The sequence below is a fragment of the Nelumbo nucifera genome, chromosome 1 (genome assembly GCF_055504915.1).
Source record: "Nelumbo nucifera cultivar China Antique chromosome 1, China Antique-T2T, whole genome shotgun sequence".
Taxonomy (NCBI): Eukaryota; Viridiplantae; Streptophyta; class Magnoliopsida; order Proteales; family Nelumbonaceae; genus Nelumbo; species Nelumbo nucifera.
The window spans coordinates 114,729,358-114,801,446 of record NC_142649.1 but is presented as its reverse complement, the minus strand read 5'-3'; the positions used below and the strand labels follow the sequence as shown (position 1 = coordinate 114,801,446).

At 40.1% G+C, this 72,089-nt stretch overlaps 2 protein-coding genes and 1 long non-coding RNA gene across 3 annotated transcripts in view; 2 read left to right on the top strand and 1 right to left on the bottom strand.

Moving 5' to 3' along the window:
* Positions 1-8,791: 8,791 nt before the first annotated feature.
* LOC104601880 (uncharacterized) lies at positions 8,792-14,545 on the bottom strand. The gene is made up of 2 exons (XR_735988.3): positions 14,252-14,545; positions 8,792-9,436 (listed from the first exon to the last, which is right to left on the bottom strand). It is a non-coding gene; the product is annotated as an uncharacterized LOC104601880 (long non-coding RNA).
* Positions 14,546-42,463: 27,918 nt separating this feature from the next.
* LOC104601881 (cyclase-associated protein 1-like) lies at positions 42,464-56,862 on the top strand. Its single transcript, XM_010265384.3, has 10 exons — positions 42,464-43,234; positions 44,798-44,963; positions 45,050-45,114; positions 45,500-45,806; positions 45,896-46,043; positions 46,182-46,291; positions 46,403-46,458; positions 46,564-46,620; positions 46,807-46,950; positions 56,516-56,862. The coding sequence occupies exons 1-10, from the start codon at positions 42,962-42,964 to the stop codon at positions 56,600-56,602; spliced, it is 1,413 nt and encodes a 470-aa protein (XP_010263686.1). The 5' UTR covers positions 42,464-42,961; the 3' UTR covers positions 56,603-56,862.
* Positions 56,863-70,348: 13,486 nt separating this feature from the next.
* The window catches only part of LOC104601882 (glucan endo-1,3-beta-glucosidase 7-like), a 4,399-nt gene continuing 2,658 nt past the window's right edge, over positions 70,349-72,089 (top strand). Inside the window, exons 1-3 of the mRNA XM_010265385.3 lie at positions 70,349-70,823; positions 71,228-71,892; positions 72,021-72,089. The exon at positions 72,021-72,089 is cut by the window's right edge and continues 255 nt beyond it. Of these exons, the coding sequence (XP_010263687.1) occupies positions 70,754-70,823; positions 71,228-71,892; positions 72,021-72,089 (804 nt within the window). The 5' untranslated portion in view covers positions 70,349-70,753. The remainder of the gene's footprint in view (positions 70,824-71,227; positions 71,893-72,020) is intronic.

Below are 72,089 nucleotides of genomic sequence, written 5' to 3'. Positions count from 1 at the left end.
TTTTCATCTAGGTGGTGGGTAAGTAGTTCAACCATTTGGGTCAAATGGATAATTTCATGATGTCAGAAATAAATAATACAAATTTAGAAATATAAAAAATACTTTTGTTTATTTTCATTAAATTCCACTAATCCATACACAATAATTATTAATAGAATGAAGTTTTATATTTTTAAAATAAACCTAGAAATGAAATCATATTTTTCATTTAGGTCATGGCCTCGTAGATAAGTACTTCAATCATTTGGGTCAAATGGATAATTTCATGATGTCATAAATAAATAATGCAAATTTATAAATATAAGAAATACAAAAAATATAGAAAAAAAATGAAATTTTGAAAAAAATTGGACACATTTCTGTTATTATATATTTGTCATATTAAAAATCAACTATGATAAAATAGACATTATTTTATTAATGATGAACATCAAACATACAACTTAAAACCGACGGAAAATTAAACCATCATCCTATCCAGGGGGTGGGTTAGTGGTTCAACCTTTCAAGTCAAATAGGTTAATCCATGATGTATAATTAAAAATAAATTTTTTAAAATAGAATAATACAAAAAATATGAAACAATTTTGGGCACATCTATACTATTATATACTAATAATATAAACAAAAATAAGTATAATAAATAATAATTATTTTATCAATGATATAAATAAGATACAAAATTTAAAACCATTTTGAAAATGAAACCATTTCCATATCTAGATGGTAGGTAGGTCAATGATCTAACATTCCGGGTCAAATACATACATATAAACTCAAAGAAAAATATAAGCTTTGTATAAAGCATTTTGATACAATTCTATCGCTATACACTCACCATATTAAAAAATAAATAAATGTGAAAATAAGAATTACTTTTATTGATGATGAAAATGGAATACATGATATAAAATTAACCGAAAAACAAAATGATTTTTCCATCCAAGTGATGGGTTAATGGTTAAACTATCCATGTCAAATGGATGTTATTATTAAATAATAAAATACATAAAATTCTAGAAAATATAGAAATTTGTCAATAATTTTGGGTACATTCTATAATATTATATATTTATCATATAAAAAAGTGTGATTAATAAGAATTATTTTCATCAATGATAGAAATTGGATAAAAATAAAGAGCATTAATGTCTAACACATGACCCAACTAACCATGTCAAATGGCTCAATAATTTAATTAGCTAGGTCACCGTAGGCAAGTGAATTGGTAGGGATGCAAACAAATCCAAATTTGATCTGATCCAAAGATTCGGCCGGATCTTATAACAGTTGAAATAAAAAACAAAAAATATAAGTATTTTTTCAACTGTTTCCATCATATAAAAAGTTTACAAAAGTGCAATATAAATAACATATTTATAAATAAATAATAAATAATATATATTATATAAATAATATGTAATATAATATAAATAATTGATTTGACCACAATATTAAAAACCAATGTTCGAACAATACATTGGAATTACATTTCCTCTTGGTAAATAAGTAATTTTATCTCATAAATTAAATAATAAAAAAATAAAAATATAGAATTTTATAAAAAAAATTGAACATGCATTAATATTGTATATTCTTCATATTAAACAAAAATATGTTTGAAAAAATGAGAATTACTGTTATTAAAGATAGAAATGGCTAAAGTACAAAAAAAATGAATTAATGTCTTAATCATAGTCCATTTTCCTAGTTAAATAGGTTAATGTTTCAACTAGTAAGGTTCTTTGCTTATTGATTATTATCATCATCATCATTTGGTATTGTCACGTATAAAAAAATGCAAAAATAAGAATTACTTTTATTGATGATGAAAATGTAAAACATGATTTAAAATCAACCAAAAAAGAAAAAATTGTTTCTCCATCCAAGTGGTGGTTTAGTGGTTCAACTATCCATGTCAAATGGATCAACACATGATGTTATTATTAAATAATAAGATACATAAAATTCTAGAAAATGTAAATAATTTTGGGTACATTCTACAATATTATATACTCATCATATAAAAAAAAAGTGTGATTAATGAGAATTATTTTTCTTAATGATAGAACTGGGATAAAAATTAGGATAAAAAATAAGGAGCACTAATGTCTAACACATGACCCCACTAACCATTTCAAATAATTCAATGATTTAATTAACTAGGTCATTGTAGGCAAGTGGTTTGATAGGGATGCAAATAGATCGGATCGAATTTGAATTAGGGTATATTTGAATTTGATTCGATCCGAAGATCTGATCAAATCTCATAAATATTGATTCAAATCTGAATCCGATTAATATGTTGGATATCCAAATCTGATACGACCCTATTTAATTAAAAAATAATAATAAATTATTAAAAGGGAAAAAATTATATAGTTGAAATAAAGAAAAAACAAAAAATATAAGTATTTTTTCAACTGCCTTAAGTTAGTAAAGATAGAAATGGCTAAAATGCAAAGAAAAAAGAATTAATGCCTTAATCAAAGTCCATTTTCCTGGTTAAATAGGTTAAATGGTTCAACCAATAAGGTCATTTGGTTGCTGACTATTATCATCATAATCATTTGATATTGCCATGTGCAATGCATATACACTTTTACTAGTGCAAGTAAAACAAGCAAATATAGAGAAGACGACATTTACATAGTTTGGTAACATGGACCAACATCCAGGGGTGAGGTGAGCCCCCTATGAAATTCATCATTTATCTTAAGGGGATTCTTTTTTTGGATTGTGAGAGGGGGAGAGTTGGTCAACGGGATTTTGGTTCCCATTTACAAAGAAACCCTTGTTATTTTTTTAGATTTATGTGAGGACTAGGGAAACTTTATTTTCCTAGGTATCGCTTACCCACCCGAGAGAAAAGTTGTCAACACTTGAATGGGACAAAAATGTTTCTTTTAATAATGGATTTTTATGGCTAAAATGACCATTACCTTATTTACCTAGGAAATAAAAGAACATGGGTAAGTAATTTACAAAAAAGAAGAGTCTTAAGTTCTTAACCGGTAAAACAACCCTAATTTCCTCCCAATTTCTTAAGAATTTACTCATTTGTCTCCCCAAATGCACATAGTATACCCTTGGAGTACAAGATAGGGCAAGTTTCTTAAACTATCCTTATGGTTTAGTTAATTGACTACCTTTACTATTTAACTATTGTCTTGACTGGTAAAACAACCTTAATTTCCTTCCAGTTTTGGAAGAATTTACCCACTTGTCTCCCCAAATGCACATAGTATACCATTGGAATACAAGATAGGGCAAATTTCTTAAACTATCCTTATGATTTAGCTAATTGACTAATTGTATCCTTATTGTTTAACTATTGTCTTGTACCATCCTTTTTTCTAACAAATTGTTATTGTCCATAAATTCTAATAGAAAGGATGAAATGTCAGTTTTACCGTTGTTGCCATCACCAAGTCCCAAACCCACCTCACTATTCCGCAAATCATGGCTGCCAGCATATCCACTACTTCCGTTCTCTTCCTCCTCGACGCCACAAGCCTTGTAGTGTGTTCAATTGAATGAGAGGGAGAAGGCATGCATATTTATTTTCTAAAATAAGGATAACAGAGAGAGGAACGGAGAAGGAGAAGTTTCTAGGTGTTTTCTATTGTGAATAATAATACAGCCTAGGCACCAAGATCCCAGAAAGCACACCGCAAATAGAAATAGAAAAAACTGAGCTCAGCCACGCCAGTCTGGCCACCACCATAGAAACCCAAAAGGCCAACAACCGCTTCTATTAAACAAGCACAAACGGTGAGGACACTGTCTTGGTTGGCCTCTGAACATGCCCCAACCAAAACCAGAAACTTCAAAAACAAAAAAAATGGCTCTGCCTCTTATTCCATAAATGTAAAGGGCTTTGTCCCCAAACACAAAGAAAGTGTCACGATACACAACGAGTTAAGGAATAAGGAAGCTGACAATCTGCTAAACCTTCTAGTTCTAGTCGGAGTTAGACACACGAAAAGGGGATCAGTTGTCCTAGTCCTAGGAGATTTGTTTTGATTGAGTTCAGCCAAGCCAACTAACTACACACCACCCACTCACCGAGTTGCTAAGTGTGGCTTGTTGCTAACTTGCTTTTGTTTCAAAAAAGAAACTGATGAGGGCAGATTTGGCCCTCCACTGACATCATGACACTTGAAATATTAGAACAACTGGACTACATCCCAGCATCACCTATGCAACAACTTTCCTTAGCCAAAATGGGGTCCCAGCTGGCGACCTGCCTCTGCCACCGACTTGGTGATCTACTTCTACTGCCAACCTGGCGACCTGCCTCTACTGCCGACTTGGCGACCTACTTTTGCCACCGACCTGGCGACCTGCCTCTGTCACCAACCTGGCGACCTACCTTTCTACAAGCTTGCCAATTGTCTCCGAACATTTTGGGATCACGCCACGTAACCGTAGGCCTTATCCTCATCCCACTTGAATCAGAGGGAAACGGTAAGCCTTATTAACTGGCACGCTATCCTCCTTCCAAAGCGAAACAGATCTCTACGTCGTGGGTCAAGGATTCCGGGAGCGTTTCGAGACCCACGGCAGCCCAACTATATAAGGGCATTAGACCTTGAGACGTAGGTAGATGCGCAAATGTTAGTTATCACAGCTCTCCAGCTCTCTCACATTTTGCTATCTTAAAATCTCCGATTCGCTAACTTAAGCATCGGAGTGCCCACCCTCGGGTAAAGCAACCCGGGTACTCTGACACTTTTTCCTTGTAAGTCGCATCAGAGCCACCTCTCCAACTCGTCACTATTCAGCTAGGCATCAGAGCCACCTCTCCAGCTCGTCACCATTCAACTAGGCATCAGAGACACCTCTCCAACTAGTCACCATTCAGCTAGGCATCAGAGCCACCTCTCCAGCTCGTCACCATTCAACTAAGCATCAGAACCACCTCTCTAGCTCGTCACTACTCAGTTAGGCATCAAAATCACTTCTCCAACTCGTCACCATTCAGCTAGGCATCAAAGTCACCTCTCCAGCTCGTCACCACTCAGTTAGGCATCAGAGCCACCTCTCCAGCTCGTCACCATTCAGTTAGACATCAAAGCCACTTCTCCAACTCATCACCATTCAGCTAGGCATCAGAGCCACCTCTCTAGCTCATCACCACTTAGTTAGGCATCAAAGCCACCTCTCCAGCTCGTCACCATTCAGCTAGGCATCAGAGCCACCTTTCCAGCTTGTCACCATTTAACTAGGCATCCTAGCCACCTTTCTAGCTCGTTACCACTCAATTAAGCTTCAAAGCCACCTCTCCAGCTCGTCATTACTTAGTTAGGTATCAAAACCACTTTTCCAACTCGTCACCATTCAGCTAGGCATCAGAGCCACCTCTCCAGCTCGTCACCATTCGGTTAGGCGTCCAAGCCACCTTCTAGGTAGGAACCATTCAGCTAGGCATCCAAGCCACCTTCCAGGTAGGGATTATTCAGCCAAGCATCTAAGTCACTAGCCAGTTAGGAGCTGCCAAAATGCGCATTCATCAATTGGCGCCGTTTGTGGGAAGCACTACAAAAGGCTATGTTCTCACCCAATTCTTTGAGCCTCAAGTAATAACATCTCCAAGCAACAACAACAGCGCTTGATCGAAAGAACCCCCTAAGGGGGCAAAAACAAAATGATTAGCCCAAATGAGTTCTCGCAGTCTTGCCCAGACAAAATCTCCCTAACTGTGAGGCCACCCCCATATGTCGAGTTCTACGTGCTCTCTGCGAGAGTTGGCGGCCAACAGAATGTGAGGCCACCCCATAGGTCGCGAGCCCTCTGTTTAATGAGGGCAATTGATGAGGGCAGATTTGGCCCTCCACTAACATCATGACGCATGGCATATCAGAACAGTTGGACTACATCCCAGCATCACCTAGGCGACAACTTGCCTTAGCCAAAATGGGGTCCAAGTTGGCGACCTGCCTCTGCCGCCGACCTGGTGACCTACTTCTGCTGCCAACCTGGCAACCTACCTCTACTATCGACCTGGTGACCTACTTCTGCCGCCGACCTAGAGACATGCCTTTGCCGTCGACCTGGCGATCTACTTCTATCGTCGACCTAGCGACCTACCTTTGCCGCCGACCTGGCGACCTAGCAATCTGCCTGTCGCCAACTTGGCGACCTACCTTTCTAGAAGCTTTCCAGTTGTCTCCAAACCTTTCGGGATCACGCCGCGTAACCGTAGGCCTTATCCTCATCCCGCTCGAATCGAAGGGAAGCAATAAGCCTTATTAACTGGCACACTATCCTCCTTCCAAAGCGGAACGGACCTCTACGTCGTGGGTCGATTCCAGGAGCGTTTTGCAAGACCCACGGCAACCCCACTATATAAGGGCATCAGCCCCTGAGACCCAGGTAGATGCGTAATTTTTAGTTCTCGCAGCTCTCTAACTCTCTCACATTTTGCTATCTTAAAATCTCTGATTCGCTAACTTAAGCATCGGAGTGCCCACCTCGGGTAAAGCAACCCGGGCACTCTGACATTGTTTCCTTGTAGGTCGCATCAGAGCCACTTTTCAGCTCGTCACCATTCAGCTAGGCATCAGAGCCACCTCTCCAGCTCGTCACCATTCAGTTAGGCATCAGAGCCACCTCTCCAGCTCGTCACCATTCAACTAGGCATCAGAGCCACCTCTCCAGCTCGTCACCATTCAACTAGGCATCAGAGCCACCTCTCCAGCTCATCACCACTCAATTAGGCATCAAAGCCACTTCTCCAGCTCGTCACCATTCAGCTAGGCATCAGAGCCACCTCTCCAGCTCGTCACCTATCAGTTAGGAATCAAAGCCACTTCTCCAGCTTGTCACCATTTAGCTAGGCATCAGAGCCACCTCTCCAGCTTGTCATCACTCAGTTAGGCATCAAAGCCACCTCTCCATCTCGTCACCATTCAGATAGGCATCAGAGTCACGTCTCCAATTTGTCACCATTTAGCTAGGCATCCTAGCTACCTTTCCAGCTCGTTACCTCTCAATTAGGCATCAAAGCCACCTCTCCAGCTCGTCACCACTCAGTTACGCATCAAATACACATCTCTAGCTCGTCACCATTCAGCTAGGCATCAGAGCCACCTCTCCAGCTCGTCACCATTCAGTTAGACGTCTAAACTACCTTCCAGATAGGAACCATTCAGCTAGGTGTCCAAGCCACCTTCCAGGTAGGGATTATTCAACCAAGCATCTGAATCACTAGCCAACTGGGAGCTGCCAAAATGCACATCATCAGAAACTATCATGCCTATTTTCTCTTAGTTTAGGCTTTTAACCACCCTTGCCCAACTTACTTCTATAACATAAATTTCAAAGATCGGGGAAGGAAAGGGATCCAAAAAGCAACAACTGCCATTTTTCTGCAACAATGGGTATTTCTCATGATTCCATGCACAAGAGATGAGACAAAGGAGGCAAAAAGAAGGCTTGAGGAAGAAGCTAAAGCATGAGCTCGGGCAACAACTGGCGAAGATGAAGCAACCGAGTAACAAGACAGTTCGAAGGGTTAGGGTTCAAGGAGGCAACATGAAGTGGCACATGCTTAGAGACCTCCAATTTTGGAGAAATTCTCGAAATCTCTCAGCTTGTCAATGTTGGGAGTCCCATCTATCGAAGTGGATCAAAGCACCTTTGTTCTATGTTGGTCATCCATGGAGTACATCCGGATTCAATGATGATCGAAGCACCTCTGTTCGTTCTATCCCTCTCCAACCACCGGCAATAAGAAGCCTCTCCCTTCTCCCATACTCTCTCTAGTTCCCATTCTCTCCCCCTTTTCTTCTTCCCTCTTCCCCAGGTTGTCCCTCCTCTCTGTCTCCTTCTTTCCATCGTTCAGGCCACATGCCAACAAACTTAGCATGATAGTGAGCAGCGGCAGCAATGGCATGCATGAGCCCACCAACCCGTCATTCGGTTTGCCCCTACTGAAAGGAAAGATGGTGAAGAAGGGAGGATAAGGATAGAATTAGTCAATTGCCAAAAACAAAAAGAATAGTTTAAGATAATGGTTAAACAATAAAGGTATAATTTGTCAATTAGCTAAACAGTAAGGACAGTTTAAGAAATTTGCCCTACAAGATATCTATACAAACTCAATGGTACATGCTAGTCGTATACGCCTACTGCCACGCCCCAAGGGGTTGATAGCAGAAGGAACCTGATAAAGGGATTTACATTTCTTAATCTTCAACTTCGGGAGGTTTATAAAAATCAACATTCAAATCATGCTATCGTATAGCAATAACACGACTTTTGAGTAGTTCAAATTCCTTGGCCTACTCTTAACCATTTCTTTTTGTTGCCTGGCAGTGGCAAATAAAAAGTTGCCATTTATATTATATGTGGATTCAGGAATGCCCACAAACACCATCACGAATATAAAACACGAGCATTTGCATTTACCCTGCCTAAACCAGCCTTGTGGGGATATTTGACAGAAACAAACAGGAACATGCCTTAAATGCACAAGTACCAGCTTTGCAGATCATGCTTGGAAACAGTATTCCAGTACTCCACATGACAGAAAACCCTATTAGTGTAGGCTATATACACCTGACATTAAAGAGCAAAACTTAAAATTTTTATGCAAGTATCATGGCCTAGCCCCAATCCCTCAGCAGCAAGTGAATTTATGAGGCTGACATAGCGTGGGGGAACATTTTGAAACCATAAAGATTCAAATCCACGTGTTCATAGTTTGCACTGATTTTAAAAGGAAGGTTTCATGTTGTGGGCCGAACTCGTGGAATAATGCCATAACTCATCTTTTTGCTCCATCTTCTGTTCAAACTGTGCAGTTGATTTCATCTAATTAGGGGGGGAAGTGCACCTAGTAACTCATTTTATAAGAGACATTTGAGTGTAGTATCCATTTACCAAGCCTGGGTGAAATTTACAATCCAACAGAAAAAAACATTTAAGTTGGTAGACATTTTAGCTAAGCCCCAGTGTGTGGTGTTTCAATGAGGAGTCCCCTGGCAGATTCTCGCAGCTTTCGTGTCTACACAGTGAAGACTGAACAATAAGATCAGACCACCACTCCAAAAGGAAGGCCCATTACTGTCATGGCTGACTAAGACCATTCCTCCAACCTCCTGGGTGCTAAGGTACAATCAACAAGTAAAAAAAAAGGAAACAGTAATCTTATGTTCACAGAAGTTGTTAGGCTGGAAAACATGGGGATCTCCATAATGGGGTTACTAGCGGAAATCATCACATAGAAAGAGGTAGCAACATTCTTCTCTCCTTTTTCCTTCTAAGCGAACTTCTATGTCTAGAAATTCTCAGGGATATGGGAAGAAGGATACCAAGGAATATAACAATAACTGCAAGATGGAAGTGTCTGAAGTAAAGTGTCACATAGGACGACACTACAAGAAGACTGAACAGTACAGCAAAGAAGTAAGCCACAATTTCATCGGTCCTGCATGAAATCAACACAAATTCTTACATCAATGGAGAAAAGTTATAGCTTTTCTTGAACTTCAGGAAAAATAAGACTGATAATATATGCACAAACAATCAAAAAGGATTGAAAACATGGAGTGCAAAAAAAAGTGCCATGTCCAGTTGCATAAAGTGAGAAGAAGATATTGACAGGGCAACTAAGGGAGTATAAGAATGGGGAACTTCATGAGTTGAAGGATGATCCAAATAAGTTTCAAATGTGTAGGTGGCATTTTAGAATTAATTACATCTGCCACTGAATATGTTTATAAGATAAATTGATCCTGAGAGAAGCAAGAACCGTAAACAGACACAAGAACAAAGAATAAAGACATTCTAAGATGAGATCGAACAAATGGGGAAAATATGCTGCTGTACAATCTGAAATTGTGAGGTAGCCCAAAAGCTGCAAACTTCTTCACCAATCATCGCATGATGAGATCTACCCAATTTGCATCTAGGTTTTTAGCTTACCTATAGTTCAATTACCATTTGAGACTCTTTTCCTTCCACCACAAAAGAAACACATCTGGCATCCACTCCCCAAACCCAGTCTTAGAGGGCATGATTAATTGGTTTCAGCTTCTTCAAATTCAAGGGTTTCACTATTAAATTTCCAGGATGCTTACACTCAAGCTGCTTCAATTGATGTTAATATGCCCTTGATGCAACAAGCATGGTCATCATTATAGTCACGGTGCAGGTGTTGCACTGTTTTTTGGTAGGGGAGGAAAGAGAATGGAGTCAGAGCAGTTGCATAGTTTTCAAGGCACCAAGGTGAGGTTGGGTGTCAAGGGGGTGCCTTGTCGCCTAGGCAATGGATTTTTTTTATATAGAAAACATAGATCCTAGGGTAGTTCCCTAGGTACCATATCCATATTTCCTTAATAATTATTCATAATTTTCATAAGAAAAGTATAGAGTTCATGTTAAAGTATAGAAAGTCAACATACTCATGAGAAGAGAAGCGTGAACACAATCTTTTCTTCAATCTCTAAGGGTCATCAAGTGGCTCATGATGGGCCATCTATTGGACTTTTACAGATCCATATGACATCAGCTGATCAGCCCAAATATCACAGGTGTGCAAATTGCACCAGCAAGCCCAAACCCCCAATAAGTTGTTGAGTTTAGCCCAAAACCCTCAAAATCAGGCCCATTCCAGCAGGCTCATGAAATTGATTTCTTACTCAAAATGGACCACAGGTGATAGGAAGAAGGTTCTCTACAATCAAATATTTGATTAGATTCTCAAAACAATATAGATAATGAAAAATTTTTCAAGATTTACTAAGGTAGCATTTGGAAATCTGAAGTCTGATATCTTTGAAGTCTAAATAGATTTTTTTTTTTTGTATTTTGGTTTATTGGAGTAATTTTTTTGGTTTATCCTCAATGACCATGTGTAGGAGCAGTATTCATGTCATTGCAAAAGTTTTAAAAGGTTAATAGAGTAAAGAAAGCAGTTCCATGAACAACAAATAATAAGTGGTGCTTGCTTCAATCACTTATTACACTTAGATAATTTTCACTGTACCCTGTATTTCTCCAGACTAGGGTGGAATTGGAATTGAGAGATGAATATAGGAGTCAAAATTTAGCAAGTTTACAGATTCTACTCTTTGGGCTCTTTTGCGGAGATGGATATGGAAACAAGTAGATTTCAAGCCTTCAACCCTGCATTATTGGCAGATTCGGAATTTTCTGGAAGGGACTAATCACTTGAATTCCACAGAATTAATTCAGAATCAACAACAACCTAAGTAAAGGCCACACCTCAGAAAGCCTAGGTCCATGGATGACTCAGAGGTCAGAGTTACTGCCAACTTATAAAGCTTATACAAAAATCTTTTAGAAGAACATCATAACTCAAAGAAATATCCAAATTTGATGTGAGAATAAACAAAACAGGGGGAATATCTCTTCAAAAACTAGCTGAAATGTAATAGAATTTAATGGAAGCTAAAAGTACAACCAGTGATGGCTTATTCAGATATTGAAATTAATCAACAATGTTCTGGAACTCAAAGGATCTAGATCTCTCAAGCTGTAGAGGTTTAATAGGACTGAAAAATTAAAATGAGCAGAAGTGTCCATAAATATCTTCCCACAATGGGTTGATGAAGCCCCTAGTTCTACTTCTAAAACATGGGAAAGCAATGATTCAGTTGGATAGGATTGCACAAATGAACCACAATCAGGGAGGATTTTGTAAAAGTCAAATTTGCCTACTATTGCCACCAGTAAAATGCTGTTTAACCACAAAAAAGAGGCCTTACCAAGAAAGCCTATAATCAATGTTTGGTGAAAAATCAGGAGAGCCCAAACTTGCCATTCTTCAACCATAAAAATGGCTTACTGTTGAAGCTTCTTTTAGTAGCTTCTTCAAAGCTCAGCAGAAGCAACTCAAACAAAGCTTGAGCCCTCCCAAACAGGCCCTATGTTCCATTTTAAAGATAATAACTTTACCTTCATTTAAAACAAGCTAGAAGGTTTTCCTTTTTTCCTTTGTGTGTGTGCATGCATGGAGAGTAAACTAACCACAAGGTGAAGATCCTACATGAAATTCTATTATAAAACTACTGCTCTCTTTTATATTTTGCATGTCTAAGTCCCACTTCCTCCCCAGCTTGACATTATGCAACAAAGTGATCTTTCTTAATCAGCAACAAACTGGTCTTCCTCAACCAAACTTTGTATATGTTTAGTGGATAGTGGAAATGGACCTTACAGTATACTTCTAGGTATTTGTATGTGATGTAGACATTGAAGAAGAAGAAAACCATGGAGAATATTTGCAATGCTAGTTTCATAATTTTTTGGAATCTTATGAATGTTAATGATTTTTTGGTGTAGTTGTCTAAACTAAAATTGCCCTAGGAGTGTCTTTGATTAGTCTAGACAGTAAAAATAGGTTAAAAAGTACCATTAGCGAATTTTTAGATTTTAAATAAAGTGAAGTTGAGATATCAATACTATTTAAGTATTTACGCCCATTAAGATAGATAAAAAAATTGCATGTTTCAGTTTATTCTGGCATCTCTGAAAAGATTTTTCAAGTGCCTATCTAAAGAGCAATATCTTGGCAATTCAATGTAAGTTGGGAAAGTAATGAAACATTATATTGGTAAGACATCAGTTAGTGATCATCATAGTCAAAATTTGGTAAGAAGTACTTAGTTATTTAAAAACATAAGTATCTAAAGAGACCAATATCTTATGAGAATTCAATGTAATCCGGGAAAGTAATGACGATTATACCGGCAAAAAATTAGTTGGTGACTATTATAGTCAAATTAGATAATTAAGTACTTGGTTGTTTAAGAATATAAGCAAATTTCTTGTCAGTGCCTGCCCAACCTTATTGTCTACATCTATAAAAGGCCCATAGTAGAATTTAGAATTGAAAATTGGAGTGAAATTACTTCTTATAGAAACCAAATTGATACATGTCTGTCTCTTTCCTCTCTATTTTTTCTGTTACTTCTATGCATATTATTGTTTTATGATCTCTTAATTATTAGTAGTTGTCCTTCATAATACAACTTGCAAATCTCTAGTTCTTCACATATCTTCTCTCTCTCTTTTTTTATCAATACATATCTTCTCTCTTCCTTGTTTCTTCTTTTTTCTATTGTCACAATGTGAAAGGTAGCACTCTAGGTTTCTTGAAATTATACATTTTGTTTGTATATTCCATTTGAGGTTCTACAGTGTGCTATTATAAAAGAATGTCCCCCTTTCTCCCATTCTAATCCTTTTATTCTCTTCATAAACCTTACCATAACCACCTATAAATTATTCTTTAGAAACTCTTTAGCCTTTATCCCTTCAGAAAACCCATACTCTGCTCCTATTCATGAATTACATGCTGAAATTTTTGGATCCATTATCCACTCTATATTTGTGGGCTTGAGACTAAGATGTAATTCAACTCCATAGAGATAAAGGAAAACCTTCATTATTTGGACGACACACTTTTCTTTTAGAAGATAGATCCCACCTAAGTCAGAAAACTCTCGGTATTCTTTACATGATTAATGCATACTTGTTCATGGGTTAGTTTATTGTGCATTATGATATGATTCATGGAGTAAGCATCAAACAGTTACAATCTTTTCTAAAAGACTGCAGATTTAAATGTTTTACGGCTACAGAAACACTGAAGACGATAACTAGAAGGAAAAAAACACTGAAGAAGATGAAGAGACTTCAGCAATGTTAAATTATTCTCCTGGAGTACATAAGGAAAATCCATTAATTAGTATTTTTAAGTTAATTTTATAGGTTATTAAGTGGGATTCTTATTTGTCCTTATTGTCAAAAGCATTAGAAGAAAAGGTTAACCACCACGAGCTTTTCGTGTTTCCCTTCATGGATAAGTCGGGATCCAAGTCACAATTTTGCGATAGAGGTGCATTTTATCAGCCGATCTACTGGCGCAAGCCATTCAAATTCTTATGATTACCGCCAGATTCCTCAAAGGCAGAAACTGGATTATTGAATTTGAATCCAGTAGCTATCATTAATTCATTCTAAACTACAACTTACCATCGCCTGTGCTATAATTAATTAAATATCTATATATGTCACAATAGAAACTTAACTTCATACCCTCCACATTTTACCGGTGCCCGTTAATCTATAATGATCCATAAAGCATCTAGACAAACTTCTGATCAGGAGAACAAATTGGTAAAATCAAATTTCGAGCACGAAATCTAGCATGATGGTCTTAATAAAAAAAAATCGATAAAGTGCACATTTATTCGAGAAAATAGGAGAAAAGTACCTGGTTGTGATTTGATGTTTTGGAGAGAATATTACAAGGGCCGCACGCTTTTGCTGTGACCGAAGGTTATAATCTCTGAGTTGCTCGACGAGCTTAGCACGAGTAATCATTTCTCAGATCGGAGCTTTTCTCCGACCTTCGAGCAGAAGAAATAATCCACAATTTCAGAATAACTTACTCCGAACAAATCTCCGAAGAAAGTCAGAAGTCCGTGATCCTTGAAAGAGATGATATCCCGATAAGATTTCTCAAGTCGATCTTATTGGAAAACATGTTCCCGAATCGAACGAGAACGATAGTTATCGACGAATCACGCCCAACGCGGAATTAATTTTTTTTGACGAATCGAATACTTAGATTTGGAGATCGAACGAGTTGAAGTTTCCGCAGTAAACAGAAACACCGTGTTGTCGAGAACGGGTGAGTTGGAAACGTTGGCTTCTCCTTTTAGGCTTTAGCAGAACTCTTCTACTAATTTGCGCCTTTAGTGTGGAGGCACCCGAACCGAACCAGCGAATAATGCAAAGCTACCAAGAGAACCGGGTTCACGACCACTAGATTCGTTCGTTATATACGAGGGATATGGTTGTAATATTAATACTCTAGTGAGGATTATCTTGTCCATTGAAATTTGTAATCTGCATATTCCAGACTCCAGATTGCGGAAAGCGACTGTTCTTTTCATAAGCCCTATTGTTTAGAAATGATGTTGCGCAATCTGACTCTTCCCTATTGGAGGTGATCTGGCTTTCAATAGATGGCGAACTAGGTCGATCTGCAAAAGGTGAATCAGAGAACCCGGGGTTATTTATTCGATGAGGTTGCTTCGATGTTTAAGTCAGTACTTGGTTGCGAGATAAACGCTTTTGAATGCAGAGAGCTAGAGAGCAGAAAAATTACGCGTACCTTGCACCCCCAGGGGGTGGAGCCTTTATATAATAAAATCCTTGTGGGTTTCGCGGAGTGGTTCCGGGATCCTCATCACGATGAGATCCGTTTCCGTGTTAATTGGGGGATAACGCTGCCAACTGATAAGGTTCATCACTTTCGCTCGAATCGGACGGAGAGATAATGCTAGTTATTATGCGGCGTGATCCCGTGGAGTTCGGGAACCGTCATAGGGATTTTTGATATCACCACGTAGTGGCAGATCGGTATCCCCGAGCTAACGTATTTAAGTCTCGAACTGGATTGAGTACCGAGGTGACTTGGCATCGAGGTGTGCTTGTTGCGATTTGGTGCCGAAGCGATCTCATTTTGAGGTAACCTTGTCTCGAGGTAACTTTAGCTCGGGGTAGTTGGGTACCCGAGGTCGTTCTGTTACGGACTGGTCATGCTGAGCTGTCATCTATTAGTCAGGTCGCGTCCACGTGTCCCCCTGTTATGAGGTCGGGCCAAATCACCCTTCATCAATTGCCCCCCACTCCCCGAGCCAAGGGTCCTGACTTGGTGCGGGGAGTTCATGACGTGACAAGTGGATTTGGTTCAAGGTCTAGGCCGTTTTGTCGAGTGAATCGTTGGTCGGACTAGTTCGGCTGCTCGGCTCAACTAAGAATAACCCAGGTCGTGTCCGGTTTACGTGCGGACGTCACGCGATCTACAAACTCCGCGGACGTAAAAAAATGCGCTAAACCGATTTCAACCTCGGGGGTCGCGCAACCGGTTTTCTTAGGAGTCGTCTGATCGCTTTGATCTCGACCATTGATTCTCAGGTATAGCGGCTATAAATAGGGGGACCCGAGACTCATTTTCTTTGCCATAAGTTCATTATCCTTCGATCTGAGGTCGTGTTCAAGCTCCTTATTTTGGGTCTTCCAGTTTGGTGTTTCTTTTTGGTTCGGTCTTTTCTCCTTGGTGAGTCTTCCCTAGCTCTTCTTTTCTTATTGTCTTTTCTTCGCTATGTCTAGTTTCGATAGTCTCCTAGATGAGAGGGAGAGTGGTCACTTCGCTGGGGCCGAGGTGGGTACCTCAGCTTGAGTCATAGATCGCTCTACTGAAGAAGCCACTTCGGGACAAGAGGCAGTTCGCGGTCCTTCTGAGGTAGAATCACCTCGGGAGATGTGAGGGGTCGCTGGTCTGGCGTCCACCTCGTATGGAGGTCGGCAGCTAGATAACTTCGGCCCATCGACGATGATAGCGGCCAGGCTCCAGACCCTGGTAACTCAGTATAGGCTTCCGAGCGATCTTATTTATAGCCTTCCAGTAGGTAACTTTCCCTAGGAGCATGGTCATGACGAGATAGCAATCTTCGAAGAGTAGTTCGCCGCTGGTCTTCGTCTTCCACTTCACCCCCTAATCGTCGAGGTCATTAAACTTTTCAATATTACCATAGATCAGTTACACCCGAACTCCACCCGCAACATGGTAGGCACCATCTCACTCTTCCACAACTACAACCTGCCCCTTGATCTCGATGTTTTTGCTTCTATACTTTCAATAAAAAGGAACTCCTCTTGTGTTTTACCCGAGCACAGGTGGACTTACTATTTGTCTCCACGTCCGGGCTACAAACTCTTACACAAACTCCCAAACAAGGTCCCGACCTGGAAAAGGAGTTACTTTTTAGTTCGTAACACCGAGGGTTGGCCTTTCCCGACCCATTGGAGGGCGGTCATTCAAGATCCCGACATCAGGCAGGATTTGAAGAAAAGGGAAGCGCTTCAGCCCTGGGTGGAGCTCGGTCTCAAGTTTGAAGACTATGTGGCCGAGGACAAGCTCGTGCAGGCTAGTCTGAGTCCTAGTAGGTCGTCACTTTGTGTTGCTTTTGTTTTATCTTGATGTTGTTTCTGACATTTTTCTTTTGCTGCAGCAACCATGAAACTTCCTGCGCACGAACTTCTTGGAAGGATGAAGGGGAAGAAGCGAGCTATCAAAAGACCTTGCGTAGAGTCTCCGCAAGCTGCCGTCCCTGAGCCTGAGCAGCCTTCCATTGCAGAACCTCCAGTAATCGACCTAGTCGAAGAGGAGCCAGGAAGGGTCTCCCTACCCTGTGCGCCCGAGGAGGCAGTATCTTCGGAGCCCGCCCTTGCGGCTGCCACTTCTTCGGGCAGTGAGGGGGCAGTTCGAAGAATCCTGATTCCAAAATATATCCTTCTCAAGAGCAAGAGCGTGGTATACGCTGAGGAGGTCACCAACTGGGCCGAGCTGTCGGTTGCTCAGCTCGGAGCTCGAGCGGCCACACACAATATGGTGGTAAGTTGTTTTTACTTCTTCAATTCTGTACTTGAGAGCTTTTCATGTACTAACTGCTATTCTTCTCTTGGCAGGTGAACTCCGTTGTGCACGCTCTGGCGTACCAGTCCGAGTTGCACCTGAAGCGAGCTCTTGCAGCTGAGTCATCTTCCTGCGATGCTCACACCGAACTAAATCTGGGCCGGAGCGAGATCAACCAGCTAAGGAAAGATGCGTGGGCTCATAAAGAGTTGATTACAATGCTGATGTCGAAGAAAAAAGAGCTCGAAGAGCGTGAAGCGGCCTTGAAGAGGGAGCTCGCGGAACAAGAGACCGCGCTCAAGAGGGAGGTTGAAAATCTCGAGGCCCTTGTAAAGGAGCGGACTGACATACACCTCCAGGCAGTGGAGGAGGCAAAGACGAAGGTCGTCGAGGAGTATAAGACTTTGGGGGAGTTCCATGACGAGCTGATCGAGGCGGGGACGGAAGGCTACCGTAAGGGCTTCAAGCTTAGCAGGTGGCTGACCCGACGTGAGTTTCCGCAGCTCGATCTAAGCTCCATCACCACTTCAAGAGTCAATGACTACATGAGTCAATGACTACATGGCTGTTGAAGATGTCGAGGACCCGGACTCCGACGTGGCGAGTGACAGCGAGCTGTGATGAGAGTAGAATTTATCACATTTTTATCCCCAAATATCCTGTCTTTCATAATTAATTAGCACTTAATTGGACTCATATTCCTTGCATTTCGGTTCAGGGCATGAAAGAAGGCATTAGGAGCAAAGAAAGGCAAATCGGATGATTTTTTACAATTTCGGCACCGTTCAGTAATCTGGGCCTAACTCGCGTATCCGAACTCCGATTGGGCTGATTCAAGACCCACAGGAAAGATAAGAGAAAAAGTCACAACTTTCGTGTTTTGGGCTTTCGCTGATTCGGCCTGAATCGAAGTCAAATCCGGGCCCGAAGTCGCAGAAAATTCGTAGGAAGGCCCAATCCGCAGCTGAAACCCAACTTGCAGAAAAGCCTGGTAGCAGCCCAATTCGCAGAGGAGGTCTAATATGAATCCAAGAACAAGAAACTGAGAAGAGTCCTTCCAAATCTAAATTATTGATGTAATCTTAGAAGGATAAAGGGATTGAGTTCACTAGATAAAGAGATAAGAGTAGGATTAGACTAGGACTTTCTATTTTTGCAAGATAAACTTCAAGAGGAAGTAGGAGACCACCCCCTCCCCTTTAAGGTATATAAAGGGGGGGTGGACTAGCTTGAGGCATCACTCAATCTCTGGAGGGGATCACGAATTGCATTAAACTATCAGTCAAGAGAGGAGAAAAGAAGTCAAGAAAGAGAGGAAAGGAGATCAAGAATTCAAGAAATCTCAAGAAGAAGGTGGCAGCAAGAAGAGGAGATCTCAGCACCATGAGCGAATTCAAGAGTTCTTTCTTTCCCTTTGTTTGCTTTAATTCTCTTATCATGAACTGATTTGTTTCTTTCTAGGGTTCTGGAAAGCCTAACCATGTTAATGAATCTATTTTTATCTTTATGATTTATCCAAGATTGTGATTTCCATATAGTCTATGAATTATTGTGCTTAATGCAATTAAGAGCTTGGCCACCTCTTAATTGATTTGAGTTATGTGAATGAATTGAGAAAGGAATTCACAAAATCGACTGAATAATTCATAGTGTGAATTGAATGGTATATAGAGATATATATATACACAATTCATCTGAATTTAATGGTTTTTCTTGGACTTAATGCATTTCCATCTTGAGAGCTCTACTCGAGAGATCGAAGGGTTACCTGATGGACGTAGTTTTAATATATCTCGAGAGAGAATATTAAATAAAATTGGAAAGACCTCAGCTTATGGGAATGACAAATAATCTTGGTTAATCGAATCCAATAGCATTGGTTAGGTGGACCAAAAGCTCTAGCAATTCCATCCATTGCATATTCGATTAGTGATCACCTTTGTTTCTATTATCTCTCTCTAGTTTTTATTTTCAGTAGATCTTGCTCAAATCTGAATTTCGATTGTCTAGATAATTAGGGAAGACGGTGGTTCTAATACTTATTTTGTTAAATCCCCATGGGAACGATATTATTATACTACTTGATAACTAGTGCACTTATTGAAGCTGTCGAGGATCCGGACTCCGACGTGGCGAGTGACAGCGAGCTGCTAGGCGACACCAAAGAGGTCGGTGCTAACGAAAGGGTTGACCCCCCTGTTGAAGCTTCAGGCAAGGGCGAAGAGCACCCAGACGAGTAGATCTTCCAAGTTATGTACCCCGAGCCTGCGAGCTCAATTTATAATAGAAAATATCTTTTTCTTCTTTTTCTCTCCCCTTTTTTTTTGTAACGAGCTTCTCACATCAATGAAATATACTTTTTGCCAAATGTTTTGTGCAACTTACTCCCTAACTGATGAACTAACTGAGTAAGAGTAGATGTATGGGTTACCCCAAACTGTCAAGCTACCGAGCTGGACTACTAGTAAGGGTAACATCGCTTGATGTATGCCAAGGTGTGCGACATTGTAGGGCACATACCCGATCTGTTTGCACACGGTCTACTTAGTAATGTTAGTTGACCTGTAGCTGGGGTTCAACTTTTTTATTGTATGCTGAAGTGGACTAGACATTGTATGGCTTATACCCCGAGCTGTCTATGCCTTAGGCATAAGGAGATGAGTTGCCTATGCCGAAGAGGCAATTCGGTCTTGTCTGCCCATGCCAAGGAGGTGACTGGGACTAGTTCGCCCATGCCGAAGAGGCGACTGGGACTAATTCGCCCATGCCGAAGAGGTGACTAGGACTTGCCTGTCCATGCCGAAGAGGCGACTAGGACTTGCCTGCCCATGCCGAAGAGGCGACTAGGACTAGTTCGCTCATGCCAAAGAGGCGACTGGGACTTGTCTGCCCATGCCGAAGAGGCGATTGGGACTTGTCGTAGTGTCGAGGTCTTTTATCAGCTCGGCATCATGGCCCTTGGGTTTCTGGGAGTGACTTGTTGTCTTCTCTCCAGTTCGGCGATCACATGTAGTATCGCCTTATGTTACCAATGTTCTACGCTCGAGGTACCTGTTTTCCTTCTAGGGTTTCGAGTTCGTACGTTCATTCCCCGAGTACTCGCTTTACTTGGTACGAACCTTCCCAGTTCGGTCCGAGCTTACCGAGACCGGGCTCAGGCACTATAACTTTCCGAAGGACTAGGTCTCTGACACAGAAGTATCACTTCTTGACCCGGGCGTTATAGTACCGAGCCACTCTCTGCTAGTAGGCTGCAGTCCAGATATATGCAAGGTCTCGTACTTCTTCTACCAGGTCGAGGTTGGTACAGAGCTCATCATCGTTGGTTTCTTCGTTGTAGGCTTCCAAACGTAGCGTAGGTACCTCTATCTCAACTGGAATCACCGCCTTCGTGTCATAGGTGAGGTTAAAGGGAGTCTCACCCGTGGCGGTCTTAATGGTGGTTCTGTAGGCCCATAAGACACTGGGCAGCTCGTCTACCCACAATCCTTTAGCTCGGGCTAAGCGAGCCTTTAGTTCACAGAATATGGCTCTATTGGTGACTTCTGCTTACCCGTTTGCTTAGGCGTGTGCCATCAAGGTGAAGTTCTGTTGTATTCCCATCTTGGCACACCAGTTCAGAAACTTGATGTCCTCGAACTGCTTTTCGTTGTCAGAGATAAGCACCCAAGGTAGCCCGAAGCGGCATACTATATTCCTCCAAAAGAAATTTTGTATACTTCAGGCTGTGATTGTTGCTAGGGGTTTCGCCTCCACCCACTTCGTGAAGTAATCCACCGCTACCACCAGGAATCTCCTCTGCCTTGTCGCTAGCGGGAATGGGCCAAGGATGTCGATCCCCACTGCGCGAATGGCCACAGACTAGTGAGATACTTCAGGTCGACAGCAGGTCGGTGGTGGATGTTGGCGTGCCTTGGACACTTGTCGCACTTCTTGACGAGTTCGAGTGTGTCTGCCTTCTTCGTGGGCCAATAATACCCTTGTCGCAGTGCTTTATGGGCAAGAGCCCTGCCCCCCAAGTGACCGCCACACAAGCCTTCATGAGTGTCGCGGAGAACGAGCTCGACCTCTGAGGGTCGCAAGCAGTGCAAGTAGGGGAGCGTGAAAGATCTCCGGTACAACTGTCTGTCTATGATAACGTACTTCGCTGACTGGCGCTCTACCTTTTGGGCCGCATTACGATCTGTAGGGAGGGTCTCGTGAAGCAAATAGCTCGCGAGTGGGTCAACCTAGCTCGGCTCTGCTTGTACTACAAGGACAACCTCTTCTGCCCCCCGAGAATGCTAGGCCGAGGCAGGTCCTCTATGTACACGGTCCTCATTATGTTACTACTTGTGCTGGCTAATTAGGACAAGGCGTCGGCCTCAACATTCTCAGACCTTGGAATTTGCCTGATGAAATAGGATTGGAAGCTGCGTAGAACTTCCCTGACCTTGGCTAGATAAGCATCCATGGTGGAGTCGCGAGCTTCATAATCGCCGGTGACCTAGTTGACCACGAGCTAGGAATCACTGTAGATGACAAGGTGTTTGGCTTTTACTTCTTTGGCTAAGGTGAGCCCGGCTATCAATGCCTCATATCTGCTTCGTTGTTTGTTGTTGCGAATCTGAATCGGAACGCGTATTCCAATTTCACCCCGCTTGGTCCATATAGAATTATGCCCGCTCCGCTTCCTTGTTGATTAGACGAGTCGTCGACATGGAGGATCCAAGGCTCCTTGTCCCAGGTCGGCCTTGCTCTGACCGGGACTGGTGCCGCGCTTGTTGAAGCTTTCTCTGCATGCCCGAGCTCAGCTAGTTCAGGGATTGCGGTTCTGAACGTGCATTCTGCCACGAAGTCAGCTAAGGCTTGGGCCTTAATCGCCATTTGAGGTTCGTACCGGATGTCATACTCGCTGAGTTCGATGGCCTACTTCGCCAGCCTGCCAGATACCTCGGGCTTGAGTAGGATTTGCCTCAGAGGTTTGATGATGAGGACGATGACGGTGTGGGCTTGGAAGTAAGGGCGAAGCTTCCGAGCTGCTATAACCAGTGCGTATGCCAATTTCTCGATCTCCAGGTATCTTGTTTCGGCATCCTTCAAAACCTTGCTGACATAGTAGATAGGTCGTTGGATCCGATCTACTTCCTTTATCTGTACCGAGTTGACTACCTCATCACTCACGGAGAGGTACAACTTTAAGATATCGCCTTCCTCGGGTTGGGTCAAAATCGGGATACTAACTAGGTATTTTTTCAGCTCGTCAAAGGCGATCTGGCACTCTGTGGTCCACTCGAAGTCTTTACTTTTCTTAATAACCTTGAAGAATGGCAAGCAGCGATCTACCGACTTAGACATGAAGCGACTCAGAGCGGCTATATGACCGTTTAGCCTCTGAACCTCCTTCAATTTGCGAGGTGGCCTCATATCTAGGATGGCCTTTATTTTCTCGGGGTTAGCTTCGATGCCACGTCGGTTCACTATGTAGGCCAGGAATTTACCGGAGGCGACATCGAAGACACACTTGTTAGGATTTAGTTTCATGTTATACTTGTGCAAAATTTCAAAAACACATCGTAAATCATTTATTAAAAATTTTGAAAACTGGGTCTTAACGACCATATCATTTACATAGCACTCGACCTTGTTGCCGATCAATGGCTCAAAAATCATATTTACAAGTCTTTGAAAGGTGGCCCTGGCATTTTTCAGTCCGAATGGCATGACCTTATAGCAATACAGGTCGAGCTCAGTAATAAATGTCATTTTTTCTTCATCGGTAGGGTCCATCTTAATCTGGTTGTATCCTGAGTATCTGTCCAGAAAGCTCAGCAACTCGTACCCTGAGGTCATGTCCAATAGACAGTCGATCTTAGGCAGTGGGAAACAATCCTTCGGGCAAGCTCGATCCAAGTCAGTATAATTGACGCACATGCGCCATTTACCGTTGGCCTTTTTTACCAGAACCAGGTTAGCTACCCAGCTCGGGTAATGGACCTCCCTGATAAAATCGGATGCAAGGAGCTTCCCGACCTCCTCGTTGACTATCCTCCAGCGCTCTGGGGCGAGGTTGCGCTTTTCCTCCAGCGCTATGAGTTATAATTTTTGAATCTATGTTGGGCATCTCTGCCACGGACCATGCAAATATATCTAGATTTTTAATTAAAAAACTTACTATCTGAGAACGGAGTGGTTCCTCGATCGATGCGCCGATCTGGAGAGTTTTGATTGGATCTTCTGCTAAGACCGGAATGTGGACCGTCTCTTCCGTTGGTGTAGCTCGTTCCTCAATGTACTCCGTAGGTTGCTCTAGCTCGATGTCATCCGCTAGCTTGGCTTTCCCCTTGAGAGCGGCAACATAGCATTTGCGAGACTCGAGCTGGTCACCTCACGCTACCCCTACTCCATAGTCCGTAGGGAACTTCTTGGCCAGGTAGTAGGTGGATATCACTACGCGAAGTGTGTGGGTAATGGGCTAACCTACTATGGCGTTGTACGGGGAGGGAGTCGCGACCACCAAGAAAGTGTGGTCAAATCTCACAATGTTAGGCCATGTGCCGACCTCTACAGGTATTGTGACTCGTCCTGGAGGATTGACTTCTTCTTCGCTGAAGCCTACCAAAGGAGTATTTGTAGGCTTGAGATCACCTTCCTAGAGCTGGAGCTTGTTCTTCATGTTCTAGTTCGCGAATTGAGGCTTTCCCTGCTGCTGAGGTGCAGCCCGTGATGATGGACCCGCCAGTAACCATATTAATTACTCCACTGATCGGTCTTTCCTCTGGTAGTGGTCTTTGTGGCTACTCACCCTGCCTGTTGCTGGACTTGGGAACGTTTCTTCTTTGCTCCCCCTGCCGATCTACTGAGTTCCTATTTTCCTTTTGTACAAAGATTTTTAAATATCCGCGACGGATGAGCTCTTCGATCTCGTCGCGGAGATTTCTACAGTTTTCGATAATATGACCGTGGTCTTTATGGAAATGACAATATACATTTTTATTTGTAGTGGCGGGATCTCCCCTCAACCGGGGTGGCCACTTCACATAAGAGGCGTCCTTGATCGCCATAAGAATCTCTCCCCGCTTCGCGTTGAGGGGCGTATAGCTAATCCTTTCGACCGGAGGAGTTCGGGAACGCTGATCTGATTTGTTTCCTCCTCTAATTGGAGACTTGCTTTTTCTTTGTTTGCTGCCACCGTTGTTCGAACTGTCGCCTTCTCTTTTTCTCTTCTCTATTAGGTTTTCACTCTTTTGGTTCATCTCCTCTTCGGTCCCGATGAATTGATTGGCGAGCTTGAGGAATTCAATGATGTCCTTGGGCTTGTTTGCCACTATGTGCCACCTAAATTCCCTATGGGTAATACCATTCTTTGTTGCTGTGAGTCTTACAGCGGGATCCAGGTCAGGAATCTGTAAACAAGTGTCGTTGAAGCATTTTATGTAGCTTCGGATCGACTCCCCTTCTCTTTGGACTATGCTGAGGAGGCTTTCTTGAGACCTCGGGCACTTCTTGCTGGTAATGAAGTGCAAAGTGAACATCTGCATGAACTGCGCCCAGCTTTTGATCATCCCTGGCACGAGGTTCTTGTACCATGTGCGAGGTACCCCTTTGAATGTTGTAGAGAAAGAAACACACATGCAAGACTCATTAGCCCCAACTAGATGCATCTAGGTCTGGAATGAGTCCACATGATCATTTGGGTTGAACGACCCATTGTACTTGTCCAGCGGAGGCACTTTGAAGTCTTTCGACATTGGGGTCACCAGGAGCTCGGAGGACAAAAATGATGACCTGGAGAGGAGGGGAACGATGTTTATGGCCTCCGAGCTTGCCTTCTCTTTACCTTTTGGCTGCTCAGGTTGACTAGGACCGGTGAGCTAGCTTGGCACTACAGTTCGGCGTGCCTTACGACGCCACCTTTGTTGCTTCTTGACTGTCTCTGCATTGGTGCTGTTGACCTCAGTGTGGTCGGGTAATGTCCTGGCACGGAGAGGTTCAGACTGTTGATGCTGGTTGTCGTGAACCGAGGGGCCTCGCCTAGAGTCCGCGACCAGAACCCCGAACCGGTTCCCTGCAAGCAAACCTTCATGATGCGAGGACCGAGGTGAAGTAACTCTGGCAGGCTGAGTGTTTCCCGACCTGTTCACGTTCTACGAAGCGGGAGGAGTAATATGTATGTCCCTCCTATCGTGGGACGAGACCTGGCTCCCAAGGGGCTGTGGAACTTAGGAAGTCTCTCCCTGGCGAGGAGGGCGAGTGTTCTGACAACGAGTCTTACTCTGTTGAGCTGCCGGATGTCGAGGTGGAACCGGCTGTTGGTAATGTTGCTGGAAAAAATGGTGCAAGACCTGTTGCTAGTAGTGCTGAAATTGCTGGACCTGTTGCATTTGGCCTTGAATAGCCCGCACGCAGTGTACTAGGTCGTCAAGTTGATGTTGTCCAACTCTAGAGGGAACCACAGATGGTTCAACAAAAGTTGCACCCACTATAGGAGGGAGTGGGGCGTTCACTAGCACAATTGCTTGAGGTACGGTCAGCATCGGGACCCCAGTCACAGAGAGCGGTATGTTGAACAGACCGATGCAAGCGGACGGGATCTGAGGTTACCCCCCGGAGACATTCATCTCATTATTCTGTCTGGAGTTGTTGGAGGATGCCATTGATCTGAGTTAAAGATTCTTGGTAGAAAGAGGCTTCTCATAGCGCTTCCCACAAACGGTGCCAATTGATGTTGCGCAATCTGAGTGCTCCTTGCTGGAGGTGATCTGGCTTCCCACAGACAACGCCAATTGATGTTGCGCAATCTGACTGCTCCCTGCTGGAGGTGATCTAGCTTCTAGTAGATGGTGGACTAGGTCGATCTACAAAAGGTGAATCAGAGAACCCAGGGTTGCTTATCCGACGAGGTCGCTCCAATGCTTAAGTCAGTATTTGGTTGCGAGCTAAAAGCTTTTGAATGCAGAGAGCTAGAGAGCAAAAAAATTACGCGTACCTTGCACCCTCGGGGGGTGGAGCCTTTATATAATGGAGTCCTCGCGGGTTTCGTGGAGTGGTTCCGGGATCTTCGTCACGATGAGATCCGTTTCCGCATTAATTGGGGAATAACGCTGCCAACTGATAAGGTTTATCACTTCCGCCCGAATCGGACGGGGAGATAATGCTAGCTGTTATTCGGCGTGATCCCGTGGAGTTTGGGAACTGTCGGAGGGATTTTCAGTATCACCACATAGTGGTAGATCGGTATCCCTGAGCTAACGTCTTTAAGTCTCGAACTGGATTGAGTACTGGGGTGACTTAGCATCAAGGTGTGCTTGTTGCGATCTCGTGCCGAGGCGATCTCATTTCGATGTAACCTTGTCTCGACGTAACTTTAGCTTGGGGTAGCTGGGTACCTGAGGTCGTTCTGTTATGGACTGGTCATGCTGAGCTGTCATCTATTAGTCAGGTCGCATCCACGTGTCCCCCTATTATGAGTTTGGGCCAAATCACCCTTCATCAACAAACTACAAAGAGCCTTGGGTGGAAATGTCAACACTTCATGTTTAGTAATTGGTATGGTTTTCCTCAACAGTCAACACGAACCCGATCAACAGTTCATGATGTCAACGGATCAGAGACAAGCAAGCCTCAACCCTAGGTCCAAGTAAGCCTGACCCAACCCTAACCCCATGGTGTTGATACATGAATGCGGGTTTATTATCTTGGCCCATTTGCGGGTTTGGGGCGGTATCATATTTCCAATCCCCGATCCCAATTTGAATTCCCGACTCCAGGGATAAAGATGACCCTCCACATCTCTGATACCTTGATAGGGAATTCGGATTTAATTTTAAAAATACATTAACTTAAAATAAAGGAAATTTTTGAAAAATAAATATATTTTAATATGAATAATATAAATAACATTATATATACATATATTTAACATATATAATTAGGGTAAAGGTGGGGCAGGATAAGGAATTTATTCCTCATCCCGGTCGAGTATTACTATCAATCCCTATCCCTATTAAGGCATTCTTTAGGTTATGTTTGGTTTGAAGGAAAATATAGGGAAAGGAAGGGAAAGATAGGAAAACCAATACAGGGTTGTAAAGGTATCCCTACCTTTCTGACTTAAAGGCCAGCCCATGCATAAGCCCTATATATTTCTGACTTAAAGGCCCAATCTGTTTAATATAGCAGCCTAGTGTAAGCCAAGATTGATCAAACCTACCCCAACCGAAACCAAATTAACCAAATTATGAATACCCCTATTCACAACCCCACCCCCCATGCCCCAACAGCTCATGTGAGAGCAAGATTTGATCCTAAGTCTCCATACCAACTAAATAAAGATAAAATGGGATTCCTCTAAGCAAAAACTTTGTACACACCATGAAATCATGGCACTATTGTTATTTATTGGCAACATTAGAGATATTCACAATGTGTGAAAGGGTGCATTCTGAGCAGAGATTTTGCTTGCAAGAAATCGGGCTAGTCAGAGACCTTACCAACTAGGCCAATAGGCATCGTCACATATATAAGTGTTTTAATATCATTTATGGGAGCACTTCTTTTTTGCTCTTTTTGCATTTAAGAACTCAAAAGTCTAGTTGAAATTGTTTGGCACAACATGTTTAACTCTTTGTGGGTTGTGGATAATTTTCAGCCATTTTATAGGATAAGTAGAAGATATTTTTATGGAACTCCAATCTCCTACCCACAAGCTCTTCCCACACCCCTACCAACAAGACACTATCACCTATATTGGGAACATCTCACATGAATGACAACAAGAGAATTAGGCATGATTCTAATTGAGTTCGAATTTCGAGTTAAGCTCGATTAAATATTAACATACATAATACATTATGGAAAATATAAGAATCAGTACATTGCAGCATTCTCGTGAGTCTGAGAACACACTTTGCTGTTTTTTCCCTTTTTTTTAATCAAATGAGACTTGGGAGACCAAACATCTCAGTCAGAACCTATCAAGATCAAACGTTGCGTTCTCATTCTTATCTTGCAGAACCTCACACAACACTCCCTCTCTTTCTTCTCAATCTTCTCTTACATAACAGATTTCTTCCTCATAGCCACTCTTCCCTTCTCATAGCCACTCTTACAACAAAACCATCTTTTTTTTTTCAGACACAGAGACGTTTTTTTTTTCTCTTACGCACCATTGTCTCTTTTCAGACACAGAGACGTTTTTCTTTTCTCTCAGTCACCATTTTCTCTTAAGGCATAGCATAGGTTTCAGCAGCTCCTCTAGCTTTAAAACGCTTCATTTGTATCAATTGTAGTTGTTTCAGTGCTTCACATTTTTCCCGATTTCAATAGATCCAAATGCGAAATGACGGGTCGTCACAGACCTGTTTGTGTAAGGTATGGGTCCAATGGACCTGTGTGATGGACGAGTCATTACTATGACAAGCCGTGCATGACACGGATCCGTTGAACCATGTGATGCTATATATTATAAAAAATATATCATATATAATATAAAAATATTTTCATTTTTGAACTTCTGATTCAAACTCGAACAAGAAAATAGAGTTTGAATCAAGCTCAAGCCTAACAGTATTTTAATCAAATCAAGCCAATAAATGCAAAAAATAGCTTATCTCAACTCGATTACACCCTACTACTTAATGTCCAGTGGGTAAGGATCTGAGAAGAGTTTGTGTATAGGAGATCCCAGCTCTTTTTAGTGGCTACATTTTTGGTGTTCACAGTAATGAACCCACGTGCATATTTTTATGAGTTTAAGATTCCCTTTTAAATGCCTCTAGCCTAGCGCCCTTCCAATTATTTGTTAGGTTAAGTATAGAAATGATGCAAATAAGTGTGAATGCAAATATATAGAATGTAAAATGGTTTATATAAATTGTAAAGTTGGATTAATTTTGCACTAACAAATTTACCATCTTACCAAACATGCTTTTAGCTGTAATGAATGCAAACACTAATTCCAATAAAGCATATGCCTTTTTTATCAAAAGTCCGCTTGAACGCAAATTTACTTTTTTTTTATTGATGTACTTTTATATCTTATTATCAATGTAAATATGCATTGGAAAATGTGTTTTCACTCATTTGTCAATGCATAAATGTAATGTTGCCAAATACAAGCAAAAGTGAACTAGAGTGCAAATTTACCCTGAATTGGGATTTACACTCCATTTGCATCATTTCCAAACACGACCTTAGTATTTTAAAATGATTACAATGTCCCTAATGCTTTCAAAACCGAGATTCTTTCCATTTTTCCTTGTATTTGTCCATTTAATGTCAAAATCAATGTTTTAAAAATCAACTCAAAACTGAAACCACTTTGGCCACCAATTTCTAGGTGAGCAATTTGACCATCTAGTCTGAACGAGCTGGCTAGTTATAATTTAAAAAAAAATAATTAAAATAAAATGGCCCAAAACTGTTGTCTAGATTGAACAGGTTGACAGTTCGACCATTCAAGTCAACAAATTACTGAGCAAATCAATGTTTCTGGCCAAAGAATTGTTTAGGGGTAAAACAAAACCAGTTGCCTTGCTAGTTCCAGACCAAACAGTCCAACCATCCAGGTCAACAACAGTTAAAAAGCTATGATAAAAATTTTCCACGAGCAAAAGCATTTACTTATAGATAATTTTTAAACTATATATTTTAGCACTCCCAACCACTGTCTAAGTTGTGTTTGGGTGTAAGCACTGTCCATTCTATTATAACCTTATAGATTAGAAAGGTAGAGGATGTTTTGGAAGCAAAACATTGACTGGCTTATTTTATGTTTTGAGTGATGAGAACATTGAAAAGAAAAACATAAGGGCCCAATAATTTGGTTTGTTGTTAGTCAGGTGTCACTACAAACAATTACAAATATAAAGTGAAAGTGAGAGAAAAAAAAGAATTGGGTAAATTGCTAAAACCTCCCTCGAAGTTTCTAACCATTGCAATCACCTCTCCATTTGTTAGTATCCTCTAAAAAGATACATGAAAATGTCCAAAATATCGATGCAGTTATTTTTTATGAAAATGTTTGTTTTCCAAATTTTCTCTTCATATGAATCGCTAGCCCAAACCTTTCCAATCCCTTTTTAAAATTGATTTTTTTTTTCCAAATGTCTTCATATCAATTGCTCAAAGTTAAAGTTGCAACTTTTAAATTCTCAATTTTTTTTTTGTTTTTCCTGTAGATACCAATCTCAATAGAAATTGCTTAGGTATTCTCTATTTTTTTTTTGGACATTTTAGAAAGTTTAGGAAGGCAATTGTAATTACCAAACTTCAGGGTAGGTTTTAGCTATGGCCAAACTTCAATGGAGGTTTCAGCAATTTACCCAAAAGAATAAGAAGAAAAACAAGAAAGAGTCTTATAAATTCAAAGAAATCTCAAATGGGTAAAATGTGAGTTGGACATGAAGTATTAAGATTGACCGAACACAAGGGGTGTGGTTAGAGTTAAATGCACCTAGTCCCATGTATGATCAAGCAAATAAGGCCATGTTTGGTTCAATTCTCATTCTTTCTCATTCTTATCCAAGATGAAATTCTAAAATGGACAAGAATGGGTAAAAATTGGCAGAATGAGAAAATATTGCTATGAACCAAACACTTTTTTCCTAAAAATGAATTCTTTTCAGATTGACAAGTGTCCTATGTTGCTCCTTTTCATTCTTAAAAAAAAATTGTGTCGGTATTCATAAACTGCTAGCCTAGGTTTGCAACAATCAATGTTAATAGTTGGCATAGATGTTTTGTCAAAGTACTTTCGTAAAAGTGCTTTATAAAAGTACTTTCATAAAATTATAAAAGTAATTTTTTAAAAGTGCTTTTATAAAAGTAATTCCATAAAAGTGCTTTTATAAAAGGAACTTTCGTAAAAGTGTTTTTATAAAAGTGCTTTCGTAAATGTACTTCCATAAAAGTTCTTTCGTAAAAATACTTCCATAAAAATGTTTTCATAAAATTACTTTTATAAGTGTTTTCATAAAAGTACTTTTATAAGTGTTTTCATAAAGTGCTTCTATAAAAGTACTTCGTAAAGGTGTTTTTATAAAAGTAATTTTGTAAAAATGATTTTATAAAAGTACTTTCATAAAAGTTTTTATAAAAGCGCTTTTGTAAAAATGTTTTTATAAAAGTGTTTTTATAAAAGTACTTTTGCAAAAGTGCTTTAGTAAAATACTTTTATAAAAGTGCTTTCATAAATGTATTTTTGCAAAAGTGCTTCGTAAAAGTGCTTTTGCAAAAGTAAACACCTATGGCAACAGTTTTGTAGGCAAAGTGCTTTAGTAAAGTACTTTAATGAAAGTACTTTCACAAAAGTGCTTTCATGTAAAAGTGCTTTAGCAAAAGAAAACATTTACGACAACAACTTTGTAGGCAGAGTTTCCTCAAATAATGAAAATGAGCAAGATGAGGCATGATTATTTTTCATGCTACAAGCTACTCAATTTTTGTGATATGGGGCTAATTTTTCATTCTAAAAAGAATGTGGCCCATGACAAGAATTTTGTAATCAAAAACTCTAATGCCATTCATTCTTGCCTTGAATGAGCAAAAATTAAAAGAATGAGGCCCAAAGCATGAACCAAACATGACTTAATTTGCCATTAGTGTTTTCGATCTATGATGGAAATAGCTAGTTAGACTAGGTAACCTATCAAACCGCTAGGAGTGGATTTGAAGCAAGTCATTCATGAATCATTCAAGATCATTTCATGAAAAGTTTATTTCGATTTGCTATGTGTTTGGTATGGCTTCCATTTATTTGATAAAAGGTGCCATGTCATCGCTAAATCAGCATTTGTCCTATCATGTTGATTTGTACACATAATTATTGATAAATTTTGGTCTTGATTTACATGCACACGAACCATTGGGGAAAGCTTCATTTTAACGCTTCCCCCAACGGTTAAGCATTTATTTTTTGTTCCGCTGATGTGGTGCTTAATGGCACCTAGCGACGTCTAGTTGTCAACAAATTCCAGAAAAAGCATTTATCAACCAATTATTCTCGATTTTTAAGACAAATCAAGTACAAAACATTTAATTAATAAATGGAAGCTATACCAAACGCATACTTGGTCTAAATGGAGCTTCAATTAATTTTCAAACCCAACATATGAGTTCCATGGTTAATTGAGCCGAGCTCAAATAGTATGAAGCTCTACTCGTGAAACAATCTCAAATTTATATATTTTTAATAGTTTTTAGTTTAACATTTTTGTACATTTTATGATTTTAAAAATTAAACAAGCAAATTATTTCTAAGTTTGATGAGAGAAAACAATTTTGATGTATTTTATTTTCTGGGTTTTAAATGTTAAACAAGCAAGGCAAGTATTGATTTTGAGCATAGTTGAACTTAAACGTATGAGCTTTTGTGTCAAACAAAATACAATCTAGTATTTCTAACTTGAATTGAGCTCAAGCCCAAACTTGGGATTTATGCTTTTCTATCGAGCTGAGCTCAAATAATCTAATATTTAGCTCAACTTGGATTGCATCCACTCCTACAAGGCTACAAACCAACTGACTTAGTCAACTACTTAAAGACCCAACTAGTTAAGCTATTGAACCATTTGACTTGTGGCCACAAATTAGACATTTATTAGTTTCTCCTTTTAAATTATGGTTCTCATTTGTCACATCTGTTTTTTATTTAATACAATGAATATATAATATTAGAGACATCCATATAAATATGGAATCTAGTTCACTTCCGCTTCATATTTGGCTTGTTTTTTTTGTTTGTGAGAAGTAAAATGATATGATTTCCACTTTCTGAAAGAGAATGGATCATTATTAAACTATTTTATAGAATATTTTACATTTAATTATTTTATCTTAGGAATTTCGACTATGACAACCTTTGAAATTTGAAAAAAAAAAACACTTTAGACCCTAAAGAATCAAAAGGACCATTTTCATCCTCCAATTACAATGGAAAGGCCACTTTAAGAAAAAATAGATGATGTTAAAGACATTGTTGACAAATCCGATAGACAGTGAATAAATTAATAAAAATAGGAAAATTTTTGGTTGATAACATTATTGAGAAAGCCACCTTACCATGACAGTGGAGTAAAATAGTAATTATCCCTTATTTTCTTTTGACCAAAAAGTTAGACATGGGCATGAATGGGTTAATGTGTCCAGCCCAAAAACGTTCTCAACATCATAGGCTGTTGGCCCAACAGCTAAAGTTCTCTAATAAAAATATGCTTACGTGGCATTGCTTAAGTTTGAAAAGGCCACTTATCTTAATTTACTTAATTAATAGTAACTTAATTTACGTAATTGACTTAATCAAATAGTTAATTTACTTAGCTGACTTAATTTACTTATTAGTTTAATTAATTAACTTAATTTCTTTAATTGTTCTATTTACTTAGCTTAATTTACTCAATCAATTCACTTAATTTCATGATTTTAAAATCATCATCGATCTAGACAATCAATTGAACCGTTCAACCCAAAAACTGGTCAACTATCCAATTCTATTTTATGTTAGGCCTGGAATTTTCCAAAAAAATGTTGACTTAGTCAACAAATCATTGATCTAAATAGTTAAACCACTTTTGGTTTTCAAATCATCATTGACCCATATGGTCAGACCGTCTAGCCCAAAAATTGGTCAAGAGACCAACCACCCGATTAAACCATCAACCCATTTGATTCAAACAATGGTTTTGGGCACTTTTTTATTTCAATTACTTTTTATCTTTTAGTTTTTAAATTGCCACAAGGTGATCCATTCAAATTGAAAGATTGAATTATTAAACCAGAAACCGGTGGCCAAAGCCCAAAATGGTTCCATTTTTGGGTCGGTTTTTAAAATCATTTTTATTTGGCTTAATTTATGTATTTAGATTTTATTTAATTAACATAGTTTCTTTAATTAATTTAATTTGCTGATTCAATTGCTTAATTTACGTAGTTGGTTAATCTACTTAATTATCTTAATTATTGTAATTTACTTAATTAACTTTATACCATCATGGATCTTGAGATAATTTACTTAATAAACTTTTTTGAAGTGGTCTTTTTCAAACTTTAGGGTCTAAAGTGGCTTTTTCTAACTTGAGTAGTGACATATAAGAATGCTTTTATTATTTTTTATTATCTAATGGGAAATTGTCTAAAACTCACCATGAGTTCTCAACATTTCTCTTAAACTCACCACAACTTTTCAAAATGTCTAAAACTCACCATGTCAGTAAGTTTTTATTTTTCAAAACTCACCTTTTGTTAGTGCACTGTTAATGCTTCTTAATAAAGGTGTCCATGCCATCATAAATAATATTTTTTATGATCAAATTACCCATGAATGGTGAGTTAGAGGGAAAATGGTCTTTTTCAGCTTTCAATTTTCTTGTTTTTTTTTTACATTTTTAGTGTTTTGTTAAAATTTCCAATGTTTTTTATAGTTTCCGTTTTTTACATTTTTCTATTTTCTACAATATATATATTTTCCTGTATTTTTTGTTATTTATTTGCAATTTTGTGTTTTTTCTATAATTTTTTGTGTTTTTTCTACAATTTTTATTTTCTAATTTTGTTTTTCAATTTCTATAGTTTCTATAATTTGAAAATATTTTTTTATTTTTTTTTGCAATTTCTATAATTTTATATATATTTTTGTAATTTCTATGTTTCTATGCATTTTATATTTGAAGATATTTTTTTGAAAATTTTCCTTTTTCATGTCTAAATATTAAAAAGGTAATATATTAACACCCGTTAATTTATTTTATATATATTATATTTTTCCATGGAGGTTAAAATGGTAATATATTAGCACCCTTTAGTCTATTTAACGTCATGTTAGTGACATGGTGAGTTTTAGACATTTTCGAAAGTTGTGGTGAGTTTAAGAGAAATGCTGAAAACTCATAGTGAGTTTTAGACAATTTCCCTTATTTAATTGACCTGTCAACAACATCTCTAACATCGTTTGTTTTCCCTTAAAGTGACATTTCCATCATAGTTCAAGGAAAAAAAACGGCCCTTTCAATTCTTTAAGATCTAATGTAGTTTTTTTTGCAAAGTTCAAGGGTTGTCAGAACCAAAAACCCTTTTATCTTATAAAAAACAATCAAAATTTCGATAATTTAGCCACTTCATGCATATAATCAAAACTTTGGTTAATTCAGCAATCAAAATTTCGGTTATTATTATTATTATTATTATTATTATTATTATTATTATTATTATTATTGTTATTATTATTATTATTATTATTATTATTATTATTATTATTATTATTATTATTATTATTGATGCTCGGGATGGGCCGAAGACAACATTGTAATTTCGCTCCTAAGTTGAGGTGTCCGAGGTCCAAGGTGATTGAGGTGCTCGAGGTCCGAGGTGGCCGAAGTGTCCGTTTCCGTGTTAGGTGGGAATAGTGCCACCAACCGGTAAGGTTGCCCACCTCCGCCTGAATTAGGGAGTGGGTGAGCTAATGTAGCCGTTACAAAGTACGATCCCGTAAGATGTAGGGTACAATGATGAGGTCCTCGGGGTTGTCACATAGTGGCGAGCTGCTTGGTGGTGAATTGCCCTGGTGGTGAGCTGCTTGGAAGCGAGTTGTCTAGTGGCGAGTTGCCTGAGGTCGTGTTCTTCAGACCCGACCTGCTCTGAGTGTCGAAGTGCCTTAGTACCGAGGTGATTTTGCATTGAGGTGGGCTGGTCTCGAGGTCGATTCTTTTCGAAGTGGGCCCAACTGTCTGAGCTCGATCTGTAGCGGACTCGGTACCATTGTCCTGGTCGCAAACTGGTACTGGGATGATCTTAGCCCGAAGTAACTTTAATTCGGGGTACCAGGGTACCCAAGGTCGCTCTATAGCGAGTTGTTTTATGCTGAGCTGTCACTTGTGTTGAGTCATGTCCACGTGTCTCCCTGTTACGAGGTCAAGCCAAATTTCGCTTCATCAAAAGTCATGGCCGGCCTCTACAAAAACCGTGAAGAGGTAATTTCCTCGTTTATTTCTCCATCTATTACCATTTAGCTACTTTTGTTTCAATTGTATCCTAATTTTTTGCTCGGTTCATTCAAAGTTCAAACTGAGATCATTAGAATTTTTAATTCTTTTGCAAAATTATTGCATCATAATTTCTGCAATTTTTGCTATTTTTTTTTATTTTCATGCATTTTTTGCTTTTTTATTTTTATTAGAGGCAAAATTGAAAATCATAGCTGATTCCGATTCTAACTTTTTCATAAACCAAACAACATCAATCAGAATCCAATTCTGATTCCTATTTGAATCAAACATGTAGGGGGAATAAATCATTCCGATTCTGATTCTAAGAGATTCCCATTTCGATTCCAGTTCCGATCACAAACCAAACGAACCCTTTTCCTTTCACAAAACGCAAGTCCAATGGAAGTAGGCTCAATTCCACTATATCAGTTGGTATGTTAAAAGTTTCGGTAGCAAACCGAAGCATTGAATTCAATCTCGTCTCCTACGCGCTACGCCAAACTTGCCTTCGGTTTCATGTCTCCATGACCATGCAAAAAAAGGGAAAATAAATTTACTCATTTTCCGCGCTCACTCTCTCATCTTAGGCATATAGACATTGACATGCCAAATCCCACTGTAAATATGTAAAATGTTTTCTCTAAATCAAATCTGATCAATTATATAGGGAGCTTAATTATGTCGTATCTATTTTTGCCACCTTGATGGATCTTATTAAACCATCAGCCAGATAGGAGTCTCACTGGATTTGCCACATTCATAACTCATTCATATACCTATTACCATCATTATACATGATTTCAAAGGGGTATCGATCTCTGAACGAACATGTGATAAGGTCATATGCATGGGCCCTTTTTCATGAATAAATAATACAGAAAAAGGAATCATAGAGTCACTAAATTAATTGCTATGTGGAAGACATAATGCTCAAAGCGACCCAAATATGTAAATGCATGCTTCAAAGACACATAATAATAAGCCCAGCAAGCAGGTTTCTACCAGTCCAAACGCCTTATAACCAAAGCTAAGCCCGATCCAGCCCGGCAACGGTCTCCTTCATGGAGTTCACATCAGCGCTCCACCGGCACCCCACAACAAATCAGAACCATAAATTGGGAATATCTCCCAATGACAAGTACAGAAGATGTTTTCAATGCACACTGAGATGTGCATATGGAGCATCTGTGGGGCAGCATACTTTGAGGCACTGATGTGATCTCTCCTTCATGTGTCTGAATTTGCAAGAAAGCCCAACAGAGCATGCCCCATATCACATCCCAATCACGTATTGGGAACATCTCTCAATGACTAAATACGAGAGATGTTCCCAATGCATGTTGAGATGTGTATGTGGGGCACCTATTAGACTTGTTCATGGGCCAGGCTTTCACTTGTTATCTACATAATTTATTTAGGCCCGAGCCTAACCCTCACAAAATCCTGAGGCCCAAGGATAAGCTTGAAGCCTGAGTTGTTGTTAGCAAACTAAAGGGGAGAGAGAGAGAGAATGGAATGTGTATTCAAAGATCAGAGAGAATCAGAGAATGGAATGCTTCACTGCTGGAGAGATTATAATGTTTGTCACCTCGTCAGTTGCCGCCTGTGTAAGGAAATCAGAGAATGAGACGCCTCGTCGGAGAGATTATAACATTCGCCGCCTCATCTGTCGCCAGTCATCACTTGTGGAAGGAGATTAGAGAATGGGATGCCTACCAGAGAGATTATATCGTTCACCGCCTCATCCGTCGCCGGTCACCTCCTATGGAAGGAGATCATATGATACTGCTGCTAGCCTGCTAATCTACTACCGCCTGTTGCTGATCTGGAAGAGAGGAAAGTTGCAAACTCTTTCAGGTTTGAACAGAAAACAGGTTGAGCTAAGGGAGGTATTTAGTATTGAATGAAAAATTAGGGTAATGAATTTAAGAAAACAATTTATATTATTATATTTTTAATAATATATATAATATAATATATAATATTATCGGGCCAAGCCAGGCTTTTTATATGAAATCCCGAGCTCAGACTTACCTGCCTAAAAATATGTCCAAGCCCGAGAGCGGGCTACGCCGTCAAACTACCCGGCCATAAACAGGTCTAGCGCCTATGGAGCGCCAATGTGAACTGTATGGGTATATCCCACGGGACCCAAGATCCAGCCTGACAATAATATGTTGAAATGAATTTACATCTGCTAGACTGCTACAACCGTGGTTCCTTGCAAAGTGCAACTGCAATCCCCCAAATGAAATAAATTCAAAATATCACGTGAATTGCTTTTTTATTATTAATTTCAATGCTGAGTGGTGTGTTTTAGGGGCTGTTTTGATGGCGTTTAATTGATAAACATTTTGTATGAGGTTGCCTAAAAAAACATCATTTTTAAGGATTAGTTTGGAAATAGTATAAATACAAATATGTAGAGATAGTAGAGTGCAAAACCTTGTATTTTATATTGTATGTATTTATATTTTACATATTTATATATGTATTTTTTCTGAAATGAGCCTAAGGCTTAGTTTGGAAGGAGTACAAATACAAATATGTGGAGTGTAGAACCTTGTATTATGTATTATTTTGTATGTCTTTGCATTGTACATATTTGCATTTGTACTCCTTCCAAATTAAGCCTAATACAAATACAAATTTGTAGAGTATAAAACCTTATATTTTGTATTATTTTGTATGTATTTGTGTTGAGCATCCTATCCAATAATACATGGCGGCAATCCTCTGGAATTTTTAAACTTTTAAATTATTGTTTATCCTTACCTATCATTATCTTTATTATCTGTTGTATCTTATTTAAGAGAGAGTTTCTCTCCATGTAAACTTGTATCTCCTATAACAAATTATAAATACAATTCATTGGATCACTCAAACTGAGTGAAATCAATTTCAATCCAAAACTTGTGTTCATTCAATTTACACTGTATATATTTGTATTTATACTCTTTCCAAAATGTTTTGAATCCAGATAACAGATTTGCTCTTTACGAGGCTCGCCTCAACTTTACAGCACTTTAAGTCAGGCATTGAGAAATGAGAATATCTCCTACGTTGATGTTGTCATTCCTAGGAAGATATTCCTAATGCAGGGCTGCGATAAAACTATGAGGTCGGTGTGAAGTGTGATGCGTCACTCCATGAGGAGCAAAATCCGATTTCAAATGTTTTCTTACAACTAAGCATCACATCCGCCAAACAATAAAAATATTGTCCATATATTTGAAAAATGCCATTTTTTACATTTCTTTGATAAATGGCTCTTATATAACTTGAGAGAAACATTTATTAATTAAATGATCAACCAAACAATAAAGGTTACATTGATGAAACATCCCTTGAAGTTTGGTAATTGCAATCACCTCCCCAAAACTTTTTGATAGAATTACAAATAGATTCTCTCTATTAGAATCTTCTAAAAAGAGATACAAAAATGTCCAAAATACCCATATGATTACTATCATGCTGGTTTCTACATAAAAAAACAATACAGACTTTATAAACAACAAAAAATTGAGAATTTAAAGTTGCATCTTTACATTTAAGCAATTGATATGAAGGATAAATTTGGAAAACAAATCAATTTCAAAAAAGAGATTTGAAGGGTTTGGGCTAGCAATTGATATGAAGGGCAAATTTAGAAATAAATTAATTTCAGAAAAGTGGTTGGAAGGGTTTGGGCTAAAGATTGGTATGAAGGAAAATTTGGAAAATAAATTAATTTCAAAAAAGAGATTGAAAGGGTTTGGACTAACCATTCATATGAAGAAGAAATTTGGAAAAATAAACATTTTGGTTAAAAGTAATTGCATAGGTATCGTAAACATTTTCATACATTTTTTTAGAAGATTCTAACAAAAGGGGTCTACTTGCAACTATATTAGCAAGTTCAAGGGAGGTAATTGCAATTACCAAATTTCAAGGGAGGTTTTAGCAACAACCAAAAACTTTAGAGAGATTTTATCAATTTACCCAACAATAAATGAGGTGTTTCTCTGTTAAATGCATGCTTCGAATTCGGATACCATCCTCACAAGACTATGCTCACACCTCCCTCACACAACCACTTGCAGTTGTGCATTGGGAATATCTCCCCATGAATAAAAACATTTAGGCTGAGTTTGGAAGGAGTACAAATGCAAATATGTAGAGTGCAAAACCTTATATTTTGTATGTATTTAAGCTGTACATATTTGTATTCATATTCCTTCCAAACTGAGCCTAAGTACCAATATATTCTTAATACACAGTTGCCAGTGGCTATGAGGACGATGTGAGCACGGTCTTGTGAGGACTGAATCCGATCTCGCCTACTTCGTGATGAACTGGTATAATTGCTCAAAAAAAAAAAACATCATCCATACCAAATACATCTTAATTAGGGATTGAAAAGTTATGTTACGGCCCTCCACTAAAATCACCACGATGAGATATGTACGATAAAATGATCAAGTGTTTCTTTGGGTTTTAGGACCCATTTAGACAAAATCCTAAGGTTGTAATTTGAATAGGGATATGCTCATCACAGAATGCACCTCACACCAATTTTATAGCCACATCCCACTGTATATTGGGAACATCTCCCATGAATAATAACTTGTAAGAATAAAAAATATTCCCACTTTGTGAGGAACAATTTGGACTCTTGTAATTTAACAAAAGGCTTTTCATACACAAGAGAAAAGAAACACTTGGCCGGTGATTTGGTGTAGAGTGGGACTTCCGAATTAACTGCACAGCTGTGTTACTAGGGTGCAATTTGAGCGGGTTTGAAGATTAAGCCCGAAGCAGTGTAAAATACAATAATTCAATGCCCGTTTGGGAGGGCATTCACATAGGAGCTATTTGCTTTGCAAAATGAGCCCCATACAAAAAGCCTAAAAAGCTATATTAGGTAAAAAACTTGGAAAGCCTCAATATGTTTTCATTGTCATGAAATCGATCTTTCAGTGAAATTAATTTATGGCCCATTTGGTTCATAGGAATAAGGGTTTGAAATCGAAATTAGAATGAGTCATTTCGATTCCAACTGTTTGGTTAGTTGAATCGTACACCATTTCCATTTCTAATGGCATTCCCCATTTGAAGGAATAATCATTCACTCTCCATCGGGAACAAAATCTCATTTAAACTTATTTTAATTCTGATTCTTGTTTAAATCAAATAAACTATGTAAATAAACCATTCTGATTTTATTTTTTATTATAAACAAAACAAATACTTATCAGCTTAATCAAAGTTGAATAGCTACTGTCTCACAGCATATACCAGCCGAACATCTTGTATGTTATTATTACAGGAAACGGGATCTGCTCCTCACAAATGGGCGCCTCACATGCACATTTACCGTGCATTAAGAACATCTCCCATGAATTGATAAATATGAGAGATATTTCTAATATACAGTAGGATATGCGTGTGAGGTGCAGGTCTTACCTCTTATTACAGGAGACGTTTCAAACACACGTGGAATGTAGCTGTCAGGTCGATGTGAGGAGCAGATTCTAATTCCTCCCCATGGTCGGGGATAATACGATGGTTGTCTTTTTATAGGTATATAATTTTTAATTTAATTAAAAGTGAAAAACAACTAACCTTTATTTTGGCTGTATGGTGTTTTTCTGGTTTTGTAAATTTTTAGTTAAACTAACTTTTATTTTCATTTTATACTTTATAATTTTTTAATTAAATTTAAAAAAAAAACAACTAACGTTTATTTTGGCTGTATGGTCTTTTTCTAGTTTTGTAAATTTTTAGTTAAACTAACTTTTATTTTGGCAGTATGCCGTGGCATAACGCTGTGCGTCAGCGAAATGTTATCCGTAACACACTGCCAACAAACGCAGCCAATTCGGAGTCCGGATCCGGGCTCGGGACTTACATCAATTCTCTGGTTGATGTGACTTGTGACTTGTGAGGCAGTGAGGGATCCGGGATCTCGGTGATTCAAGATCATTAACACACGTGGCAAGGAAGATAAACAGTGGGGAACCTGTTTTGATAACAAGGATCCTTAGCCTGGATGGTCCCTGGGTCTATAACCGTATATTCTGACCGTATATTCTGAATCCAACAGCTGATGCTTATTATGGTTGTGCAACCTCGGGATAAAGATCCAACGGTAAGCAGCTGGGAGTTCTGGTCCCTGGGGGCCGGGAGTTACATTTGGACGGTTTGGATCGACGACAATCTGTTCGAAATGTGAAATATAGTTCCAGGGAAGTCGCAACTCGCAAATTAGACAACTTCAATACCACGCCCCCCAAAACCCGCGCCAAAATAAAACGGGAAAGAGCGAGATGTTGGAAGGCTTGAAGCATTCGGATCGGATATATCGAATTTCAGGGATCAGGTTCAGGGGCGATTCATCCACAAAAAGTAACAGAATGTTTCCTTTCTTTTCCTTTCCTTCAAAGAGAAGAACGGAGGAGTGAGAGAGGAATCATGGCCGGGTGATTATTACGAAGGAAAACATCTCTGGTTTTATCCACAAGAGAGTGGGAGATAGATCTTCGATCAAACCCTAGAAATGGAGGAGAAAATGATACAGCGGTTGGAGTCCGTAGTAGCTCGTCTGGAAGAGCTTTCTGTTGGGTTCCGTCCCGTGAGTTCGTCGGAGGTGGGTGTGGATGCACGGATGGATCCGATAATCCTTGCTTACGATGATCTCATGGCGAATTTCCTCGGTAGGGTCTCTGCCGCTGCGGAGAATATCGGGGGAAAAGTTCTGGAAGTGACGAAGGTCGTCGAGGAGGCATTCTCTGTTCAGAAGGAACTTCTTGTCAAGGCCAAGCAATGTCAGGTCGGTTTTCTCCTGGTTCAAATAAATTTTTGTTGAAGTTTGTGAATTTGGAACTTTTTATTAGAAATGGGTGCATTCTTGTGTTTATTTCTTGTCCTACACTTGTATCCGTTGGAAAAGATCAGCAACTTCTGTTTATATTGCTCTGCTATTGACATCGCGTGTAGGAAGGTTCTTATATTGGTTGATATGATTGGATCTAGTTTAATTATACGATACTGAATTTGGACCAGTTGATTCTGATATTTCGTCATGAGTTTGGTTGGTTTGACAAGCTTTCTATACAAGTTATAGGTTCCTTCTGATTTACGAGAAAAAACTAGTCAACTTTATATTGCATCTGTAGTTCCTTTCTTTATGTAGCGAATAACCAAGCATGAATAGCTTGATTCTCTAATGGAAGATATACGGTTATATATACATTTTTTGCCTAGGCCTTGGGATTTCATGGAGAATATCAGTCTTGTTTTCTTTACTGTAATGAACAGCAAAACTCCTTATAATATTATCCTATCACAGAAAAATGGTTAGGCATTGCTGATTATTGCTTAATATTGTTTTTGAACTAATATGCTCATGCAAGCTCACCCATACAGTAATATTTACCCTATTGATTGTCTCCATGCTGCCTGCCTGAAAAGTAACTCTTTATGGATCTTCTTTCATTTGAACAAAACTTGCAAGCTGCAACATAAATCCTTAGGGCCATAGATTTTACCATGCATCGATTAAAACAACCTATGAGTAGTGATCTCCAGGAAGTAACAGAGCTCTGTAACAATCTTCTGTCATTGGTAGAGCTTTCACAAGTTGAAATTGTAAAAGTCCTGAAGTCCACCAGGCATGAAAATGGGTGAAGGATTTAACATGTCATTTGCCTTAAAATATTACATTTTTGGAGCAATTTTGATGTAGACAACATTGGTCTAGTAGATCTAGCGGCCAAAAGCCGATGCGCCGAAAAGACGCGAGAAGCCCAAAACGGGCGATTTTCGAGAAGCTCCAAATGGAGCTATTGCCCTTTTTTTTCTATTCGTCTTCGTGCGGAAAGACATGCCTTAACCAAACGGGCTTCGGCCACTTAGATCTTAATGCAAAAGCTCAATGCGTCTTTTGACTGTCAGAGCTACTGGAAGATCTTCCCAAAAAGATTTGCCAAATGGCCTCTTAGTAAAGACAATGCTACATAATCACCTTAGTTAACATAATCACATTATGTTACTGCTTTTGATTTATTGATTTGTTCCCAAAGAATGTGGGGCCCAATAGATACTCACCTGAGGCTTGAAAAGAAAGAATCAGACAGAAAATAGACATGAAAGAAAATAAATAACCTTTTTTTATATCTTTTGAAGGTCTACACAACGGGGGGTAGCCCATCCCCCAACCCAGGTGCAGGCGGGATTTGATCCCAAGTCTCTCCTACGACCAGCAGGAGACCTTACCAACCTGCTGGTTGGCACCTTGCAAAATAAGTAACCATTCACACACACATGTAATATGCAGTTCTTCTCGTCTACCTTACTACATTGTTTAATTTTGGTTTGCTTTTGTGTGTTACAGAAACCTGACATTGCGGGTCTGGCAGAATTTCTCAAGCCATTAAATGAGGTCATCATGAAGGCAAATGCATTGACTGAAGGACGGCCTGATTTCTTCAACCACTTGAAGACTGCTGCTGACAGTCTCACAGCCTTAGCTTGGATTGCCTACTCAGGCAAAGATTGTGGTGAGAGACTTGTTTACTAATGTTTGTGTGCTAAAAGCATCTATTTTCAGTTTTCAAACTTCATTTTCTTGCCTTTTTTTTTCAAGGTATGAGTCTTCCTATTGCACATGTGGAAGAGAGTTGGCAAATGGCTGAGTTCTACAACAATAAGGTATTTCAGGGTGATGTGAATTATAATAATTTACTACCACACAATAGGAATGTGGCCATACAAATCATGGGAATCTTTTGTGCTATATTTTCTGGTGTTGTCAAAATTTTGTTTTATCTTTAACATTAATACTTAATAGTATATATTCATATTAAAACATTGATCTGAAAGATCTCAACTCTTTGTATGTGTCATATTGTTGGTATCCTATGCCTTTTTAAGTTTCCATTTGATTTATGGTCAATGGCATTGTTTAGTCCTGTGGTGGTTTCTCTCAAATCTATCCTTTTCACTCTACTTCTGTTTATTGACAAGGAAATAAATGCACATGGATTTTATGAACTCAGTAGGTTAATTCTGACTTTCCACATTTGATTTATCTCAGGTTCTAGTGGAGTATAAAAGTAAAGACCCTAATCATGTGGAGTGGGCCAAAGCTCTGAAGGAGCTCTATTTACCAGGTTTGAGGGATTATGTTAAGTGTTTCTGTCCTTTGGGTCCAGTATGGAATCCTACTGGAAAAATGGTTGTTAGTGGCTTGGCATCCGCACAGTCAAAACCTTCTCTGCCAAATGCCCCTGCCCCTCCACCAGCTTTCACTTCTGAATCTTCTGGTTCTTCATCATCATGTCCAAAGGAAGGGATGTCAGCTGTATTTCGTGAAATCAATTCAGGGAAGCCTGTGACTGCTGGTAAATGGAGCAACATAACCATTACTTGATGAAATAAGCACTGTTTTGGATGGATAATTTTATGATTTCATTTGAATCTTGCTTCCTAGGATTGAGAAAGGTAACAGATGATATGAAGACAAAGAACCGCACGGATAGAACTAGCATTGTTGGTGCTAGTGAAAAAGAGACACGTACCACTTCCCTGTCCTCGTCTAAGGCTGGACCTCCAAAATTTGAGCTTCAAATGGGTCGCAAGTGAGGATTTTAAAGATATTCTTTGAAATTGAAGTTATCCATGTTTTCAAGAAGCATCATTTGTTATATGCTTTACATTCATATAAGCCATGGACATTGGTGTTTGATTTGTCTTTAATTTATTTATGTGTTTCACAGATGGGTTGTTGAGAATCAAATCGGAAATAAGGGCTTGGTTATTGATGACTGTGATGCAAAACAATCTGTATATGTTTTTGGATGCAAAGATTCTGTTTTGCAAATCAAAGGTAATTGCTGCTTCTCTATAAGTTTTAGTATTTTTTTGGCAGATTATCTAATTATTTTACATGTAACATGGTTGGCCATCTGATCCATATTATTACCTGAATATTGTGCAGAGAAAGTGAACAATATAACACTTGACAAATGCACTAAGATGGGAATTGTATTCACGGTTAGTATGAAATCATGTGAAGAACAATTGCTATTGTCTTATACACAACTAGTGCACAGAGCAGTAGAGTGGGCTAGACTCTCATGATTTTGGTGGTTTAAACAGGATGTTGTAGCAGCTTGTGAGATTGTGAATTGCAATGGTGTTGAGTTGCAATGCCAGGTATCCAACTTTTCCTGTTTCTATAAACTACTGTATTTGAATTAAAGGTTTATTCAGAAATTCATCAATTGAAAGATGAACACACCTTTATGCATGAAACATGACAATGATCAAGTGTTTGCTTCCTGGAACTGTATTATTATTGAGTTTCTTTTAGTTATCATTCTTTTCTTCTATTGTTTTCAGGGCTCAGCTCCAACAATTTCAGTGGACAATACAGGAGGCTGCCAATTATACCTAGGCAAAGATTCGCTGAAAGCTTCTATAACAACAGCAAAGTCGAGTGAAATAAATGTTTTAATACCTGGTGAAGGCCCTGATGCTGATTGGGTATGGACTTGTCTTGCTCATTTGTTTTTTCTGTATTTGCAGTTGGTATAATTGGTTTTTAGTTTCTTCACTCGGTGTGGGGTGCTTGCATGATGTGTCCTTGTATATTCCTGTAAGGTATTTATGCATCCACTTTTAAATTTGTTATTGTTTTTGTGCAAAATTTTCACCTGTTACAACTTACAAATCCACATTATCAAATACTCTTGCATTGGTTCTTTTTTGGTTCCTCCCATAAGGATAGGCTCTTTTAGGAACTTAGGATGCCCCTAGAAGGGTCCCTTTAGTTTTGGCATTACTGCAATTTGACAGTGTAGCTGTTGTTGTTCCGTACAAAACGTAGCTATCTTATCTTGCATATCAGCCTTTGATATAGATGTATCGTATTCAGGTATGACATTTTCCCTTGGGGTGAACTTTCATAAACTGCACAGACTTGATTGATGCATCAAATTAGTTCACCTGAGTGGGGAATATTAATCTGTCCTATTAAAATCAGTTTTCATAATTCCTGTTGCATGGAAGTATTTTTGGAGCATTCTCAAGTAATATTGTTGGATTACATAAAAGGCCAACAGCATATATCTAATTATGACATATACTGTGAAGGAAACAACATAAATAAACTTTTGCATGCTCTTTCTTTTAGATGTTTCACTTTACACTTGTGGCAGTTGCCTTCCTGGTTTCCTTTATCTAGTAAAGATATGGGTATTGCTGGCATACCCAAAAGAAATGTGAAACTATCTTTTAAATTTTAAAATCCCCATACTCGATATAAGTTCAAGCATTGGATGAAGCCCAGACTAATAAACTCATTTGACACATTTTTTTTGTTATAATTCCATTCATTCTCCCAACTTCATGCTCAAAGTTTGAAGGATTATGTTGTATATGCTTGGTCAAATGGCAACTGAAGAGGATAATAAACATGCCATTTTTTTTCTGTGAATGGGAAATGCCAGGTCCATTTTGTAGCAATGAAATCAGAAAAGTTAAACCATATCACGGATCTGTCACACTGCTAACTCAGCAGGCTTTTGACATGTGCATAGCTTAGACAGGAGAAACATGTTGGCAACTTGGTGTTGGTCCTGGATATAAAATGTTGTATATGCTTATTTTTGTACTTTATATATGAAATATGTTTCTAGCAAAATAAAGTATCGTAGTGCATTTATGTTTGGTAAAACTAATGTTAGTAGAATAAGCTGGTGTGGATAAAATTTATGTAAACGGTATTGCCAATAATTTATATATATATATATATGATAAATGGTATTTTCTATGAAACAGTGCTGGCATGCAACCAATTCAGAAAAACTGTGGGTGTTTAAGGTCAAATCATATCAAAATGATAATTGAGATACACGATCACAATTGCTCAGCATAGTTGCGAAGTTGATGCTTAGGTGTAAGGGTGTAAAGAGCATTGTGAATAATAGACAAAATGGGTTTAGCACAAACCGTGAAATCAATAGCAAAGTATTGTATCCATTATAGTAAGGCTAGTGACCCTCATCATATATTCTTCATAATAAGCCTCTTCTTGCTACTTCTCCCTAAATTTCTATCATCAAAACTGTAGGTTTTCAAGACTGCTATTCAGTCTTGACCACTAAGAGATTTCAGGTTCGATGAGAAGAGAAAGTGAAGAAGTAGAAGAAAGAGTGGTGAAAGAGCAGTAGAACACAGATTTTGAGGAGAAGAACAGAATGTCAATATTCTGCCACTGCCACTTTAAGTTAATATATATATAGGTTATGCTAGTTACATGAAAGGACATATCTGCCCTTGGTGTTTACATCATAACTGCTAACAAATAACAAACAATATAAAACTGAAACTAGATACATTCTACCCTACAGACAGAGTGCGACCACAGCTGTGGGGCCCACATCAATGTTCTCTACACTCCCCCTTAAGTTGGGAGTATATGTTCATCATTCTCAATTTGGATAGATCCGCCTCTAGTTTCTTTCTTGATACGGCTTTAGTGAGGATGTCTGCTAGTTGCATACTGGATGTGATGTAAGGGAGGCATACTTCTTGAGATGAGACCCTCTCTCGCACAAAATGGCGGACAATTTCAATGTGTTTGGTTCTGTCATGGTGTACTGGATTATGTGCTATATTAATGGCAGCTTGATTATCACAGTACAGCATCAGGGGCTTCTCATACTCAATACCCAACTCCTCAAGTAGAGATCTTAGCCATAGGATTTCAGCCACTCCATTGGCCATGGACCTGTATTCTGCTTCAGCACTTGACCGGGAGACAACACTTTGTTTCTTACTTCTCTAGGAGACAAGGTTTCCTCCCACAAGGGCACAATATCCTGAGGTAGACCTTCTATCATCAACATTCCCAACCCAATCTGCATCAGTATAGACCTCCACCTTCATGTGATCGTTGTTCTTGAAAAGTATACCCCTACCTGGTTATCTCTTCCAGTAGGCCAAGATTCTTTCTGCCGCAAGAAGATGTGTGGTTCTAGGAGAATGCATGTACTGGCTGACAACACTAACAACATAAGTAATATCTGGCCGAGTGAGGCAAAGATATAGGAGCTTTCCTACCAGTTGCTGGAACAAAACTTTGTCTTCAAGAAGCTCCCCACTCTCGGCACTAATTCTGTGATTCTGTTCAATTGGTGTATCTGCAGGCTTGACACCTAACTTTCCAGTTTCTGCCAACATGTCTAGGACATATTTCCTCTGGGATATAAAGATCCCCTGTTTGGATCTAGCAACCTCAATACCCAAAAAATACCGGAGTACACCAAGGTCCTTCACCTCAAATTTTTGGTGAAGAAGCTGTTTAAGAGACTCAATCTCATGGCTATCATTCCCTGTGACCACAATATCATCAACATGTACGGCCAGTAGTGTCAAAGAGGACTCTACCCTCTTGATGAATAGGGTATGATCTGACTGGGCCTGTACATATCCAAACTTCACAAGTGCTAGTCTGAATCTATCGAACCAAGCCCTAGGTGACTGTTTTAAACCATACAAAGCCTTGTTGAGCCGGCAGACCTTCTTACCTATTTCTGCATCATAGAATCCAGGAGGCAATCGCATGTAAACTTCTTCCTGCAAATCTCCATTCAGAAAGGCATTTTTCACATCCATTTGGTATAAAGGCCAAGTGTGACTTGCTGCAAGGGACAATAGAACTCGAATAGTAGTCATCTTGGCTACCGGTGCAAATGTCTCCAAGTAATCTATGCCATAAGTCTGTGTAAAACCTCTTGCAACTAACCGAGCTTTATACCTCTCAATAGATCCATTTGCATTATGCTTCACCGTAAATACCCATCTGCATCCAACTGGTTTCTTTCCTTTTGGCAAATCAACTACCTCCCAAGTGTTGTTTTTCAACAGGGCATCCATCTCAACTTGCATTGCATCTTTCCATTCAGGGACGGATAGGGCTTCTTGCACTGTTCTTGGAATAGGGACATTTGAAATGGAGCTAAGGTAGGACCTGTAGGTAGGAGATAGGCGATCATAGGATAAAAAATGGGAAATACAGTGGGTTGCGGATGTGGTACAGTGTCGTTTCCCTTTACGGACTGCAATTGGAAGGTCAAGATCATCTGTAGGGGAAGTCTCTGTGGGCTTTGAGACTGAAGTATCTGGACCTGGAGCTGTAGATGAGATTGGAGCTGGTCTGGATTGCTGGTGGGGCAACCCGAGGATAATAGGGTGTCCCCTCAAAGAAAGTGACATCCATGGAGACAAACTTCCTCCCGGAGACAGGATCATAACAGCAATAACCCTTTTGAGTTTGTGCATAACCAAGGAAGATGCATTTGGAGGCTTTGGGTTCAAACTTGGAGGGATGGGGTCCGAGAAGCTGAACAAAGCAAGTGCAACCGAATGTCCTAAGGGGAATAGAAAACAAGTCCTCACGTGGGTGTAGAAGCGAAAAAGGAGATCGCATATCAAGGACCCTGGAAGGGACCCAATTAATAAGGTATACTGTCGTGAGGATAGCATCCCCCCAGAAGCGAATAGGGACATTAGAAGTAAACATGAGGCTTCTAGCCACTTCTAAAATGTGCCTATTCTTCCTCTCGACAACTCCATTCTGCTGAGGTGTATGAGGGCAAGAGCTCTGGTGGATAACCCCATGATGAAGAAGATAAGATGTTAATGATTTAGCAAAGTATTCCTTTGCGTTATCTGATCTGAGAATTTTGATCTTGGCATCAAACTGGGTTAGGATCATTTGGTGAAAATTTTGGGTCAGGGAAGGTACCTCATCTCGTGAACGCATAAGATAAACCCAAGAAAAACGGGTATGGTCATCAACAAATAACAAAAAGTATCTGTACCCACCAATGGAAGGGATATGATAAGGCCCCCAAACGTCAGTATGCACAATATCAAAAGAATTATCACTCCTTTTATTACTCAATAAATAAGGCTTTCTACAATGCTTAGCCAACTCACAACTTTCACACTGTAGCTGAGACAACTCAATAGACTCAAATAAAGTAGGAAACAAACTCTGTAAAGATTGAAAAGACAAATGACCTAATCGGTTATGCCAAAGCATAACCGGACTCACACTCTGAGAAACAAAAGACAACTTCTCTACTGACTCTCCCTGACGGAACCGCTCCTCGAGCAGATAGATCCCATTTGTCTCATGGCCAGTCCCAATCACCTTCTGCGTCTCAAAGTCCTGAAAAACACATCGGTCAGGGATGAAGGTTATTGAGCAGTTCATATGCTTGATAATACTACTGACTAAAAGAAGGTTAGTATCAAGCTTAGGAATATGCAAAACAAATGATAGGGAGATAGTATCTGAAAGCTTGATGTCACCCTTCCCAGAAATAGGAACCAGAGAGCCATCAGCAATAGATACCTTATCCCTACCAGAAGACAAATGGTAAGTAGTAAACAATGAAGGCAAGCTAGTCATGTGATCAGATGCACCTGAGTCTATTACCCAACAAGGTTCAGTAGTACCTGGAGCTGAGGCATGATAGGCTGAAGCTTGAGTACCTGAATGGGCGAAGGCAAATGTGACAGGGGCTGATGGAGGCTGCGGTGGCTGAGTTGAATTTCCAACCTCCTTTTCTAGTTGTATTAGGGCAGCCCGAACTGCAGCTAAGGTCTCCAAAGATGTTCCTTTTGTGCCAGATGAGGATGCTGAATCAGTGTTCATGGCTACATGAGTAGTGCCCTTCTTGTTTCTTAACTTCGCAGGAACCAAGTGGGGATGCAGTTTCCAACATGTCTCTTTTGTATGTTTGGGTTTCTTACAATGTTCACATACTACATCCTTCTTGTCTTCCTTCCTCCTGTCCTTCTCTGAATCACCCCCTGATTTTGGTGTAGCCGCTACAAAGGCTGATGTGGGTTGCATCATAACCTTCCTTCTGGTCTCTTCACTATGTACAAATGAGTAAGCCTGAGAGAGAGTCACACTGTCTCTAGTCAAAATCTGCTGCCTCACAATATCATATTCTGAGTTCAGTCCTGCCAGGAACTCAAACACTCTGTTTGTCTCGATGTGCTTTCTATGGGTCTGAGCATCTTTGGGACTCTCCCACTCAAGAGTCTCTAAGTGATCAATTTCGTGCCACAGGGACTTCAAGGTAGAGAAGTAAACCGACACCGGTTTCTCTCCTTGTTTAAGGGTGTTCACTTCACATTTCAATTCATATGCTCTGGCAACATTAAGGGGTTGGGAGTAAGTTTCTTTCATAACATCCCATATCTCCTTAGCTGTCTTTGCCCACAAATAATTCCAGCTAATATGAGGCTGCATAGAAGTACACAACCATGTCATAACCAAGTAGTTTTCTTGCATCCACTTGGTATATGTCGGGTCTCCCTTGGAAGGTTCTTTCATATCTCCCAGGAGGTACCCTAATTTACCTCTTCCACCAATAGCCATCATGGCTGATTGGGTCCATTCCAAATAGTTTGATCCATCAAACTTTACGGTCGTAATCTGACCACCCATCTCAGAAATACCACCATAACTGATGTTTCCAAGATTGCCTTCTGCCTGAATTTTAGACTCCATTTCTGTCAAGTCTCAAAATAGCACTTGAATCACCAATCACAATCAAAACAGTATAGGCCTGATCTGTATTTTCAGTGTATGTGCACAAAACCGAAATAATTCTGATCTGAAACCAACTAGCCAACACAGCAGTAGCTGTCCGTAGATCTCTAACTCCCTTAGAACTCTGAGAACAGCTTTAAAAAAAACTGATATGCTAGGGAAAGTTAGGGTTTTAATCAGTCCTGAAAGGAAGCAATTCAGTCGCACAGTCCAAACTGTATAGATGAGCTTGCAGTAGGGTTAATAAGAAACCCTAGAATCTGATCGGACCTACCAATAAACTTAAAGAGTAGCTCTAGGTAGATCACAGGGTTCAGTCAAACACTAGGGCTTGCTGCAGATCACTTTCAAACCCTAGAGTAGAGAGAAACACAGTTCGGCTAGGGTTTGCTGTAAAACCCTAGTGAATCGAAGAGAGAAAGAACTAGAATGGTTCGGCCTTCCCCTCTAGATAGGTCCAACCTATCTTCTCTGATAGAACTTCTCTTAAAAAGTAAACAACTTACAAGGAAAAAATAGTTCGCTGCCTTCTAGGGTTACCTGAACCCTAGTCTTCTCTGATCCTTCCTGACCACCAATCCTCTGCAACCCTAGCAAGTTTCCAACAGCTGCTAGCACCTCTGGCGATCTCCAAGAATCAGTCTGTGAACTCCTTTTCAGCTTTCAGTCCTAGGGAATTCTCATGTGGTCGGCTGGTATTAGACTCACATGAAAAACCCTAACTTGGCTCTGATACCATGTAGGTTTTCAAGACTGCTATTCAGTCTTGACCACTAAAAGATTTCAGGTTCGATGAGAAGAGAAAGTGAAGAAGTAGAAGAAAGAGTGGTGAAAGAGCAGTAGAACACAGATTTTGAGGAGAAGAACAGAATGTCAATATTTTGCCGCCGCCACTTTAAGTTAATATATATAGGTTATGCTAGTTACATGAAAGGACATATCTGCCCTTGGTGTTTACATCATTACTGCTAACAAATAACAAACAATATAAAACTGAAACTAGAAATAACAGAATAGCAAAATAACCACAGCTGTGACTAGATACATTCTACCCTACGGACAGAGTGGGACCACAGCTGTGGGGCCCACATCAATGTTCTCTACAAAAACAAAGCATCAACTATGTCTATGGCAGATCAGGAGTTTTGCCCTTTCTCTGTAATCAACTTAATAACTCCCTAAATTTACTTGGGCATCTTTTCCTTATATTTTTGTGATGTCAACGAGGAATGCTACCCCCAGGCTTGTGTAGCACTTTTTGGTTCTATCAAAATAATAATAATAACTCTTTGTTTTGTATGACCAGAAAACGGGCTCTGCTCATATCTTTCTTTTCCCCTTCTCATTGTCTGCCATTAACACACACACACACACAGGTGCATCATCTCTCTTCTGTATTTCTGTAATATTCAACATAAACAAAGGCTTCATCCATTCTTTTTTTGTTCCTTTTCCTATTGATTTATAACAAACAAAAAGTCTCTTTGCATCTCCATCTCGCATGAACAGAATATGGATCCACCCCCTAGTGTTTTTATAGGCTATGTAATGTTTCTTTTATTCCACCATTAACTAAACTAAAAAAAAAGCTAAAAGTAACCAGATTTTTATATTAAAAGAATGTCATCTAGGTGATGCCTAGGTAGGTGCCATGTTGCTTTGATGCTAAAGCACCACCACTTTGCCTGGCCTCACCTAGAAGCACCTTGACAACTATGTTGGTTAGTAACTTAGTATGGATTCTGATGGGAAAGCATTCTTCATTTTTTAATCTACAAATTTTAGTAAATGTTTCATGGGTGTCTTAGGAAGACCAAACCTTTCATTTTTCTTTCATTACCAGAAGAAATCTCAATAATGTCTTGTCCCTATTATTTGGGGCTGACAACATGAATCATGTTCCTGCTTTCCAGTAAATCAAATGCTTTCCATGAACTTGTTAGTCCCCTACCCTTCCCCTTTTCGTTTTGATCTTCAAGTGCCATTAACTTGCACAAAGTCACCTTTCACTGGTTTATTCATTGTATGTACATGAATAGTGCATCTCATCTCAATGTTGTCACCTTAATACAAAAAACAGCATCAGAAAATTTGTTATGCCTTCATTATTGAGGTGACAATGTTACCCATTCATTCAATGGTATTATTGTTGGCTATCCTTGATATTTTTTACCTTAAAGTACATAGCACAGTTTAAATATTGTCTTAGTTATTAGTTTAATAAATATTTCATATAGCTTTGTTTTGGACTTTTGTCCTTAAAACAAATTACACCAATGCTTTTATTTATCACATTTCCCATCTCTCGTCTTTTCAGAATCTGAAACTCCACCCTTACACATTTTATGGCAGATAGCTGTATTTTAGTTGTATAAATTTTCATAAGACAAGTGGAGATTATGATGCCGTCCATGTTTTAAGTTTTTTTTTTTTTTGGTTCTGTGATTCCACCCTTTTGTTTCACCTTTTATGGTGGATAGCTATATTTTATTGTATAAATTTAAAAATATGAGGCCCTCCACGTGCCTTGCAAGTGCAGTATTGCCACCAGGTTTATACAGTTTAGGGCACTATGATCCTAGCTGCATCTTAGATCCTGCTTCACAAATATATCTGGTTAGCCTTTTTTCTTCACCTTTTATAGTGGATGCTTTATTTTATTGCATAACTTTAAAATTATGAGGCCTTCCATGAGCTTTGCAAGTGCAGTAATGCTGCCAAGTCTACACAGTTTAGGGCACTAAATTGTGTAATGGCCTTTTTTTCTGTTTATAAAACTCAGTTTGGATTCTGTCCAATTAAAAAAACAAAGGAAAAAAAAACTCAGTTTAGATTCTTTCCACACAAAATTGTTCCAGTTATTGGTTATATTCCACATATGCTATTTAAAGTATTCAATTTCATCATTTTTAGACTATTTGTTGTTCATGTAACTCAATTTATATTCTCTCCTTATAAAAATGTTTCAATGCTTTTAGATCAAGTGAATATTTTTGAGGGTCCATTTGGTTCGCGGGAATAGGGGTCTGGAATGGGAATCAAAATGGTCCCAATCATTTGGTTGGGTGGACTCCAAAGCCTATTCCCATTTCTAGTGGAATGACATCCCCTCATTTGAGGAAATGGTCATTCCCTCCCCCTCCCTTGAAAATGAGAATCAATTTCAGTTGATTTCAACTCCAATTCCAATTCCGTCTTGTAGAAGGAATAGACCATTACAACTCCGATTCCAACAACTTTTGATTCTGGTTTCGATTTCCGTCCGAACCAAACGGGCAGTGAATTATTGTTTCTTTATACATCATGGTAAAACATATTAATTGAGCAAGTAAGATGCTTGTGATTTGTGAATTGAATATCTAGATTTATACACATAATACCTTGAAAAACTTCTAAAAAAAAGCAAAATACGAACGTGTTGTTGCTTGTTTCTGTTCTGTTGGTGATATTTTAATTGCATTTACACTGCAGGTGGAGCATGCATTGCCTCACCAGTTTGTTCACGTGTTTAAGGATGGCCAACTTGTAACATCCCCAGTCTCTCACTCTGGGGGTTAGATGACAAATCGTCGGCTATAATATTCGGCAATTATTGCGTAGAATATGAGAAGCTGCTTTCTGCTTGTCTTATTTTTTCTCCTTTGCTCCAATTAAAGGTCAGCGTCTGTATATGGCCTATATATGTAAACCGTTATTCATTGTTTTTTTCCGAGTTTAACTAAGGTGCATTTCATATATTTGCTGCACGTTAGATCAAAATTTCAATCAATCTTGTTAAAAGACAGTCATATGGTATATTTAATTTTCATTGGTTCATGTTATACAATGCGTACTTTTACATTTCGACTCTAACAATGTTAAACGTGTCACTATGAATCCCGAACATGTCGCATAATTGCTGATGTGTTCACAGCAATTTTCATAAAAATCCACTATAGATAATTTTTTTTCTTGATCAAACAGTTGTAGTATTTATTTTATGTTTTGGGCAGAGTTTGAATCGTGACTCGTAAGCCGTAACTATCCTTTGTCTTTGCTGAGTTTTCTGGCAGCGGTTTTTGTGGCATAATAAGTTGCAATTTTGGTTTATTGTCTCTTTGAGAAAACGGTGCTGCTGATGTGTGGTTGAAAGTATTTTTACAGCAATTTTTTTTCTGTTTGGTACTATTGTTCTAGGAAACGTTTTTAGCACTAGTATTCATTATTCAGTGTCACATCACGGCTTTGTTGGCAGTAATGAGTTGCAACTCTAGAAAATGCCAAATTTAGCATTGTTCCAAGCAATGACTTTCTGATTTCCGAGGCATGGCTTGGAGTACCATTTTTTATGAAAAAATGGTTTCAAACAAGTGCCCATTTCCTGGAGAACCGTTTTTTTCGATATCGTGCTGATGTAGTGTTGTTGCTCCAGGAAACGGCAACAATGCCAAACAGCTGTTATGTTCACATAACATCCAAGTTGCAACTGATAGTGGGAATTCTTGGAGAGATGTATGTGATTGGATTCTCATGTTGCAGGGAATTCCTTCTCTCATTACTGTCACTGGTAGAATATGAATCACCTGCAAACAAAATACATTCTAACACCCTTACAATATGGGTCTGGAGTCAGCCGTTCAGCAGAAATTGATTTTCTATCGATCATTAACGCATATCATCTTGACGGACCTTGTGATTTGTGATATCTTTTAGCAGTGGTAATCATGGTTTTCAAAAACTGGACTGGACAGTCCAATTGGAAAAATTAGGAATTAGTCATCTGATCAGTTCTATTTTATCTCAGAACTGTCATTTTGGCCAAAAACCATTGATTTGATCAGCAAACTGCTGATCCAGGTGATTGAACCATTCGAACCATCCAATATTTTTTGATTATTTTTTAATTTTTTTATTAAAATGGGCCGTCCATTCAGTTCATTTGGCCTAGGAACCGGACCCTGAACAGTTTTGGTTTGATTTTAAAAACCTTGGTGGTTGAGAAAACTGGGAACATGTTCCATCTTGCAACTCGAAAAGTGGTACTTTATTGGTCGTATGGTCCAGGTCAGGGACCCAATAGCTGCTTCAGGGGGTAGTAAACTTTGGAAGAGTGGAAGATTATAGGTGATTGTACTTTTTTCACATGCCTGCTTGTAGACCGGATCCTACCATACATTGGGAATATCTCCCGTACTTATAAATTATTATTCACGGGAGATGTTCTCAATCCACAGTGGATGTGCCTGTGAGGAGAAGATCCCGTTGTCGTGTCTGAGTAGAAACCAGATTCAGTCAGTGCATAACCCGTTCTAACAGCCATTATAGCCTTGCATTTCAGTTGGTGCAGAACCCGTTCCAACAGCCATTATGGCCTTGCATTGGAAGAATTCAGCTTCAGTCAGGGCAAACTCTGACAACCTTTACTGCCTTGCATTGAAAATATCTCCTTACTTATATGCTTTATTTCATGGGGAGATATTCCTAATGCAAGGTTGGAAAAGGCTGCTAAAAGGGTGTGAGCATGAATTTACTCTAACTGAAACGGTTTCACATTAAAAATATCTTTAAATAAAACACATAAGTACGGAGATGTTCCTAGTGCAAGGATGTAAAGGCTGTTCAAGCACCGGGCCTTGCACTTACTCAAACCGATCTCGCCTAAGTACACCCAATAGGCAGCATCACATGATCATCGTACAAAAATATTGAATGCATACTAAATGCCTAAAACCGTTTTTAGGGAAGGGACTTTTTGGATCCAAACTTCTCCGAATCGAAAGTACAACGTACATCCTGGTTGTAACTTGTAGGCCGTCAATATTTCATATCAATCCATAGATTCCCATCCAAATGCTCTTAAGAAAAGCATTTGATATTTCAAGAGGCAGAGGTAGTTGAATAGCAATATCTACATGAAATGTTTTAAGATTGATTTGGAAACACAATGATCAAGTCAAATGGATAAATCTATGATATTATAATTAAATTATAGGGTAAAATACAAAAATTTTCCTTAAAGTTTCTGATAATCATAAAAACCTTCCCTATATTTTTACTTTAATAAGAAATTCCCTTCTATTTTTAAAATCAACAAAAATCTTCCTTCCGTCAATGACCAAAATGAAAAATGTTAAACCGATCATAATTTTTTTTAAAATACCTATTTTACCCAGTACCGCGCCATTAAAGCTTCCATCAAGGTTGGGAAATCAAGGATTCGATGGAGTAGAACGTTTATGTCTACTACTATTTCTCTTATTTCTCTTTGTAGAAGCAGACGTTGACGAAGATGTAGACGTAACGGAATTTGACAAAGATGTAGTAGAAGCAATCCTGCTTGAATGACACCTCAGCTTCTTCTTATCCCTCTCATAACCCCTGTTACTCTCTGACCTCTGATTCCCGACTTTGACCGCATTCAAATCCATCGGTAGAACAAAGTTACAGAATAAACCTTTGATTCATTGATCCAAAACCAGTTCAGATTTCAGAGCGAATTAAAAAAAAAAAATAAAAGCTATCAACTCACTGGTAGAGGAATACACAGGCAACACAGAGAAGTCCGAGCGTTCATGGAAAAGCTGGCAAAGGAATACACAGGCAACGCCTACAATCTCATCACCATGAACTATAACCATTTCTGCAACTATGCCTGCCTCAGACTCACTGGTAATCCAATCCCTCGCTGGGTCGATGAATCTGAACTGGTTTTGGGTCGCTCTGAAATCTGTTGAATTTGTTAAATTAGCCATCTGTTTGCTGTTTGCTTCCTGCAGTACATGGCGTCGAAGGCATATTCGACGCCAAATAATAAAGGTCGTTTTCGGTTTCGAAAGAAAGGATGTAAAAGCCTTCACCGACGCCAAATAATAAAGGACGTTTTCGGTTTCGAAAGAAAGGATGTAAAAGCCTTCACCTCTACGCTCTCTTCTCACTCACTACTCATTCTGCTCAGTGCTGACTAACCATTTGTCGTCTTAAGTTTTTACTATTGGGTATAACACCATCTGTTCGAATGATGTGTAAAAATCTGGGTTTTCTTTTTTTTTTTATATATTTCTTTTTATTTCCTTTTCTCCTTCATTTCTCTCCCTCCCTCACTATCCCCGTGATTCCAACCAAAATCTGTCCCATAAAATTATTTTTCTCAAAATGTAAAAAAGAAAAATAGTATAAGGGGAAATAATAAGAAACTGAGAGAGAGAGAAAGGAGGAAGGAAAAAAAACCTTCTTCCTTTTTGGTTTATCTCTCCTTAATAAGCCTCATGACTTATCCTCTTCTTAACTCGTGTTGTATCTACTCGCAACAACAACAACATCAACGAACAAGGATGCGATTCCCACAGTCGTCACTCCGAAATGGTGAGACTCCACCTCGAACGTCAGCTCTCCCTTTCCATTCAACTGTGTCCGTGCAAAAGCTCCGACTCTTCGACATGCTCATACTTGTATTCCGACTTGCCTCCTTTAGCTTCTCTCTTGCCTCTGCAGTTTTTATGACCACCAATTCTCACGGCTTTGATTCCCCTAATTGGCACGATTTCAACGCTTTTAGGTACCCCCCTTTTCTTTCTTCGGTTCTTCTTGTCTGAACTTTAACAAGTTACAACAACGAGAACGAGGGAATATTAATTATTTTATTTTTTGTCATAGATTTGTTTTGGCTGCAAACGCAATCGTGGCCTTCTATTCCTTGGCGGAAATGGGAGCTTCGATTTGGGAGATTTTGAAAGGAACAACTTTGTTGCCGGAGATCGTGCAAGTCTGGTTTGATTATGGTCACGATCAGGTCGGTGGAGGTGTTCGGTGGGAGAACCCCATTCAATCTCTATTCTGGTTGGACAAGCTGGAGAACAACTCCCCCACAACCATTGAAATAGTCTCGTTCCTCCCAAGTACCACCCTACTGCTGCACTGATGCTGATGACACGCTCTAACTAATCTCCAACGCAAAGCAGAACAAATCCCTCGCTTGAGTTCATTATACCGGGTACAAAAGAATACAGTGCTTGTCCTAAGGAACGCGAATTAGAGCAAAATGTCTTGATAATTGCTATCGCGATCAGATGAAAGATTGAAAGGTGCTTTTGATGGAGTTTGGATGAAAATTTGAAAGAGTTGTGTTCGCTCTCTTTTAGACAGTGGAGTTGGATAGAAAAAGAGGTCGATGGGAGAGGTAAAGAGGATAATATGTCGATAGGGGTATTTTAGTAAAAATATATGCAAACTAATTTGTAAAAGGGTAAAATAGAAATTTGAAGAAATTGATGAAAGGGAGGTTTTTGTGGATTTCTTTAAAAATTTAAGAGAGTTTTTTGCTAAACCAAAATTGTAGGGAAGATTTTTATGATTGTCAGAAACTTTAGAGGTGGTTTTTGTATTTTACCCTAAATAATAAATATATAAAAATAGAGAAAATGTAAAAATTATAAAAAATTAACATATTTCTAATATTTTATATTTATCATATTAAATAAAATAATTATGATAAATAAATTTTATTTTTATTGATAATGACAATGGATAAAAACACAGACACAAAAAAAAAAAAACTGACAGATTTAATATTTAATGGTTCAACCAATCAATCACCAAGTTTATCAAGTAAATCGTCTTTTACGGGCAAACAATTTGGTAATGAGGTTTGGCCGGTGATGGATCAATCAATCCTGTTTGGCCACGGATTGAAAGCACTGTCCAGATCTAGCTTTATGTAATTGTCCAGTATTCCTTTTTATCTTGCACTATCTATACCTTTTTATTATTTTTTTTTGAGAAATATATACCGTTTTATTATTGTTTTTTATTATCCCACTGGACAGTTCTACAAAAATGGAGCGAATAGATGAAGCAACTGAATTTATTTATAAATAGATTCTATTATGACATTATATTGGGCGGTTTTTTGTTGGGAATCCAACAACAAAGAAATGTTAGGCTTGCTTATTGTTTTGTACTAATGTACCTATCTTTTTTTTTTATGACATACTAATATACCTATATTAAATAATCGTGGGATTTTTTCTATTTATTATTTATTTATTTCCCTTCCTTATCCATTTATTTTTAATTAATATATTTATATGGATTACCAATTTTGATTGCCTAAGGTGGTGTTTGGTAAGAGGAATTTATTTTCCAATTCCACTTTCACTACATCAGCCCATTCAATAAATCAATTTAGGAAAATGTATTAAGGTCCGTTCATATTTTGGATTTTGAATTGTGAAAAATTGGTCAATCACATTTTAGTTCACATAGACTAAGAAACTCATGTTCTTTTATCAGATTTATGTGGAGTCTACGAAAACTTTTTTTCTCTCGGTATCTCCCAAATGGATAAGTAACTTTCCTACATGGAGAAACTTGCCAACACTTAGATGGGAAAATGCATTTAACTGGGTAAGTGTTGCCTAGATATGTATAAGTGCATTTACCCAGGTCAGTAACTTACTGAGAAGCAAATGGGGCCATAATTAATTAGAATCTAATTTTTTCATCATACCCACCTCACAGTATATTGTTCTAGGGCAGATGTTCCCAATGCACAACTGCAAGTGCTGTGAGGTGGAAATCCCATCTTAGTAAATTGATTCTTCAAAATTCAGTAAAGAATGTGTCACTCTTGTTTCTATTTTTTATGTTTTAGAGCAATTCTTGAGAGTGAAGAAAGTAGCTTTCTAGAATTGGGAGATAATTTCCAAGGCTATTTGTAACATCACTGAAATGTATTTATCTATACTATTATAATTACAAATCCTTGCTTTGGTTTGGTGTAAGTCATAGAAGTTAAATTTGATAATATAATATTAATTTATATCATTTTATTAAAAAGATACTTTATATATTTATTCAATTACTCTTTACTTACACACATGAATAACATGACTCCGGATCACCTGCCCACATCTATCCACAACACACTACCCTCGTGAATTGAGAATATCTTCCCTACATAATACTATGTAAGAGGATGAGATGTTCTCCATGTATGACTGCGATGTTATATAGGTAAACGTGAACAGAATTTATGTGGAGAGGAGATCTAGATTCAAATAGCATGTACCCTTACATTGATGTAAGTAATGCACAGAGGGCAATAAAAATAAATAAATAAATAAAAATTCAATGCCTTTTCAATTATAATTCCTGAGGAAATGATTTACCAAACACAGCCTTTTAACCCCGAGAACCCTACCATGCACGCCTGTCATTCATTAGGGATAACAAAAATTAAAAATTGTGGAAGTTGTCTATGATCAACCTGTAATTAATAACATAACCTACTAGGCTATTTAATGAGAGAGCTCTCATATGAGCACTTCTCATTCATGCGAGAGTTAATCATCATTATCAGAATGGCGATTCTGATACCATATCCTGTCTGTCGCTCACTTTTCTTTGCTGTATTCCTAGTTTATGAACCATACCGATTATCTGCCCAACAACAATATACACGTAGAATCTTTAGGAGCAGTGCCATCAAATCACCACTCCAAAAAAATACTAGCGATTAGCGAAACTCAGAGCGGTGGTCACTTGATCCCAATCAAGAGCATTTCTATTGATACATGCAGAAAAATGGATAAGCTACCATATTTTTTCTTTTCCTTTTTTTCCCTTTTATAACCAGATTTTTCTTCTGCTATTTTACCGATTTTCTAGGTATGAGCCTAGGGTGTCAATAGACCGGTTTTAGGTTGAATCCCATTAAAATCAAAATTAATTTGAAGGGATTGAACAGCAATAAGACATATTAAATTGGATCAATATAGACTTAATGGTTTAAAGTATTTATTAGTTTGGATTAGACCTGATCCATTTGTAATGAATTTATATTAGATTGGGTCAAATTGAATCAATATCTTATTCATTAATAGAAGATAAAAATATAGGTGTCATATTGAATCAATTTAAACAGATCGAATGGTCCAAACATTGAATTAGACTGATCCAAATGGTCTAAAGTATCCATCAGATTGGACTGGACCTAATCAATTTGCAATAGACTCCTATTAGACCAAATCCGGTCTGATTGACACCCCTATATGAATCCCATGTTGAAGAATGCTCTAGAGAGAGATAACTCTTTTCCCAGCTGCACTTCTAATTTGACCAATCATTTAAAATATCCATTAGAAAGAGATTTCTTTGGCTAGAAGACGGGGGCTATCTGGATTGGAACTTTGTTTCACTAAAAGAAGCTGAGTAGGTGAAACGGAGTAGAGTCAAAAACCCTTTTCAAGGCCTGAACGGCAACGCTTTCTCTTTATCTATAACCAACGCCCATAAAGCAATGGTGGGTTGAGCTTTAAAGCTCGAGACCTTCATTGCTACTTCCCATTCTCATCTCCCCATGAATAAAAATGGGTTTGTTTACTCTTACTGAAAAGTCTGTTTTTCATCTCGGCTTTATCCTAAAAGTTACAGTTCACACATATCTACTATTCAAATTCGAAGCTAGCTCGTGTTTGGTTTTATCTTTGATGGGAATCGGATCAAATTTGACTTCTGCTTTTACTCTTCTTGATTCAATTATTCTATTCTTTAATTTTTATGGGAAGGACTTCACGTTCCCAGTTTTCTTAGTGAAGAAGGAAGTGCCCTTTGCCTTTGGAAAGTTGGCACGAATAATTGGGAGTATTGGGCCCATGGTACATGGGCTGTGGGCCTGAGATGAGTGCTTTTTGTGAAAACAAGCGCCAGAGCCCATAGATGACCCTCAAAGGGTAAAGCTACAAATTCTCGTTTCACCTTTTCTAACGTCCTGAATTCAGCAATCAGCAGGAATATCCATGTGGTGCATATGCTAATGCAACAATTCTGCACCATTCAAATTGGTGGCCCCCAGAATTGATCAGGAATTTGATCGACAAATGATAAATGGGCTTGGGCTTGGGTCAGTTGGGTGGGAAGATAGCACGTGAGAAGTTGTACCAAAATCGAATCCGGAAAGAGAACCCCGTGGGCCGCGGGTCGTGGGCGTGAGTTGTCCGAACAAGTTGGATTGCCGGCTTTTTGATCTAATCGGTCGAGCTCCTTCTGCCACGTGGTTGATTCTTGACTTGATATGGAGGTCCACATGTTCCACACTTACTAGATGGGCAAGCAAATATTCCAAGTAACTAAAGTCACTGTGACTCTAACAACACATTCTGCTGCTACGAGCTAAGACCACGGTCGCAGCAGTTCCGTGATATTCCGAACTTAATGGGTAAAATACAAAAACCTCCCCTACAGTTTCTGACAATCATAAAAAGTTCCCCTATATTTTTATTTTAACAAAAGTCTCCTCTCTATTTTCGAAAAAATCAACAAATATCTCCCTTCAGTTAATGATTAAGACGGAAAACATGTAAAAATACATTTTTACCCTTAGGCATCATCTGAGCTATTTGCGAAATACCATTTTTGCCCTTACTCGACCAATTCATTACAATTCCATACTTTTCATAGCACTCGAAATATCCCACTTTGCAAAATATTCCATTCATTTTCTGGCAACTACTGTTCTTCACCAACAATGACTGTTCTTCACCCCGAAGTTTGATTTCTTCACCCCTAGAGTTCGATTTCTTCATTGACGATGATAGTTTTTCACCCCGGAATTCGATTTTTTTCACCGGACAACGACTGTGACTTTCTTGACTTTCTTTTCGTTTATTTTGCAGCAGTGATAGTATTCGAACTATTCTCTATGAGGTGGAGGTGGAGTGGGGGTGGTCTTTTCTCTGTGAAGTCTCTAGCATCTAGGCTGAGTGGGGGCAGTCAGCAAGATTGCCTTCCCACCAAGCAAATCTGGAACCCTGTCAGTTCGTTGAAGGTCAATTTCCTAGTCTAGGCCATGGCACTGGATAAGTGTTTGACCAAGGAGAATTTTCTTATGAGGGATGTGCAAATTCGGGATCTGAACTATAGGTTGTGTAAGCAGGTGATGGAATTTCTTGACCATCTGTGCATTCACTGTTCGGTTTCTTCTCAAATCTGGTGGCATTTCATCAAATCTATAGGGATATGTTTTTAGGTCATGACAAATTCAGTTAAGGAGCTCTTGTGGTGCTGGAACCCGAGTGGGAAGGGGAAATGTGTTTGGAAGTCTATCCCTGTTGCTCTGTTAGGGACTATATGGGCTCAGAACAATAGGAGACAGTTCTGTAAAAGAAGTAAAGAGGTGGATGAGTTAATTAATTTGGTTGTTGGTAAGCTTGTGTCTTGGGTTTCTAGTGTCAATGAATTCAAGCATCAAAGTGCTCCTCTACATCTGAACTCCAAGAGTTTGTGGGAGTTGTAAGTTGTTCTGTGCTACGCATTTTGACGGGCATTTTAACAGATTCCTTCGATTATGTGCTGATGATCTTTCAGTCGTGTTGTTGCTGCGGCTAATGGCACTTGATGTAACCGTTTTCGGTCACGTACCATTTTTTGTGATGTATAAATTTTTTGGCTAAGTACCTCGTTATTTGACCCGACGTGCCTTGGTGATGAGCTACTTGGTGGCAAACTGCCCAGTGGCGAGCTCCCAGGTGGAGAGCTACTTGGTGACAAACTGCCTAGTGGCGAACTGCTTGGTGGCGAACTGCTTGGTGGCGAACTCCCTGGTGGTGAACTGCCTGGTGGGGAACTCCCTAGTGGCGAACTGCCCGGTGGCGAACTACCTAGTGGACTCGTCACTTGACTTGCTCCTAGGCGGCCTGCAACTCAGAGGATGGTGGAGCTCCTTGGTGCAGCGCAACCCGACTACCCTCCGCGTGAGGTGATTTCCTCTCCTTTGTAGGCGGAGGGAGCCGAGGGACCTGCGAGAACTGAATCAGAGGACCCGGGGGTATTTTCCCGGCGGGGACTCTCCGATGCCTAAGTTAGCATTCTGATTACAGAGAGCTTGGAGAGAAATGAAAGAGCTAGAGAGCAGGGATTACCATCCTTTTTTCTCCTCCCCCTCCCCTTTGGGGGTGAGGTCTTTATATACCGGAGTCCTCGCGGGTTAGGTGGGTGAAAAGCCTCCAAACGGTAAGACTCATCACATCCCGTCAGAAATCGGGGTACGGTGGTGAACTCCTCGAGGTCGTCAGGCTGGTGCCTGTGTCCGGGCCAGGTTGCCAGGTCGGCGCTTGTGTTAGTCGGTGGGTCGGTGTCTGGGCCAGGTTGTTAGGTCGGCGCCTGTGTCCGGGCCAGGTTGCCAGGTCGGCGCCTGTGTCAGTCGGCGGATCGGTGTCTGGGCCAGGTTGTCAGGCAGGAGATCATCCTGCGATACACCAAACTACTCTTCTGTACTGAGCTACCCTACAAGTGGCAAGAAGCCCGGGGGAGCTATGCCGAGCTGCCTGGCTCCTTGGTGGCGAGCTCCTTGGAGAGCTGCCTAGCTCCTTGGCGAGCTCTTTGGTGAGCTACCGAGCTCCTTGGTGAGCTACTGAGCTCACGGGGTATGCCGTTAATGGTTCTCGGTGGGCGTCTTATAGGTTGCCAGGTCGAATCATGTGCCAGCCTGATCTGGCCAGGTCGTGCGCAGGCCGCGCCAGGTCGCATGTAGGCCGCGCAAGCCACGCTAGGTCGCGCGCAGGCCGCGCGGGCCGTGCGGGCCGCGCCAAGCCACGTGCAGGCCGCGTGCAGGTCACGCCAGGCCAGCCAGACCGGTGCCCGGGTGGGACACCAACTTGGTAAGTTGTTTGCCTGGGTGTTTGCCTAGTTGTCACGAGGTGCCACGTGTCGCAATTTCATTGGAGGGCCAAATCTACCCTCATCAATTGCCCCCCACTCCCGAGCTAAGAGTAACTCAGCGAAGGGAGTAGATTTCTTTTGGCCCGTAAGTTGACGAGCTAGTAGGTGGCGAGCTGCCAGTAAGGCGAGGGGGTCTCCGCCAGTTCAGTAGTGTAGCCCTTAGGCTCTGGGGCAACTTATAGTTCACTTTTGCTGATTTGTTCCTGCTGAGGAAGCGACTGGATATTTAGCAATAGTGTGGTCCGTAGGCTTTGGGAGTGACTCGTAGTCTCCTCTTCTTTGACTTTTGCCCATGCCGGAGAGGTGACCGGGCCTTAAGCAGTAATGTGGCCTGTAGGCTTTGGGAGTGACTTGTAGTCAACTCTTTTTTGACTTTCCCACGCCGGAGAGGCGACCGGGTCTTAAGCAGTAATGTGGCCCGTAGGCTTTGGGAGTGACTCGTAGTCTACTCTTTTTTGACTTTTCCCGTGCCGGAGAGGCGACCGGGTCTTAAGTAGTAATGTGGCCCGTAGGCTTTGCCTGTGAGGTGTCGAGCTATGATTGTGCTGCATCAACTTCGTAATGCCGGTCACCCACTCCTACAAGAAGCTACTAGGAGCTCGACCTTCGGGGGCAGCACTAGTAACTTTAGGTCGCCAGCTCACACTGGAGCCTTGGAAGGCTCGACCGGTAAGGGCGCCTATGTAGTCTGTTGGCCGTCAACTCCCGCGGAAGCCACGAAGAGCTCATCTTTGTAGGGGGGACCTTGCAGAGAGGACTGGTGAGGCATTATCTGAATTGAAAGTAAGGTTGGTAGAGCTACTTAGTCTGTTATCTCCCTGCATAGTCTTTGAGTTCATAAAAAATGTAAACTATAAAGCGATAGCTTCAATTTCTAAAAAGTGAGGACTTAGCTTTGGTAAGATGAGAACTTAGCTTTTGTAGGATGAGAACTTAGCTTTTTGTAGCGTGTTCCCACAGACGGCGCCAATTGATGTAATCGTTTCTGGTCACGTACCATTTTTTGTGATGTATAAATTTTTTGGCTAAGTACCTCGTTATTTGACCCGGTGGTGACGTGCCTTAGTGATGAGCTACTTGGTGGCGAACTGCCCGGTGGTGAGCTCCCTGGTAGAGAGCTACTTGGTGACGAACTGCCTGGTGGCGAACTTCCTGGTGGCAAACTACCTGGTGGCGAGCTGCCTGGTGGCGAATTGCCTGGTGGCGAACTCCCTGGTGGAAAACTCCCTGGTGGCGAACTGCCTGGTGGCGAACTGCCTGGTGGACTCGTCACTTGACTTGCTCCTAGGCGGCTTGCAACTCAGAGGATGGTGGAGTTCCCTGGTGCAGCGCAACCCAACTACCCTCCGCGTGAGGTGATTTCCTCTCCTTTGTAGGCGGCGGGAGCCGAGGGACCTGCGAGAACTGAATCAGAGGACCCGGGGGTATTTTCCCGGCGGGGACTCTCCGATGCCTAAGTTAGCATTCTGATTACAGAGAGCTTGGAGAGAAATGAGAGAGCTAGAGAGCAGGGGTTACCATCCTTTTTTCTCCTCCCCCTCCCCTTTGGGGGTGAAGTCTTTATATACCGGAGTCCTCACGAGTTAGGTGGGTGAAAAGCCTCCAAACGGTAAGACTCGTCACATCCCGTCAGAAATCGGGGTACGGTGGTGAACTCCTCGAGGTCGTCAGGCTGGCGCCTGTGTCAGTCGGTGGGTCAGTGTCTGGGCCAGGTTGTCAGGTCGGCGCCTGTGTCAGACGGTGGGTCGGTGTCTGGGCCAGGTTGTCAGGCAGGAGATCTTCCTGCGATACGCCAAACTACTCTTCTGTACCGAGCTACCCTACAAGTGGCGAGAAGCCCAAGGGAGCTATGCCGAGCTGCCTGGTTCCTTGGTGGTGAGCTCCTTGGAGAGCTACCTAGCTCCTTGGCGAGCTCTTTGGTGAGCTACCGAGCTCACGGGGTATGCCATTAATGGTTCTCAGTGGGCGTCTTATAGGTTGCCAGGTCGGCCTGGTCGGATCATGTGCTAGGCTGATTTGGCCAGGTCGCGTAGGCCGCGCCAGGTCGCGCGCTGAACGCGCGGGCCATGCCAGGCCGCGTGCAGGTCTCGCCAGGCTGGCCAGACCGGTGCCCAGGTGGGACACCAACTTGGTAAGTTGTTTGCGTGGGTGTTTGCCTAGTTGTCACAAGGTGCCACATGTTGCAATTTGACTGGAGGGCCAAATCTGCCCTCATCAGCACTCCTTCGTACTTAGTTCTTCGTGGGTTTGTCATTCTTCCAGGTTCGTTCCTCTTCAATCGTTCAGATAGTAAAAAATTGAAACTGAGATAAAAGAAGAGAGGGCGAAGAGTATAATATATAGATAGGGGTATTTTAGTAAAAACAGGTGTACATTAACTCGTAAAAGGGTAAAATAAGTATTTTTGAAAAAAAAGATCTTTGTTTAACGTTTTTCGTCTTCATTATTGACAGAAAGGAGGCATTTGTTGATTTTTTCGAAAATAAAGGGAAGAATTTTGTTAAAATGAAAATATTGGAAAAATTTTTATGATTGTCAGAAACTTCAGTAGAGGTTTTTGTACTTTACCCGAATTTAATTTATCTCCGATTGTCCGTCGTTAGCGTGTTCGAGTTTCATTGGGGTCGCAAGGGTTTCTGCGACTGTGGTTGCAGCAGCATATGTAAACTCCGTTGGAAGGCCGTGTGTGGAAATGTTTTTTACTTCTTTCGCCTCGTGGAATTTCTAGTTAGTGATAACTCAGAACTCCTCAGTTGTTCGAGAAGTTTTCTTTGTAATTCCCTTTTTACCTCTTTAGCGAACCCTGGACCCTGGTCCGGTGGTCCCACAGAAACCGCTCAGTGGAAGTTACTTCTCGACTACGTGTATGCCCCTCTAATTTTGCACGTCTATTCGTTACTTCACCATCGGTTCCTCTGCTCTGTCTTTGCTCTCTACTATATATAATCTCTCTCCGTTGCTTTGTTTAAGTAAAACGCAGCTCTTTAGACATCTTTCGCTTTCTCCTTCCCTGCCATGGCGAAGCTTCTCCAGAACGAGGCCTTCTTCGTTCTCTCCATCCTCTTACAGGCTCTTCAAATAGCAAGTAAGTCATGGACGACTCCCGAAGCTCAAGTTTCAACTGAAATTCCCTTTTTCAATGAAACTTGGAACTTGAAGCGGAGTTTTTTCATGAATTTGTACATTTCTGGTTCTGAAGTTTCACTAGTACTTTGTTCTTTTTCGAATTATAATTCTTTATTTTTAATGTTATTTTCTTGGGTAACTTGTTGCCAGACCGAGAAATTACTGAGATCTCAGGATTTTGAACAGTTTAACTCCGATTCAGACTCACCAGAGTCGCCGCGACCCGGATTCGGGCTCGCGAGAGATGCCACCTTTAAGCCAGCTGACTGGCTACTGAGTACTGACCATGATAAACGAGTCATCCGACTTGAACGAAAAATCAAGTTGGAATCTTTGCGCTAAAACAACCTCCTGCTTGTGCAGACTCCCAGTCATTTATCGGCGTGAATTATGGGCAAGTCGCCGACAACCTCCCCCCACCTGCGGCGACGGCAAAACTGCTCCAGTCCACCTCGATCGGAAAAGTCAGGCTGTACGGCGCCGACCCAGCTATCATCAAAGCTCTGGCCAACACCGGAATCGGCATCGCCATTGGCGCAGCGAACGGCGACATACCCCCGTTGGCCTCCGACCCCAACTTCGCGAAGCAATGGATCGGCTCCAACGTCCTCCCCTACTACCCTGCCAGCAACATCATCGTGATCAACGTCGGCAACGAGGTAATGACGTCCGGAGACCAGAATCTGATATCGAAGCTATTGCCGGCGATGCAAAACATGCAGAATGCCCTCGAAGCAGCAACTCTAGGCGGCAAGGTCAAGGTATCGACCGTTCATTCCATGGCGGTGCTCAGACAGTCGGAGCCACCGTCTTCCGGAATGTTCCATCCCCAGTACGTCGATACGCTGAAAGCCATGTTAGGGTTTCTGAAGGACACGGGTTCGCCTTTCACCATCAACCCATATCCATTCTTCGCGTATCAGAGCGATCCGAGACCGGAAACTCTGGCCTTCTGTCTTTTCCAGCCGAACGCGGGGCGATTCGACTCAGGGACGAACATCAAGTACATGAATATGTTCGACGCCCAGGTGGGTGCCAAATGAGCTCAAATATGGGCTGGGCTCCGGAAATTGAAGTGGGCCAAGCCCAAGCATATGCAATGGGTCTAAATGGGCTGGCCGAACTCTTCTATTGACAAAGGAAACGGTTTGTGCAGGTTGATGGCGTCCGATCTGCATTGGTCAGGCTGGGATTCGAGGTAGAGATCGCGGTGGCGGAGACAGGG

Coding starts and splice junctions, on each gene's coding strand:
- LOC104601881 (XM_010265384.3), top strand. CDS start 42,962: ATGGAGGAGAAAATGATACAGCGGTTGGAGTCCGTAGTAGCTCGTCTG. Junction 43,235..44,797: donor TCAAGGCCAAGCAATGTCAG/GTCGGTTTTCTC, acceptor TGTGTGTTACAG/AAACCTGACATTGCGGGTCT. Junction 46,621..46,806: donor GTGTTGAGTTGCAATGCCAG/GTATCCAACTTT, acceptor TATTGTTTTCAG/GGCTCAGCTCCAACAATTTC.